Source organism: Chaetodon trifascialis, chromosome 6 (assembly GCF_039877785.1).
Source record: "Chaetodon trifascialis isolate fChaTrf1 chromosome 6, fChaTrf1.hap1, whole genome shotgun sequence".
Lineage (NCBI taxonomy): Eukaryota > Metazoa > Chordata > Actinopteri > Chaetodontiformes > Chaetodontidae > Chaetodon > Chaetodon trifascialis.
The window spans coordinates 22,373,824-22,444,997 of record NC_092061.1 but is presented as its reverse complement, the minus strand read 5'-3'; the positions used below and the strand labels follow the sequence as shown (position 1 = coordinate 22,444,997).

The 71,174-nt window shown below is 42.5% G+C and overlaps 3 protein-coding genes across 3 annotated transcripts; 2 read left to right on the top strand and 1 right to left on the bottom strand.

Moving 5' to 3' along the window:
• The first annotated feature begins 13,080 nt into the window (after positions 1-13,080).
• On the top strand, positions 13,081-30,058 carry sncaip (synuclein, alpha interacting protein). The gene is made up of 12 exons (XM_070964955.1): positions 13,081-13,263; positions 17,302-17,389; positions 17,834-17,906; positions 18,146-18,699; positions 19,356-19,524; positions 19,605-19,885; positions 20,054-20,233; positions 20,780-20,893; positions 21,333-21,458; positions 22,305-22,474; positions 22,882-22,971; positions 23,801-30,058. The coding sequence occupies exons 2-12, from the start codon at positions 17,333-17,335 to the stop codon at positions 24,801-24,803; spliced, it is 2,817 nt and encodes a 938-aa protein (XP_070821056.1). The 5' UTR covers positions 13,081-13,263; positions 17,302-17,332; the 3' UTR covers positions 24,804-30,058.
• Positions 30,059-39,456: 9,398 nt separating this feature from the next.
• On the bottom strand, positions 39,457-43,434 carry rnf214 (ring finger protein 214). The gene is made up of 6 exons (XM_070964718.1): positions 43,150-43,434; positions 41,844-42,067; positions 41,574-41,707; positions 41,221-41,449; positions 40,878-41,087; positions 39,457-40,450 (listed from the first exon to the last, which is right to left on the bottom strand). The coding sequence occupies exons 1-6, from the start codon at positions 43,259-43,261 to the stop codon at positions 39,614-39,616; spliced, it is 1,746 nt and encodes a 581-aa protein (XP_070820819.1). The 5' UTR covers positions 43,262-43,434; the 3' UTR covers positions 39,457-39,613.
• A 684-nt stretch (positions 43,435-44,118) lies between these two features.
• snx2 (sorting nexin 2) lies at positions 44,119-66,553 on the top strand. Its single transcript, XM_070964716.1, has 15 exons — positions 44,119-44,340; positions 51,055-51,154; positions 51,526-51,686; positions 52,056-52,122; positions 53,064-53,107; positions 53,841-53,982; positions 54,193-54,271; positions 55,475-55,550; positions 57,913-58,026; positions 58,442-58,535; positions 59,044-59,249; positions 59,905-60,048; positions 64,305-64,385; positions 64,468-64,539; positions 64,813-66,553. Exons 1-15 carry the CDS (start codon positions 44,242-44,244, stop codon positions 64,861-64,863), a joined length of 1,530 nt encoding a protein of 509 aa, XP_070820817.1. The 5' UTR covers positions 44,119-44,241; the 3' UTR covers positions 64,864-66,553.
• Positions 66,554-71,174: the final 4,621 nt, after the last annotated feature.

The window sequence follows — 71,174 nt, the reverse complement described above, 5'->3', positions numbered from 1 at the left end:
TATATGATGAGGGAAGATACAAATGCTTTGTGCCAGCATTGTTTAGAGACTCTACTGTTCAGCTTGTTGTAGGTAAGTTTGAATGTGGCGCTGAACCTGTCAGGTCTCAACACTTATTAGACTAAATGTAATTTCAAAAAACAAGTGAATGAATGAGTTTAGTAATGTTATGCTGCTGTTGGTCAGACAGGTTGGTTACCACTGTACTCTGATTTCTGTCACCTCTCATCTTCAGGTGCTGTGTCCTCACCTGTTGTCCAGATGTCAAAAAACAGCAGTGGAGTGTTAGAGTGTGAGTCTAAAGGCTGGTATCCAGAGCCTGAGGTGTTTTGGCTGGACGGTGAGGGACACCTCCTCTCTGCTGGACCTACAGAGACAGTCAGAGGTGCTGATGGCCTCTATACTGTCCACAGCACAGTGACTGTGGAGAAGAGACACGGCAACAAGTTCACCTGTCGAGTCCAACAGAAGGACATCAGCGAGACCAGAGAGACACACATTCTTGTTCCAGGTGAATTTCATTTACATGTTAATGATGTGATCATTGAGAAGACTGTACAGATTTTATATTAACAACATGTTGTTCTGTGATTCACCATTTCAGATCATTTCTTTCCGGTTCCAAGTACTTCTAGCACTCAGCGGGCTATTATTGGCTCAACCATTGGCTGTGCTGCTTTGGTGGCTATTCTTATAGTTATCTTTGTTGTGTGGAAACGGAGACAAAACAAATTCAGTAAGTCAGAAATTGGTTTAATTTCTTTCTAAATGTTGCAGCCTTGCATTTTTTTTAGCCTTTTGAAGTATAAGATTTGTTGAATTGCACTCTCAATCAATAAATTAGTCTGCAGTGTTGCTTCAGTTGATATTCTGTGTTACTTACAAGCTAATGGTTTCAGTTGTGTAATTAAAAAAAATCCATCTTGGAAATTTTAAGTATCTTCTGTTTCATGCCATTATCACTAAAACAGAAAATGTCTTCATAAACTTCAGCAGTTTCTCCTGCTTCTCTGTACACACAGAAAACAAGAGGAGGAGCCACGAGGATGGAAGTGAACAGAGCCAGGCAGACAAGATGATCACATCTAAGAGTGATAACACAAGACTCCACCATGAGATGGAAGAAGGAGGAGAAAGTGAACCACTTATGGCAGCAAGAGAAGAAGAGAGTGATGCAGACAACAGAGGAGAGCAGAAGATCAAATCTCAAAGTGAACATAAAGATCTCCAGCACCAAATGTTGGATGTGGTAAGAAGACAAGCAAATAACAGTTATGACAGAGGTGAAGAGGAGCAAACAGTGAAACCTGTAAAAGAAGATTCAGGACTTCCTGTGGTGCTGGATGCAGAGGAAAACAACCAGCAGCCACTAAATCTCCACAATGAGCAGGAGGAACAGAGAGAAGAAGAGACACAGCAAGATCCACAGAATGATGTGGACAAAATATTACAGAAGAAGAAGAGAGCAAAGGAAGAGAAGGAGCAGAGGCGAAAGAAGAAAAGAGGTTCTGGATTGACGAGACAGAAGAAGAAACAGGAGAATGAGACAGAAGCAATGCAACCAGAGACAGAGAGACAGAGGGTGGAGGACAAGAGGCCACTTCAAACAGAGATGCAGAAAAGTAAACAGAGCCAAGGAGACAAGGTGGAGGTCAAACCACAGACAGGAAATGGAGAAGGAGAAAGTGAACCACTTATGGCAGCAAGAGAAGAAGAGAGTGATGCAGACAATAGAGGAGAGCAGATGATCAAATCTCAAAGTGAACATAAAGATCTCCAGTTTGTGGCTGAAAGTGAAACCAACCAGGATCAGCTTATGACCAAAGCAGAGCAAACAAGGGACATGGACGACGCAGAAGGAGAAAGTTTACTAAAACCTATAATTAATGAAGAAGAACCTCAGATTCCAACAGAGAGAGAAACAAGTGGAAGACAAGTAAATAACAGTTGTGACAAAGGTGAAGAGGAGCAAACAATGAAACCTGTAAAAGAAGATTCAGGACTTCCTGTGGTGCTGGATGCAGAGGAAAACAACCAGCAGCCACTAAATCTCCACAATGAGCAGGAGGAACAGAGAGAAGAAGAGACACAGCAAGATCCAGAGAATGATGTGGACAAAATATTACAGAAGAAGAAGAGAGCAAAGGAAGAGAAGGAGCAGAGGCGAAAGAAGAAAAGAGGTTCTGCATTGACGAGACAGAAGAAGAAACAGGAGAATGAGACAGAAGCAATGCAACCAGAGACAGAGACACAGAGGGTGGAGGACAAGAGGCCACTTCAATCCGAGACGCAAAAGACAGAAGACAAAACAGAAGACAGCAGTGGGGCAGAGCGTGAGGGTAAAAAAGATGGAGAGAGAAATCAGAGTGACATGACGAGAAGGACAGAAAGGACAGCAGAGAACCAAAAGAGGCAAATTACTGAGCCAGAGGAAAAGAGGGATGAGAGGGAGAGAGAGAGTCCAGAAACAGCAGAAAGAAAAGACCAAGAGCTCCAGACAGAGAAACAAAAAGAAACAAACTCTCAGAGAAATCAGGACGAAGCCAAAGAGCAGCCTGAGCGATCCACCAAGCAGGTAACAGAGGAGTGTAAAGACAGGCAGGAAGAGGGGTTGGAGACTCACAGAGGAGCTCACGGTGATGAAGCTCAAGAGACGTCAGAGGAGACAGAAGAACAGGTTAGAGGAGGAGAAGGAGGACAACAGCAGGCACTGCAACATCTGGACGTAAAAGAAGAAACGAGAGAGCCAGAGGAACCCTTCAGGAGAGGAGCTGAGCGTCAGCAAGACCTGCAGGAGGAGTGCATGGAGGTTGACACAAGGCCTGACAGTTATGAAACTCAAAGACTTTTCAAGAAAGCAGGAACACGACGACATAAACCAAAGGCAAAGCCCCATGAGCGTCAGCAAAAGTCAGCCAGGAAGAAGAAGTATCAGGATGAAAACGAAGAGCTAGAAGAGATGATTAACAAAACACAGAGAGAAAAACAAAATGAGACTCACAGAGAGTCTGAAGAAGGAAGTGACATAGAACCAGAGGTAGTAGATGAAACTCAAGGACAGGACATGATCTCCCAGCTAGACCAACAGGAAGAGTCGATGGAGTTTTAGGAAACAACAGACATTCAGAGACTCAGAGAAAGAAGAGGAGGAATCCATTTCCAACCAGTGAATGACTGAACACTGTGCAGCTAATTTAGCTTCATTCATCAAGGTCGTGTGAGGCAAATATTCACATCAAATTTGTCATTTCAGCCATGTTGCTGTGTTTCCTCCAGTGCCCCCATCTTGGATGGATTGTCATGAAAATGGGTCCAGACATTTATGCTCCGATGAGGATGAATTATAATAACTTTGGTGATTCTCTGACTTTTTATGTAGCGCCATCATCAGGTCTAAAGTTTGATTTGTCTAATACTTTGGTTCATGACCAAATGTCTGTAAAACTAATGGCATTCACATCAGCCTCAGCTCTACTTTATGCTTTGTGCTAAAAAGGAAATGTTAGCATGTTAATACACTAATTGAAAGGGTAAACATTACACCTGCAATATATTAGCATCCTGTGAACATGTTAGCATGGTGATCTTAGCATTTACAACCAGTACAGCCTCACAGAGCTGCTAGCATGGCAGCAGACCCTCTTGTTTAATTTCGTGTACCAAAACTTAATAGTTATTTGGCTTGATTTAACATCAGCCCTTTTTGTATGAGCTCAGCCTTCAACATCTACAGCTACAGCGATAAAATGTAACATACACATTCATGCAGCAGTTATATTAATCCAAAACATCACAGAGAGCATTTTACTGCAGGCTGAGTACTTTAACTTTTGCTACTTTAAGTTTATTTATCTGGTAATACTTACATATTCTTACTTAAGTGAGGTTTCTAATGCAGGACCTGTACTTGTAGTGGAGTATTTTCAGTGTGGTATTTGGAGCCTTCTTTCAGTGAAGTAAACGATCTCAATGCTTCCTCCTCCTCTGTCTCTGTCTGTCTTCATATTGTCTCAGTTCTGTGGATGATGAATTTATGAGAAGTCCAACTCTGCCCTCTGCTGTAAATAAGCCAAACTATCAGCACCAATGCTTCATTTCCCATAGAAATTCAATCAATTTCTGAAAAGGAAAAGCTCACAGATGTGATGTTAAATCCATAAAAAATAAAAATAAATAAATAAATAAAATGCGCAAAACAGTCTGAACTTGGACTTTTTCTCTTGTTCAACACTAATGTTATCTCAACTTTTAATTCAAATACCAAAATACCTTAAACAATCTTAAAATAAAACAAGTAGCATCAGCACACTATGCAGCAGTCCGTCATTTACAGTAAACACCGTGACTTCTTTCACTGAACGCGCGTGAGGCCGCTCGAACGTGAACACACCTTTTCATCCAGGTGACCGGAAGGAGCCTTTCCCCCTTTTTGGACTTTGACAGAGTCGCTGAGATCGGAGACTTTGAGAAACAGACAACAGGTATGCAGATGTTTCAGTACATGCTGAGTATCGCGTGCTTGGACTGGATTTTATATCCTAAATAAAAGAGCATATTACTTTTATTTTAAGTCCATTTCTCTTAAAGGTAAACCGCGCTGTGGTCACCTGTGTGCGTCAGATGTTTGGGGAGACTCTCACAGCACGTTTTCTTTTCAAATTAAAGCATGTAGGAAAGGATTCAGAATCGTTTTTATTTCATGTAGGCCTAATGCTTTACATACTGTCAGCTTCACTGTGGATATACTCCATATTTATATTTCTGTCTTTGTTTCAAATGAAAGTGAAACTGTACTCAAGTAAAGTCAAAGTGTGCAGTGAAGGACACAGAGTGCACACTTTGTTATTAACATATATAACTCTATGAGTGTTATCAAATAAGGCTGAACAGTCTCTCAAATTCACGCTTGCATTCACAAACAAACTGTGATTACGGTTCAATTGATCAACGTGGATGAACATGAAATATAGCTTAATGACCAGCAGAGGGCGCTGTCTCACAGTGTAGATGTATATGAATAGAAATCTGAAGTTTGAAAAGTGACAACGCCTCTCCTCTTTAAACTGTTTGAGCATAAAGTCTAACCCTCATGAAGGATTCACAGAGCCTGCATTAGTCTGAGCTCATTGTATAAATCTGACCACTGTATGAGTTTAATTACAGAGCTGGAAGCTACAGCTGCCTGTCTGCTCCATGTTACACTCTGTCTGCACTGAGAGCAGCAGAAGTGCTGCTGCAATTAACTAATATCTAAATATAACTGCTTTGCACAGCTGCTGCACTGCTGTGTGCAATTTTCAGACACGTATCTCTTTGTTTTTGTCTTTCTTTCTTTCTCGTCCTGCAGTATTCTGTGATGTCCCTGAAGAGCATCCCAGAGTTGACTTGACTGACGATCAAGCAGAATCAACACCTCTCCTAAACAGGTCTATAACAGATGTCTTTGGGTTTTAGACTGTTGGTTGGATGAAAGAAGACATTCAAAAACACCACTTGGGGCTCTGGCAATTTTACTGTTGTATGACATTTGATGAAACAATTAATTGATTAATCAAGAGCATAATTAGCACTTTAGTACACAATGAAAATAACTGCTAATTGCAGCCCTACTTACTGTAAATGACTCATATTTCAGGTCAATTAGACACCGAGAGGTGGAACTCCCTGTCACAGTCCCAAGTCCTATCAAAGTGCAATAAGACAAATCTAATTGTACTTATTCATGATTTGGGAGGGAGGAGTAAGAAGCACAGTCAATACAAATCAGAGATTTAGAGCATAATGAAATAACTACATTCAACCACAGGCCTCAGACAGAAGTAATGATCATTTCCTGTAGCATATTTCTCAAACATGTCATCATACCAGAATCATGTTTATGAGCGATTCTCAGAGAAAACTGATGAATGCTGAATGAATGAATGAATGAATGAATGAATGAATAAATGAATGAATGAATGAATGAATGAAGCTGTTAGAGTAAAGTTTTTAGAGCTTTTAAAGAAGCTGTTAAAAAGAACCTTTGAGTGAAAGTCAATCAGTATTTCTCTGTATTATCGTCCTCTTGAACTTTTCATACTACTTACTGCTTTATTTCTATTTTCAGAGCTCCACGATGCTTCGTGCAAAGGACAGACAGTCCCTTATGTTTCAGTCTGGTGCCTTCACTTTCCTCGTCTTTCTCTCCCTGATACACTCATGTAGAGGTGAATTCCACACAGTACTAACAGTCACTGTATAAATGTACATTGGAGATACAGCATGTCCTACAAATGCAGCTGTATGGCTTTTATTAATGAGAGCATTCTGCCTTTACTGCAGAAATCATAAAATTATAATGTCTTTCTTTTCAGCTCAGTCTAAGGTGATTGGTCCGTCTCAGCCAATAGTGGCAATAATTGGACAGGACATCGTCTTGCCATGTTACCTGGAGCCTGCCATGAATGCTTTTGAGATGACTCTGGAGTGGGCCCGACCTGATCTGGACCCCAGATTTGTCCTTGTATGGCGAGACGGTGTGGAACTAGAGAGCAAAAAACATCCATCCTACAAGGGACGAGCGTCACTATTCACTGATGAACTGAAGCATGGAAACATTTCTCTGAAACTCTCCAAAGTGAAAATATATGATGAGGGAAGATACAAATGCTTTGTGCCAGCATTGTTTAGAGACTCTACTGTTCAGCTTGTTGTAGGTAAGTTTGAATGTGGCGCTGAACCTGTCAGGTCTCAACACTTATTAGACTAAATGTAATTTCAAAAAACAAGTGAATGAATGAGTTTAGTAATGTTATGCTGCTGTTGGTCAGACAGGTTGGTTACCACTGTACTCTGATTTCTGTCACCTCTCATCTTCAGGTGCTGTGTCCTCACCTGTTGTCCAGATGTCAAAAAACAGCAGTGGAGTGTTAGAGTGTGAGTCTAAAGGCTGGTATCCAGAGCCTGAGGTGTTTTGGCTGGACGGTGAGGGACACCTCCTCTCTGCTGGACCTACAGAGACAGTCAGAGGTGCTGATGGCCTCTATACTGTCCACAGCACAGTGACTGTGGAGAAGAGACACGGCAACAAGTTCACCTGTCGAGTCCAACAGAAGGACATCAGCAAGACCAGAGAGACACACATTCTTGTTCCAGGTGAATTTCATTTACATGTTAATGATGTGATCATTGAGAAGACTGTACAGATTTTATATTAACAACATGTTGTTCTGTGTTTCACCATTTCAGATCATTTCTTTCCGGTTCCAAGTACTTCCAGTTCTCCCAGTACTCCCAGTACTTCTAGCAGTCAGCAGGCTATTATTGGCTCAACCATTGGCTGTGCTGCTTTGGTGGCTATTCTTATAGTTATCTTTGTTGTGTGGAAACGGAGACAAAACAAATTCAGTAAGTCAGAAAGTGGATTATTTCTTTCTAAATGTTGCAGCCTCGTAGTTTTTAGTCTTTTGAATTCTAACATTCGTTGAATTGCATTCTCAATCAATAAATTAGTCAGCAGCATTGCTTTGGTTGATATTCTATATTACTTATTTTAAGTGTCTTCTGTTTCATGCCATTAAACATGATAAAACAGAAAATGTCTTCACAAACTTCACCAGTTTCTCCTGCTTCTCTGTACACATAGAAAACAAGAGGAGGAGCCACGAGGATGGAAGTGAACAGAGCCAGGCAGACAAGATGATCACATCTAAGAGTGATAACACAAGACTCCACCATGAGATGGAAGAAGGAGGAGAAAGTGAACCACTTATGGCAGCAAGAGAAGAAGAGAGTGATGCAGACAACAGAGGAGAGCAGAAGATCAAATCTCAAAGTGAACATAAAGATCTCCAGCACCAAATGTTGGATGTGGTAAGAAGACAAGCAAATAACAGTTATGACAGAGGTGAAGAGGAGCAAACAGTGAAACCTGTAAAAGAAGATTCAGGACTTCCTGTGGTGCTGGATGCAGAGGAAAACAACCAGCAGCCACTAAATCTCCACAATGAGCAGGAGGAACAGAGAGAAGAAGAGACACAGCAAGATCCACAGAATGATGTGGACAAAATATTACAGAAGAAGAAGAGAGCAAAGGAAGAGAAGGAGCAGAGGCGAAAGAAGAAAAGAGGTTCTGGATTGACGAGACAGAAGAAGAAACAGGAGAATGAGACAGAAGCAATGCAACCAGAGACAGAGAGACAGAGGGTGGAGGACAAGAGGCCACTTCAAACAGAGATGCAGAAAAGTAAACAGAGCCAAGGAGACAAGGTGGAGGTCAAACCACAGACAGGAAATGGAGAAGGAGAAAGTGAACCACTTATGGCAGCAAGAGAAGAAGAGAGTGATGCAGACAATAGAGGAGAGCAGAAGATCAAATCTCAAAGTGAACATAAAGATCTCCAGTTTGTGGCTGAAAGTGAAACCAACCAGGATCAGCTTATGACCAAAGCAGAGCAAACAAGGGACATGGACGACGCAGAAGGAGAAAGTTTACTAAAACCTATAATTAATGAAGAAGAACCTCAGATTCCAACAGAGAGAGAAACAAGTGGAAGACAAGTAAATAACAGTTGTGACAAAGATGAAGAGGAGCAAACAATGAAACCTGTAAAAGAAGATTCAGGACTTCCTGTGGTGCTGGATGCAGAGGAAAACAACCAGCAGCCACTAAATCTCCACAATGACCAGGAGGAACAGAGAGAAGAAGAGACACAGCAAGATCCACAGAATGATGTGGACAAAATATTACAGAAGAAGAAGAGAGCAAAGGAAGAGAAGGAGCAGAGGCGAAAGAAGAAAAGAGGTTCTGGATTGACGAGACAGAGGAAGAAACAGGAGAATGAGACAGAAGCAATGCAACCAGAGACAGAGACACAGAGGGTGGAGGACAAGAGGCCACTTCAATCAGAGACGCAAAAGACAGAAGACAAAACAGAAGACAGTAGTGGGGCAGAGCGTGAGGGTAAAAAAGATGGAGAGAGAAATCAGAGTGACATGACGAGAAGGACAGAAAGGACAGCAGAGAGCCAGGAGGAGCAGATTAATGAGACATTGAAGGAGGCAGCGGAAGAGAGGGTGGAGGACAAGCATCAGTCAGAGAAGCAAGAAAAAATACAGAGAGGAGACAGCAACCAACATCTTTCAGAAAAGGATAAGAAAGGAAAAGATGGGGAGGAAAAGCAGAGTGAGACGACTAGAAGGACAGAAAGGACAGCAGAGAGCCAAAAGACGCAAATTACTGAGCCAGAGGAAAAGAGGGATGAGAGGGAGAGAGAGAGTCCAGAAACAGCAGAAAGAAAAGACCAAGAGCTCCAGACAGAGAAACAAAAAGAAACAAACTCTCAGAGAAATCAGGACGAAGCCAAAGAGCAGCCTGAGCGATCCACCAAGCAGGTAACAGAGGAGTGTAAAGACAGGCAGGAAGAGGGGTTGGAGACTCACAGAGGAGCTCACGGTGATGAAGCTCAAGAGACGTCAGAGGAGACAGAAAAACAGGTCAGAGGAGGAGGAGGAGGACAACAGCAGGCAGTGAAACAACTGGATGTAAAAGAAGAAACGAGAGAGCAGCCAGAGGAACCCTTCAGGTTTAACACAGTGAGAGGAGCTGAGCGTCAGGGAGACCTGCAGGAGGAGACCATGCAGTTTGAAACAACACCTGACAGTAAAAATACTCAAAGACCTTTCAAGAAAGCAGGAACACGACGACAAAAACCAAAGGCAAAGCCTTATGAGCATCAGCAAAAGTCAGCCAGGAAGAAGAAGTATCAGGATGCAAAAGAAGAGCTGGAAGAGATGATTAACAAAACACAGAGAGAAAAACAAAATGAGAATCACAGAGAGTCTGAAGGAGAAAGTGACATGGTAGTAGATGAAACTCAAGGACAGGACATGATCTCCCAGCTAGACCAACAGGAAGAGTCGATGGAGCATTAGGAAACAACAGACATTCAGAGACTCAGAGAAGGAAGAGGAGGAATCCATTTCCAACCAGTGAATGACTGAACACTGTGCAGCTAATTTAGCTTCATTCATCAAGGTCGTGAGGCAAATATTCACGTCAAATTTGTCATTTCAACCATGTTGCTGTGTTTCCTCCAGTGCCCCCATCTTGGATGGATTGTCATGAAAATGGGTCCAGACATTTATGCTCCGATGAGGATGAATTATAATAACTTTGGTGATTCTCTGACTTTTTATGTAGCGCCATCATCAGGTCTAAAGTTTGATTTGTCCAATACTTTGGTTTATGACCAAATATCTGTAAAACTAATGGCATTCAGATCAGCCTCAGCTCTACTTTATGCTCTGGCCTAATAATCTTATGTAATAACATTGCACCTGCATTATATCAGCATCCTGTGAAGATGTTAACATGGTGATCTTAGCATTTACAACTAGTACAGCCTCACAGAGCTGCTAGCATGGCAGCAGACCCTCTTGTTTAATTCCATTTACTAAAACTCAATAATTATTTGGCTAGATTTATCATCAGGCCTGGTTCTATGAGCTTTTTTCTTTTGTCAGCCTTCATTATGTAACAAAATATAATTCATCCATCCAAAGCTTCCAAATTATCTGTTTCAAGAAGTGCAGAAAATATCTAAAATTTAAACCCTTTACATCATGCATTAGCTAATGTTAGCCAGAAGCAGATGTTACTGACTTGTGTTTCACATTAAACTACATTTATTGTGAATAATATGCAGGAAGGGGAGAAGTTTCAGAAATAGCTTTATGCCTGTTAGCTCCCACCAGCCATCAATGGAGTGATAAAGAAAGCTGTGTTTAATGTGCATTGGTAATGTTTGGATAATACCCAAGCCAGCTGATCAGATCAGTGCATCCCTAAACAACACAGACACATACTGATGTGATAGGTGTGCATTAAAAGACTGAGTGATACATAAATGTGTGACTTGTTGTGAAACCGTAAGTGCAGATTGTTGAAAATGGTTTTATGTTAATGTTTTTAGTGTTTGATATATTTTATACTGTGTGTGTGTGTGTGTGTGTGTGTGTGTGTGTGTGTGTGTGTGTGTGTGTGTGTGTGTGTGTGTGTGTGTGTGTGTTTTCATTTCACAAAATACTGATGAACAGATGACTGTTTCTCACCATCTAGCGATTATTTGTTTCATTTTATACAGGGACAACTAGACCAACACATGCCAAAGTGTTGGTTACCCGCTCGTCCACCATGTCAGTGTGTCACGTTTTGCCTCAAATAAATGGTTGTCAGTGAAAGAACTGGAAGGACTCGATGTATATCTGACCACCATAATATAATGTAGATTATAACAAACAAAGAATTTTATTAAATAAATGTCTTTACTAATTGGTGTACTTGATAGAGTATAATATTAATGTAATTATCACATACTGTATTGAATATTATATATGTAGCAGATTATGTGATCAGGATCGGATGTGAAGTTTCATCAGAAATTGGCCGTAAGTGCAGAAGATCATCTGTAAAATGACGTCAGTGATATCTACATAAAATAAGATGTTTTTTACTCATTAAAAGAAGACTGAATAGGATTTGTTAGTGTGTAAACACAACATTTAAAGCTGCCCCCTCCTGGTGCCGAACCATTTCTAAAAATAAAAACCAGCTTTAACTTTAAAAATAACAAGTACTAGTCCAGTTGTCCTGTCTTTAATAAGCTAATGAAAGCAGTGGTAGGATGCAAAATTTGCCACTAGATGGCCCTGTTGAGATCAGACTGAGCTGATGAGCTTCAAACCACACTGGACCAAAGCAGAGGTACAGAGGCTGTTATTATGGAAATACAGAGGACATTTATAGACTCCTCACTGGTACAACTTCTGTGTTTTTCTCCCTGACAGACTAAAAGTTATGTAACTGAATCCATGATGTCAGATATCTGATTTTAGAGGGTGAATCGAGCTCCCTGACATTGAATCCAATGTTTATATATTGATACAATCAGATAAATAACATGTATGCTGCATAGGCCTCACTATAATAAGGATAACAAGAACATCTTTCTTAAATAGAGTAGATTTGAAACCATATGCAGGGTGCGAGAAGCGATACTGCTGCTGCTACTACTACTACTACTACAACTACTACTACTACTACTACTACTACCAGTGCTGCCTCCACAACCCATTTTAATGTACTTATTGTTAATGGTGATAATGCTGAAAAGCAACTCTCTCTTTCATCCGGACTCAGGGTTCTCCAAAGTGGCCTACAAGGTATTTTAACAGCAAGTAAGCGTTATTTTAATGTATGAAAACATTTTAAGAAATAAAAACACAAATTGTATTTTACTGGTGGTTAATTCTAATTTCACTTTCCATCATTTTCATTGTCCTGGACAGATGTTAACACCCTAAACGATAGAATAGTAGTTCATAATAAAGACATGAATGATAATTAAACATTAAGTAAAATGTTATAATTCCATCCGTACATTTATTTCACAATACGTGCATGTTATGTTGTGATATAAATCGTCTGTCGACCAGAGGTTTTATTGTAGTTTTTATTCTAAGGATAACGGAGCGATCTAACGGCTCCACTTCCTCCGTCTGAGCGGCTGCCCTCTTCAAAGATCGTCTATGGAAGCGATGAATCAGGAGAGGGGAAAAAGGGGAATCTTTCAGGCTGAGAGACAGTGGGCGTGACACAGAAGCTGCAGCTTCACCTTCCATAGGGGCTCGAATATCTATTATTTTATATATACAAGCAACAAAAATGATTCACTTTGAAAAATAAGAGAGTCACATGGGAAACACTGAACATTATTTATCGTGCATTTCCAATTTTGGCAAGTAGTAATCCGTTGCAGATCTCATCCCATCAGGTTCAGCAGTCATCCATTACTGACTCTTGAATGTCCATAGCCTGTAAGGTCTTGTCCTCATAAAAATAGAACTACTCAGGTTGCAAAATATTTGTCACTAGTGACATCAACAACAATAAAATACATCTTACAACGTATAAAAAATGTAATGTAGTATTAAAAACACAATCATACACACACAAAGCTTATTGACACTAAAAGTGGAAAAAAAATGTAGTTCCTTACTTCATCCGAACGAATATGGTACTCTGAAATGTGTTCAGAGTGCGCCATCGTCTCATTTGCTCCTCTCTGTGCTGCCCATATGTCAAAGTCTTTGTGCTTTTCAAGACAGCGAGGCGACAGAAGGAAAAAAACAGCTGGATCCAAGGATCGTTCCAGCTAGCGGCGCAGCTAGCTGTATCCTCTCCTGAAGCCAGCCGTTTCTCCTCGGCTGCCTGACTTCGATAAGGTACTGTATCGCCAAACTGTCCTTTAATCAGAAGAAACAGCTCTTAATCCCGAGCCGGGCTTGTTTTTACCTGAGCTTTCTGTTTTGACCTAATTTTCCAACTGCCTGGCTAGTCAGTTAGCTTCCACATTAGCATCTGTGGATGCTGATTAGCGTGCTAGCTTACCGTTAGCTAATTAGCCTCCTGCTGCTTCACGAGCAGGTATCAGCGGATTGAATCAGCTGTCAGTCAGAAGGAGAGAACAAACCATCTGAACTCACTCCACATTCATTGTTTTATTTGGAAAATAGAAATTACGTAGCTGTATTAGCCTCTGTCAGTTTGTTTGCTACTAATTCTTATCTACTAACTAGTAGACTACCAAGTATTCTTTTTAATTACAGAAAAAATAAGGAAGAATCACATCCATGTTGGTCTCAGATCTTACTCTATTTTATTTTCATCAGCCTTTCAGTATTTTTCATCCAGTGCTTCCTCGGGTTTTAACGTTCCTATGACATTGTTGTAATTAGAAGAGAAATTATTAGTAGATATTGAGCAAAGTAACAGGCTGAGACACTGACTTAGACACTGAGCTGTAATACTCATGATTTAAATGCACTTTAAGTTAAAACTGATGAGCTGGGAGCTGCTGCCTTCATTAATGAAGCATCCTGAGTACTTTGAACTTAGACAGCGGAACTTGTCATTTTAAAGCTTTTGTTTGAATAGAAAGTAAGAGCTCTGTGATGTAGTGGAAATCAGTATCACAATCACAAGAAGAATTTTTTTCTTATCATGATTTGTGTCATGAGCCATCCGATGAGGTGGAAAATCATCAAACTGATTGTTTAGTTCAAACGTGCAAAATAAAACCATCAAGGCATAATTTTGTTAAACATGTTTTACTTTGAAATATTCAATTGGGCGGCACAAATTGGAAAATGATGAAACACAATAATCATAATCGCATAAAGTGTGAGTCTTAGATTGATGTCAGTCAGCTTTTAGGGATCCACTGATGCATCCAGCTGACAGTGAAATAAGTGAGGAAACCCACAGCTCCCTGTGGCCAACACTAATGAGATTTAAAGTGGCCGCCATCCAGTCTGCAGGTCTTAATGCATGTAATCAGGTTTCCATGAAATCTGAATTACAGCCTGTAACTGGCCGATGGTGAAAGCGACACTGTAGATGGCTGATGGTAGAGAAAGTTCAGAGTATGGCTTAAAGTAAATGTTTTCAAGTTCATTTCAAAGATGTTTTTTGTTTGTTTATTTTGTCTGATACCAGTACTCATCACTCTTTTTGCCGAGCCTGAGTCCAGCGGTTATTTTCTGTCTCTGTCTAAAAGCAGGGCTGTCTCGATACCTGACTTGTTTGCTTCACGTTTGGCGTCTTGGTTTATTTCTCTGACAGCGATGTCTGAAATACAGAGCCTTTAACTTTGAAGACTGTTTAAACTAAACATCAGAACGGATTTTGTTTTAAAATCGTCAAATCGAACCACATTTTCTGAACTGTCTCGTTGTATCTGTTTACACAGATCGCTTTGGTTTTAATTTCCAGGTTTTGAGATATTTGTCTTTGAAATTTCTGTCTTCCCCCACAGTGCAATGGCAGGAGATGGAAAGTTTGTGCTCATCACATCTTTGAAAAATTACAAACAAATCCAACAGCAGCATCTCTTTCCAGAAATGCCTCCTGTTGCTCTGGATGATCCACAGTCTTCACTGTTTTTCACTAAAAAAATACTTCCTACCTATGAAATGTTGTTAGCTAACAAGTTATTCAACAGTCCACCCTGTCAGCTGGGTTTAGAGTTCAGACAGAGCTCAAACCTGGCAACCCCACAATGAGTTCAGGACTTGTGCTGTGCACAGTCACTAAAACCCAGCTGTTGTAGGTCAACAAATAGCTCCAATGCCAACAGCTGCTAAAACCACAAAAAAATCCCTATTACGTTTCTGTTTGCACTGCTGATACAGCATGTGAGTTCAGTGGGATTTTTCTTTTTTGATGGGGCTCGACCTGCAGTTTCCCCTGACCTCTGAGGGACACGTGAAGAAACATAAATCCACTTTCACTGTGAAGAAATGTAATCGAATCTCTGTCAGATTCCTCCTGAAATCTCCCATCCTCATTTCTTGACTTTTCTCCAAAACAACATTTCATCCTTCTTGATTGTTTTCACGTCTCGCTGCCTGGAAGGATTTGGGCTCGTCAGCTGTTCACATAAACAGAGAAAGCAGACGTCCTCCTTCTTTCCCGATTCAGTCTTATTTTTGATGTCGGGTTTCGGGCCTTAACTGTTGTTATCAAGGATGTTAGGCTCGACTCTTTCTCAAAGCTGCAATCAGAGGTTTTATTTTGACCAGTTTAGTTCTGCGGTCGCTCCCACACAGTCTGAAAACAACTCGACTCTTACATGAAAGCTCGTCAGTTTGGTGCTTTCTGAACATCCCGTGACAGTGAATGGAAGTTTGTTTATTTCAAAACATAAAGAAAACCTCTGAGGATGTATTTAATATACAGGGAGTGGTGGAAAAAAAACAGAAACACCTGCAGTACCGCCTGAAAAACAACCATTAACACCTCTGACCAAAGCCAAGCCATTGTCGCAGAATGGCTGTTTTCTTTTTAGTTTGAACACAATGATCCTTGATTGATCGCTGTAGGAAAATTTTAATAACACAAATACACACATACAGTAACAATATACAAATGTTTATGGCAAGCATGAGAAGAAAGATGTTTTGCTTTTGAGTGTGAACGGGGTTGTGACAGATCTCAGTCCAGTTTGTTCCAGAGAGCAGGACCAAAGTAACTAAAAGCACCCTCAGCACATCTGGATCTTATTGTAGGTACGCTACCTGATGACGTGAGCGGTCTGACTGTAGGCCGCAGTGGTTGCAGTTAAAGCAGGTCCTTGTGATCCTCTTAGGGCTGCCACTAACAATGATTTTCATCATCTGTTTAATCAGGGGATTATTTTTCAGAAAATAGTGAAAACAATCCAGCACAGTTTCCCAGAACCCAACGTGACGTGCTCAAATGTCTTGTTTTGTCAGACCAATAGTCCAGAACCTGAAGATATTCAGTTTCTAATTATATCAGAGAAATGGGGGAGAAAAGCAGCAAATCCTCACGTTGGAGATGTTTGGCATTTTTTCTTGATTAAGCAACTGAAACAACTATGATTAACAAAATTGTTGCAGATTAAATTAAATCTGTTGATTAAACACTTAATGTTTAATAGTAAACTTCTACTGACTGATGAAGGATTATTGAGGCTGCTAACAATCATTGGCAGTTTAAAATTTAAAACATATTTATTCTTGAACACGAACACATGACATGAATAATTTGATTATTAAAGATTGCAAACAGAGGCTCGGTCGTCTCGGGTGTTTGCTTGGTGTTATTTGACTCATTTGTTTCAGCGTTCAGTCCGTCAGCATGCTCGGCTCTCGCTCTTGTGTTGGTTCAGCTTGCATGCTGCGTCTTTAAGTCTTTGTGCGTGCTGCGAGTCACACTGCTCTCTGATTAGTCCTGATTATCCTGCTGTTTGTTGCCTTTGATCACAACAGCTCAGGCAGTTTGTGCACTTGACAGTTTGGGCTTTAAACCATTTTAAACCTCAGTGTTACCGACTGAACAGAAACGGATTTGATTTTCCTCAAACGTTTCACACACAGCCTTTGTTAGCTGTTAGGAGTGAAAATCCTCCTTTTTAAATGGAAGACAGATTTGTTATTTCCACAGCTTCCTCTTTATTCACTGAGCAGCAGTTCATCACCTTAGTTAGAAGCAGAAAGAAAACACTTTCGCCAGGACTGTTCTCCGTTTCCGGCAGCTAGTTCCTGTGTTTTATTCCTGCTGATCATATCACTGCAGCAGAAGTGTTTTTCTTTATTGTATTTATGGTTATGATGCTGCTACATAGAAAAGGCAGTTGTGGTTTTAGTGATTCAATGGTTACCAAAGTATTCCACAGCTTTGGCTACACAATGTGCATAATAATGTTAATGTACAATGTGTGTGCTATCTGTTTGTAGCTGGTTGGAAGGCTGATGATGTGGTGTGAAGATGGAGGCTCCTGAATACCTGGACCTGGATGAGATTGACTTCTCCGATGATTCAGTGGTCAGTATGATAGAAACAAGCTAACGGCTGCTTACTGCTACACAACTGCTGAGTACAGCTGCCGAACTGGTAACAAAAGTCTGTATCTGCCCAAAGCTTCATCCCGTGGATCTGTGTGGGAGTATCCTTATCTCACAACCATCCAAGACAACCTAAACCTAAGCATTACATAGAGCAATTGGAGTAGTATGCGTCCATTCTAACCTTCATGAAGGATATACAGAGCCTGCATTAGTCTGAGCTCACTGTATAATCTGGCCACTGTGTGACTGTTTAATTACACAGCTGGAAGCTACAGCTGCCTAACTGCTCCATGTACTGAGAGTAGCAGAACTGCTGCTGCAATTAACAAATATCTAAATATAACTGCTTTGCACAGCTGCTGCACTGCTGTGTGCAATTTTCTGACACGTCTCTCACTTGTCTTTGTTTCTCGTCCTGCAGTATTCTGTGACGTCCCTGAAGAGCATCCCAGAGTTGTCCAGGAGGAGTGATGGCCAGGCTGAGGAGAGACCAGGTGACTGTGTGTTGTAGAAGTACAGCTTAGTGACAGTTTAAACTCTCTTCTTCACTTAAACTGTGCAGCAGAGTCGCCTCTACCAAGTGTACTGTTTGTGAAAGTGTCTGAAAAGTAATACCAGACCTCAACAATCCAGAATTTCATGTCCTGCTCTACTTTTTATACGTGTTCGCTTCAACAAGTTCTGTTCACCACATATCTCAACTGATCTCTCCTCATGTCTTCTCCTCCTGCAGCTCCAGCCATCAACTGGAGTCGTGGCGTTTCCTCACACAGCAGCGGGGGAATCAAACCCACGGGGCTCGCTGAGGTCCACAGTAAGTTCCGGCCGGTGAAGAGGGTCTCCCCTCTCAAGCACCAACCGGAGACCACCGACTCTGACTCTGATGGTAAAGTCCAGGTCCAGGGGCTGGGAGAGCCGGGGGAGGGCAGTAAGGATGACCCCAGCTCAGACAAACCCACGCAGGCCTCCACCTCCTCTGACGGGCAGGGAGGGAAGGCGAAGGACCTGGGCGGCAGTGTTGGTGTCGTTGGAGGGAACAACCCTCAGGCACTGTTTGGCGAGCTGGAGCACTACGATCTGGACATGGACGAAATCCTGGACGTGCCTTATATCAAGTCCAGTCAGCAGATGTCCACGCTGCCTCGCGTCCCCCATGACAAGCGCTCGGTGACGGGGAGCAACCTGGGCGGAGGCACGTTGGAGAGGAGTCGGGGAGGAGGCCTGAAGAGCTCCGCTTTACCTCACAATGAGCCTCTGAGCCTGGGCAGCAGCAGCTCACAGACTCCGGTACACACTGATCAAGTTAAAAAAAAAATTCTTTAGGTTATTTATTCATGAATCCATGTACAGTCCACAGAGCCCTCGAGGGAGACTTAGGATGAAATGATGTGGAAATCATTATATATGGATTGTTAGACTAAGCACACAGTTGAAACTGCAAAGCTTTATGTCTGCAAATTTGTCTGCAGCATATTGGAAAATATGGTTAAATATTTAATATGTTTATAAATTTTTGCAGTCGTTTGTTCCTTGTTCCTTTTCATTGTAAATCCTGCTCTTTAGGCTTTAGATTTTCCAGTTCCAGACATCTAGTATGGGTCCCCGTTTTGTTTATCTCGTGCTCACGCGCAATGACGCACATGCAGGCATGCTCACACAGGTGATGTGATACAGACCTACTAATGGTGTCACATTACAGCTATGCACCAGGAAAGGTGGGCAAGGTACTGCAGACTAGTAAGCACGGATGTAAACAGTGCGAGGAAATTCAGATGGCACCTTTAACATTTATCCACTAAACATGTTCCCAGTATTCCTTTGGGGCTTCTGTTTCAACACTGAATGTGTGAACGTGAGCTATATTAATGAAAAACTTCATCGAGTGGAACGCTGTCAGGTTGGTTAGAAAAGTCACCCTGTTGTAATTCATGTCTTTCCTGCAGTATTGTGTCCTTTCTCCGGTGAAGTGGTCAGATCTGAGGAAGTCCAAGTCCATGGATCCAGACCTCCACCACCTCCACCGCTCCCCAGCTGGAGGAGGCTACCAGTCAGAGCTGCTCTCCTCTGGACTCCTCAGCTGCTCCTCTTCCCTCTCTTCTTTCTCTGATGCAGGTACTCTCAGCTTTTCCTCATGTCTCTTTCACTCTTTCTTGAAGGATTGAAACACAGTCATAACATTGTGTGACTTCCAGACAAGCTGCTGTCTGCGCGGGTCTACCCAGACTCCCAGACCCAGAGGGCGGGCGTGGAGCCGGCAGGGGGCCCGGGGCTGATGTTCTCCCTGCCAGGCTGCAGCGTGAGCAGGCAGGACGCCTCCAAAGCCTGGCCTCCTGGACCAGGAGGAGGAGGTGGGGGCAGCAGTGTGCCGAGGGGTTTTGGAGGGGGTGGAGGAGCAGGAGGGGAGGTGGATGAGGAGACGAAGAAAAACCAGAACATCATCAACATCGTCAGAGAGGGGCAGATCTCTTTGCTGGTAAGTGGGAGACTCTCTGACCAGTGGAGGAGGAGGAGGTGGGCAATGTAACATTTGATAATCATAACTGATGTTTTATCAACCTATCCCTTCTCAACCTCTTCTTGCTCCTCCTTTTACTCCTTCTCCACCTCTTCTCTCCCTCCTCGGTGTCTCCTCCTCCTGCAGCCTCACCTGGCAGCAGATAACCTGGAGCTGATCAGAGACGAGGATGGTAACAACCTGCTGCACATCTCGGCCTCTCAGGGTCACGCTGACTGTCTGCAGCATCTCACCTCCCTGATGGGAGAGGACGGCCTCAACGAGCGGAACAACCAGCAGCTCACGCCTGCTGGTCTGGGAGTCAAGGTCAGTGTGCGTGTGTTTACTTTGAGATGTAGTGTTGGGCAGACATATTAACTGTTTACTTATTCCACAGCAGATATGAAATGCTATCCATTACAACAGCTCTGCCCTGAGTGGTGTAGTTGGTGAGAGAAAAGAGGACCATCTGTAAGCTAACAAGGACAAGCAGACATTTGATTGGCTGTTGGCAGCTGGTCAGTGAGGTCATAAATAATTAAGATTGGAGGTTTTTGATAAAATGATGTAAACTTTTACATCAGCTCCAGCCGCAGCAGGATGTTCAAAATGAGTTCCAGGAATGAAGCTGAGGAAAGTGACCAGTGTAAATACTCTGCAGCTCCTGTTTTGTCTGCCATGCAGTGGAAACCAGGCTCTTGATTGGCTGCCAGAAAGGAAGTGTGTTATCTAGAGACAAGCTGGGCATCTTAGTCCTGATTGGCTCTTATCAAGCCTCTTGTTTACTTACTCAGATTAATGGGGTAACGGATTTCAAACCACCTGGTCCTAACTGAAACATGTTTACTGTGTATGTGTGTGTGTTTGTTGCAGAATGGTCATCTGGAGTGTGTGAGGTGGATGGTGAGTGAGACAGAGGCCATCGCAGAGCTGAGCTGCACCAGAGAACATCCCAGTCTGATCCACTACGCTGCCCGCTATGGACAGGTAACATACGAGACACACACTGATTGAGTGAGAAGTTCAAACAGGTGTGTTGAGTCTGTAAACTACTCTGTGTATGTTGGCAGTTCCCCAATAAAGAGTGACAGGTAGCCACCACACAGCAGCTGTCTTCCATTATATTATGGAACAACACCCCCCCCCCACCCCCACCCATTTCTGTCTGTCTGGCAACAACTGGCAACAGTAGGCTGGCCATACCAACCACTACTGAACTGAACTAAAGGTGTGAAAGCACCCTGAGAAGTCTTAAAAAGCCACCAGACAGAGGATTAAAGCCTTTTAATATTAGTGATAACGAAGCACAACCTTTACACTGTGTTTACTTATTCCTGTCAGTTTATCAATTTAGCAGCAACTTAATTGTGTTTCAGGTCAAGGCAGGTTTACTTTACTTTTTACTGACTCCTGTCTGTCTCTGCAGGAGAAGGTCTTGTTGTGGTTGCTTCAGTTCATGCAAGAACAGGCGATCTCTCTGGACGAAGTCGACCAGAATGGAAACACCGCTGTCCACGTAGCAGCTCAGTACGGACACCTGACCTGTATACAGGTGTGTGCTAACAGCTGTTTTCTCTCAGCCAGCTGTGGTTGGTTTCATTAGGACTCTTCAGCACCCAGCACTTACTGATTACACCTTACATGTAGTTTTGCAGAGGAGCAGAGGCTGAAAATGAAACACATTGATTGATTTTGAGTAGCGAATGATTAAAAGTGTTCAAAAAAGTGAAGAACAAAAGTTGCTTTTAGAAATCTGTTCTCAGCTTCTAATGATTGATGTTTGCCTTCTATCACTTGACCTTCTATCACACATGGTGCAGAGGAAACGATGATTTAAAGCCTCCAATAATTTAACAATGTCAAAGTCAACATTAAATCCCAAATTTTAGTATTTTCCAGGCTAGTGCGATAACCCACACATCCTGTTTCAGTTGTTCTGCTCCAATTAATCATGATGAAACAACGATTTGTAATAAAATGTGTTTTACAGTCTGAAGCTTATTTTCCTACAGTGGAGGCTGAGTGTTTTTTTTTTTTCCTGGTGGCCCACCCTGCTGAAGGAGAGGCGGATGTTATCAGTCTTGTCTGCTTCCTGTTGGCTAGCCAGGCCGACAGTCAAAATACTGGTTCAGTTAAAGGCAGAATGAGGAGGGTTTTCCTAAAAAACATATGGACTCACACAAAATGAATCCCTGTCAGTCATCACTTCTGGCCCATTAGAGGGGTGTGACAGTGTCTGTATCTCTGCCTGCAGTTCCTTATTTTCTTCTCTTTTTTTTTTGCTATGTTCAAGATGTTTCTGGGTGTCAGCCTTTGGGCAGTGGGTGTGTAGCCCCCAGCCAATAAAGATTACGTAAAAAGGTAGTGAGCAGGTGCCAAACTCTGTGTCTGTTTCCAGACTCTGGTGGAGTATGGCTCTAATGTGACGGTCCAGAACCAGCAGGGGGAGCGGCCTTCCCAGAGTGCCGAGCGGCAGGGACACACCACCTGTGCTCGATACCTGGTCGTCGTGGAAACCTGCATGTCTTTGGCTTCACAGGTTGTTAAACTCACCAAACAGCTCAATGAGTAAGTTCCAGTGTTTTTACTTTAAATGGAAGCGTTGGATAGTTTTTTTTCCTGTAGTTTCTCAGTTTTCAATTCACACAGTTCCTAACAATTTATATACAATTTATAAAGAATAAATAGAAATTTAGCTACATGTCTGTCCTGCTGTCTTTGAATGGCCTCAGTATAAGTGAAGGAGAAGGTTTTCATACAGTGTGAAACAGGTGCTGGCCATGAAGTTTCCATACAAAGGCAAAGACAATTTCAAAATCAGCTGAACTGGTCGTAGTGCTGGCTTTTATAGCTGAGATCAAGCTCATCCAACAATCCAATGGCTACAGCCACATGCTGTTTACGCTGGACGTGACTCAGCTGCATACAGGCCGAGGTGTGTCAGTGTTAATCATGTCGTGTCATTTGTCATGCAGGCAGGCAGCAGAGAGGATGACTCTTCACAAACAGCTGCAGAGACTAATGGACCCCAACAAGGCAGAGGGCACACCGTCCAGATCACCAAGGTAACACACACATGCTGTATCCTGCAGGACCCTCGTTTTACACACTCAGTAACTCATTCTCCATGGCGGTATTTTACAGCCACAATTTTGGTTTCCATGAGTTTTGAGTTGTGTTATTTTATAATAACATGAATATTATATAGGTATTTTATTTCTGTACAACAATAAGTTTCTTCTCATCCATTGTGGCTACAAGACCACAGAATAAGAGAAGTTTATCACCTGACAAAGAGAAGTCAAGGTTTTAAGGCCAAGATGTACAGGTCATGGGAGAGTGACAGTGCCGGAAAACAGAGCAGTAGTGATCAGAGCATTTACAGCAGCTTACAGGAGGGCAGCACAAAAGAAAAGAGCAACACTCCACTCCAACCACCAGCTGTCAGGATTTTTGGAGCTTGAATCAGGTGGAAAACATGCAGGCCAAGAAGTACGGTGGGAATTCAGGTCAACTCTTCATCATTCATTACAATTATTGCAGTTTTTTTACTGTAGATAATGCTGTTTCAGAGCTGAAATGAGTTTACTTATATCACCAATGTAGTAGTGTTAGTAACAGGTGCAGCTGTAGGAAGAGTTGCAGTAGTTGCATAAAAAGCAGTAGTGGTAGCACCAGTAGTGGTTAAAGTAATTATGGCAGAAAAGCAAGTACTACCATATGTTATAGTAGTATTAGTATACAGTATTAGTCATAGACATAGCAGTAGTGAGGGCGTTGGTCTCAGTTGCAATAGCAGTAACAAGTTGTAGTAATGATTAAAGACACTGATAATATACACACTAAAAAATACAAAAGTAAATTCTAGTTTCTGTCTCCCTTTCTGGACTCCAGCTCCCATCAGCCCTCGGTGGAGGCGTGGCCAGAGATGATGTTGACAGCGGAGGGCACTCCGGGTGACGGTCAGTGGTTGGTTCGTCAGGGAGGGGTGGGTCCAGACTCTGTTCTGCGGCAGCTGCTGGGGAAGGACATGTCGGACACACTGTGTCACAGGGACAGGCTGCCTCCAGCAGGTAGCCTGAGCAGAGAGGGTCCCTGTGGCCCCGGGGCCCCAGGGGCCCGCAGAACAGGGTTGGTGGAGAGGAGAGAGCTCAAACTAGCGAGATTGAAGCAGATCATGCAGCGCTCTCTGAGTGAATCAGATTCAGATGGTTATCCACCAGAGGAAGGTAAAAATCAAGGAGCCTCTGCCTCAAACACGCTGCGACCTGATAGGCCGTCCCACCTGCCAATCGCAGAGGAGGAGCCAGTGTCAAACCACCTTAACCTGATGATGAGGAAGCATCTGCCATCCTCCTCTTCAACAGCTGAGAAGAAGCTGGCGTTTTCTCTCAGCGGGTCAAAGTCAGTGGACAGCATCGGTTATAATCCGTCCCCCACCTCCAGCGACCCTGAGGCCGCAGATGGTAAAACAGCAGACGCCTCCATTGAATCCCACGACACCGTTAACGGCCAGAAAGTTGCCACCAGCCCCAAGAGTGCCCTGAAGTCGCCTTCGTCTCGCAGGAAGACGTCCCAGAACCTCAAACTGAGGGTCACCTTTGACGAGCAGGTCCACAAGAGCTCCAGTCAGGAAGCAGAGCAGACCAAAGGGCATCACACGAAGGAGAGGACTCCAACAGGTAGCTCTGAAAGCAAGCGGCCGTTCGGAGCGTTCCGCTCCATCATGGAGACACTGAGCGGAAACACAAACCACAACAACAACAACAACAGTGGTGGTCAGTCAGGCTCGGCTGTTAAACTGTCCACCTGTCAGAACTCACCTGGCAGGAAGTCAGAGAGTAAAGGCAGCCCAGGAGGAGGAGCCAGGGGCAAGAGCAAAAGCAGCAATGTTTAACCAGCTAGTGCCTACTGAAGGACGGCGAGCACATAATGAACAGACCACAGACCACAGTGAACATGACAAATTTAGAGAGATTCCATTGACTGACACATTTTGTGTCAAAGATTGTGTCCCTTCGTCTCAGCCTGTCTCCAAACTGAACACACATACACATCATGTGACATCAGCAGAACTCTGAGCGAGGATTAACATCCAGAAATTCACTTAGAAATTACATTAAAAACACCTAAAATGTCAACAAATGTAGGCTAAAAACAGTCTTTAGGTGTATCCCACAGGTAAATCACTGGCCCAATCTCAGTGTCCCCTGTAGGGTTCCAGTCCTGCTTCTGCTTGATTCTGGTTCTTATCAGTTCCCAATATCAATTCCAGTATGTTAAAGAAAAAGGCTAAATATTTCTTACACTTAGTGTATTTTATCTGTTCGATCAATAACTCTTTCTTATTTTTGTGACTCATGCTTAAACTGAACAGAACAACTAAGTCCCCTTAACTTAAATAGATAAAGTAACTCTTATAAAACATCCATGGGCAAATTACACAGTATCAGCTGCCTTTGCAATAATAAAGGGTGAACGCATTTAGCAGAACTGAAATCCAATGTTTTTTATGGGTGTCTGATTCTTGGCATTTTTGATTCGGTGCTATTTTGGAACCAAATTTGATTTCCCTACTCTGCCTCTACGGCTTTAAGCCCTGGTGGGTCGTTCCCTCAGGCAGTGTCTGCAGAAATGCAGACTTAAGAAAGTGTGCATGAAGGCCTCCAATGTCTCTGGAGAGAGCCCTCGTGCACTTGACGGTTTGACAGTGGGACAGCTCTTTAGCCCTCGTGGACTTACCTGTAATGAGCCTCAAAGCCTGTGAATCAGTGTGTGGACATTGGGATTGGGCCACTGACTTAATGGCAGCATTATACTTCCTGTTTACATAACCCAAAGTATCATGGGAGCTGTAATGCCAAAATTCAGGACATATTCGTCTGAAAAACATAAAAATAAAACAACAATGAAACATCCCTGACATTATCCATATGTTTATGTTTTTGTCAGTCCATTGTTTGACTGAGCTGAGGCACACAATGTCCCAGTAATGTTTGTTCTATCCCTGGAACAGCATTCCTCTCCTCTGTTGTTCCTGTACACATATTTAGTGTGTTTCAAAATCCTGTGAGCATACAGCAAAAATGACAGTATTAAAGAATAATCATCAAATAATTGAAAGTCTTTTTCATAAATACTGTCCGACATCATATGTAGTATGATGAGTTCATGCTCGATGATGACATGAATAAATGGGTTCACTTGACCTGCAAATGCCTGTGATGCACCTGTAAATAAAGGGAGTGACAACCAACAAACCAAAACAGGGGTTTGAAAGGTTAACAAGTTAACAACAGCTAACAACAACTCAATTAGATGTTTGATTTAAGGTATAGTCATATTGACATCCGTTGTTTGTTCATTTGGTCCAAACCACAGTGGTGGAAAAGCCCACTTGGCTTAATTTCTGTGTTTGCTTTGGATGCAGTGTCATCAGCTGATCACAAGTGGACCAGGTCCTGTAAACACACAGTTTATTGGATTGGATTGGTAAGAGTCGACATGTGTCCTCTGTCACCCATAACCCCTAGTTCACATTACCCTGACATCAGTTATCCAGTGAGTGGTTTCATTTCAGTGATAACCAGCAGTATTTTATCACACTTCTCTTAATTATACTGACGTTTTTATACTTGCGAATATGAAGTTTCTCATGTTCTTTGCCTCAAATGTTTGACTTTTGATGGTTTTTATACAGTAAAGGACTGGAAGACAGGTTCTGTTACTGTCTGTTAAAATGTATTTGATGCCATCATTCAGAGACGGGAACCCCTACCTGTGTGTAATGAACCTGAAGCAGTTGTTTTTACAGACACACTGAAGGACGTTTGTGTTGTAATTGGCATCTTGCAGAGACCTCGCATCTCCATAGTACAACTTCTCATGTATTTTTAGTGCTGTCACATTTAGTTTGACTTTGCATCAGACTACAGAACCTTCCCAGAGTTCACTGGCCTGCTAAAACAAACCAAAACAACGAGTGTCAAGACCGAATCTTTGAAAATGGAGATTAAAGTTTTCTGTTTCTCTGCCACTCTGTTACTGTACTCTGAACTCCACTAAAGATGATTATTGGTATTTATGTTTATGCACACAATTATATGATTTGAAATTTGAAAACTGTGGTTATAATCATGCACTTGGTTAACGTGCACCAGCACAACAGTTTTAAAACCACTGTATATATATATAGTAGTATTTAATTTGTTTTCATCATATTCCACACATTTGTTTGTTTGTTTGTTTGTTTTTTTCATTTCCATGGTTATTATCTATGCAGTATTTTTTGGCATGAAGTAGAGTTTAGTTGAGTGATATGTTTGAGACGGGGAGGTTTAAGGATGCACCTTCTACAGCGGCTGACAAACAGTCCAATCATATGAACTTTAAGAGAAGGAGAGATTTTACACAGCTTTCAGGAGATGGTGAACGTTGGCAAACTGTCTCAAAGCTTGAACCTAGAAGACTGAGGCTGTTATCTGATGCTCTGATCCAATGTTTATTTCAGTGTGGTAATATATGGCAGTCAGAATTGGTGTATCCAATGAAATGCAGCAAAAACAACAAACAAAAACAAGGTTTTTATGGCCGTATGACGGTTCTCAGCTCTTTTCTGGACCTTCAATGGTGAATACAGACTTTAAAGCCTCACTAGCAGCCCCTAGTGGCTGCAGTGCTCATTACACCTCCAAGTGTACCAGAGTCAGACAGAACAAACATGTTAGAATGAAGTGTTTGTTTGTTTGTTTGTTTGTTTGTTTGTTTGTTTGTTTGTTTGTTTGTTTGTTTGTTTGTTTTACAGTATTGGGAATAAAACTGTAATGTTCATTGTCTTTCATATTGTGTTTCAGGTCTGTGATCAGTTCTTACCTCTGGTCATGTTTAACCTAGCTTAGCCTCGCCGCTAATGAAGCGAAACTCCTTTTGCTTGCCATTTCAGTTGTATTGTGTCAGCAATGTGAAAACACTCCTAACAGAAACACAGATTACAGCCTCGGCTCTCTGCTTTGTAGCTTTGGGAGAAACTGGATCACATCTGTTGTGTTTTGGATGCATGTTTACGCTCATACAAATACTGTGTTTGGGTCTGATGCAGCAGATCTTTTTCTGATGCAGACTGCTCACTGTAGGACATCCGTTGAGTTTTTCTGTCACGTTTCTGTATGTTTTTATATCTGTGGTTTGGATCAGTGAGATTCTGCTGTGCAGTTCACTCGTCTGGTTTACAAAGACCTTTGTTGTTGTTGCCATTTTTAGGTTTACACTCTCTTTGGCTGTTGTGGTTCTTGAGTCTGCAGGTGATGATGATGGATGTTTTTGGGGCAGTACAGACTGGATCCAGGATCTGTGCATCCTCCTGCTGATTCTGACTTGTCAAAGGAATAGTCTATCGTTCTAATGTTTTTGGCGTCCAGTACAGATTTGATGCACACACTGATGTTGGTGATGAGGTCTGGCTCACAAGCGGTGTTCCAGTTCATCCCAAAGGTGTTGGATAGGGTTGAACTCATAGCTTTGTGTAGACCAGCTGAGCTTGTTCTGATATTATTGGAGTCATTCGTTATTGTTGTGGCTTCAGAAGTCTTGACTCAGATTGGGCTGTGAGAAATAAAACAGTTGATAAAACTTTCAGAAAAGACCATTAAGGTCTTCCCAGCCCTCTCTCTGTTTTCTATTCTCCTGGCTTTTCAGTCAAAGTAGAATTGCCTTTTTCTTTTTTGTCAGCATCCTTGGAGACATGACTGTCTTGATCCCATAAAACTGTATTGGAATTGCCAATGTACACAACCAGTTCTATGTTTACACTGAGTGTGAGCAGCTGTGTTGTAACTGATCAATCCACTGAGTGTGATCATAGGAGGTGCATGTGTAAAAGGACAGAAAGTAGTTTACTGATATGTCCACATTCTTTTGGCCGTATAGTGAAGCTGAACTGGATGCACAGAGACGAAACTGATATCTGTCCTCTTTCCTCAGAGTAGGTTTAATCCAAGCAAGTGTTCCCAAAATGTCGAACTGTTCCTTTTAACTACACAAACTTTTGAGCTGAGTGGAAAGAAAAGGTGGTTGTGGTTGTTTTGTCTTCCATCTTTACTTCATACCCAGCTTATGTAAGAGATTGGTACCAACTGGCTCCAACCCAACTTCCAGTGATTTCAGTGGAGTCTCTGCCGTTTGGGTTGGAGCCAGTTGGCCTTGACCAAATCTGGAAAATGTGTAGTTATTTCACTCTGTAGGAGCAGCAAACAAGTAAACAAAGGCCACATTTAGCCTTAGCCCAGCCTGAGCTAGAACGTTTGGTAACACTTCATTTTATAGAACTGTAATCTTTCTCTTAATTTTCCTTCCTTGGACGTTTCCCAGAAATAACCATGTCATTTGTTGCTAATTATAGAGGAAATACAGACTATGCTCAGTCATAAGTTCTCAGTTAATTGCTGGTGTAACCCGACTTTAATCAGTGCATGGCAGGTCAGCTGAACAAACAACAATGTCAAACTTGTCATCATGCAGGCAAATAATTGAACGTATTTAAAGAATACATTTTTCAATAATTAATTGATATGAATAAATATTTAATTGGTTTTAAATGGAGCTTTTCCTCTGGAAACCAACACAACTAGATAACAGGATAACAGAACGCTCTATATTTTCCTTAGAAATAATGAGTTGATTAGTTCTTTTCAAGAGACACCGTTAAGAGGGAACTACAGACTTGTAAAATGAAGTTACCAAAAGTTTTTAGGAGGTTACCAAGAAGGTTTCCAGTCTCTATTGCCTCAAAATATTGCTGGCTGCCAAAACAATCAGTGTTGTGTGTGTGGGTTTGCTTTTGAAATGCAGTTTATTTTATTTGGAGTGTCTTCATCGTAGCTCCTCCCTCAGGACGAGGGGAAGGAGCTCGGCGTCGTTAGTGTTTGACCTGTTTGTTGTCTTTTTAATGAACTCTTCAGATGGACAGTGTTGCTGCATCAACTGCGATGTTTACTCTCAATGCAAAAAAAGATGAAGATGCAATATCAGTGAATGTTGGAGATGTCTGATCAGATTTTTTTTTTTACTAACCAGCGTGTACAGAGACAGATGGCGGCTCTACTGTCCTTCTGTTATTGAAGCTGTTGTGAAGACAAACTGAAATAAAATGTTTCCTTGAGCAAATAAATGTTACTGTTTTTTTTTTTTAACAGAAGATGTTGATGTTCAGATTAATCAGGGTCAGTCTGTTGATGGGTCAAACTTTTTTTATTTGTTGTCTGCTAAATAATCATCACATCATGATTGTTTCTATAGCTTTTGAATTCTTTCAGTCAGCTTTTAACTGAAGAGTAACTTGCTGTGTATTACATCTGAGCTGACAGTCCGAGTGCTTTCAGTTAATGGAGAGGTGAGCTGCTAAAGCTAAATGCCAGTTTTCACTTTGCTCATAAAAAACATGATTGGAAATTCTGAAAATTCAGAAAAAAGAACTCAAAGTATTGCAAAACGTTTTTAGGCTTCACTGAGGTGGAAGAGTTAGGTCGAAGCAAAATGTGAGTGCCAAGCGCAACAGAAACAGACCCCTGGCATACATTAAGCATGTGATTTAAGTATCCACTGAAGAGACGAAAACATCGAAGCTGTAGCTGGGATTCCATCCAAATGTGTCACAGATTTTAACCAAATTTTGAGAAAAGAAAATGTGAACGAATGCTTGTTTCCATTGATTATCAGGAGTAAGTTCATTGAGATAAGCAGTAGGTGCTGCCACTTCTTTAGTCTAGCAACATTGCAGAAGAAGAAGGTGCAATAACGTGTGCAGCTGCACATTTCTTTGCTGATTTTCTGAAAATTTGAGCCACGTTTGGATGGAAACCTGGCTATGGACCCTAAAGATTCAGTAACCTAGACTCAGTTCATCTTGAGGATGAAAATGAAAGGACGAAACCTTTACTAGCTGACTTGCAAACTGACGGAAGTGATATCAGTGTCGCAATTAAATCCTAAGCTAGAATTGAACAATCAACCAAAAAATCACGAGACACTTGAGTGATTACAAAGCTCAAAGCCAACTTCTGCAAACTTCATTCTCTCCCAGTAATGACTGGAGCTGGCTTTACTTTCACTGAGACCTCCTCAAACACTGTCAGAGGCCCTCTGCAGGTCCCTGGACCCCACTTTTGACCACCGCCGACTAAGATGGATGCTGTGTGTGAATTGTGCTCTCTGTTAATTTAATGGACAATACATAACAGAGCGTATATTTATTTCTGCGCGCCTCAGCGGCATCAAAAACGGTCACTTAACGGGACAGGATTTATGGTGTTTGGGTAGCAAATTGGCCTTTGATGGTTCCCACGCAGGATCGGCTGCTTCCCCACGGAGCCTAATGGGGTTTGCTCTAATAGCGTCCCTCAATCATGGCCGCGAGTATGAAACATGAGCTCGCCGGCTCACAATTAGCAAAACAACACAAAGAGACACAGGGACGTGAAATGTGAGGAACGCAGGATTTATCAGGATTTTCCAAAGGCTCTTCGCCAGTTCATGTAACAAAAAACAACAGCTATTTGTTTTCTTTTTTTCCCACCCTCTCTCTTCCTCTTTCCTCCTCTTCTTTCAGGGGAGTGGGGGGTGAAGTTAAACTGATAAATTAGACCTCATTTATTGGACAACAGTTTGAGTCGATACCCAGGGGCCTCTGCTCTGCAGCGTGGATGAGGCTCCAGAGCCGCTAATTGGTTCGCTCTGTGTGGATGGAGGGGCTGTTTGGCGTTGGGGGGGTTTAAGGGGGCTGGCGAGAAGGGCGGGGCAGATGGGACGAGCGGTGCGTTTGGTCGGCGCTGCTGCTCACACACACACAGAAACGGTTGTCTCGCGGCGGACGTCCGCGGCACACGCCATGAAAACCGACGAGACAAGCGCTTGATTTGACAGCCGGGGCGGAGGGGTGGAGGGAGGGGGGGTGGAGGAGTCATGTATAGATTTTTGTGTCTGTTGTTTTGGCTTATTTGTGTGCTTCTTTTACTCAGTCAATCAAATTTAATTGACACCGCTGGGCTGGGGCCGGGGGCCCCGCGGCATGCTGGGATGACAGGCCTTTAATGCCAAAGAGAGGAGAGGAGGTTCTTCTGCCTGTGAAGGATGTGAGGGAGGGTGAGGAGGTGAGGGGGGGAGGAGGGGGCCGAGGGTGACAATTCCTCCACCCGTCAACAGCATTAATTGATGTAACAACAGCGATGATGGATACTAATAAATACAACCTTTAAAGAAAAAAAGTAATTAGATGGCGTCCTGCTCAAACCGCCGCCGCTGATCCTAGACTGGCTGATAAACACCATTCGTCTTCTACGGAGGCCTTCAGACGGACATGAGGCGCCATTGACATGCAGATCAAACTCAACATTTGCATTTTGGCCGCAACAAGAAGACAACAGTACACTCACGTCCTGAGAAACAAGTCTTTCAGTTTGTTTTCCCACAAAGAGCCAAACTCGCCCTTCGATGTTCATCATGTCCCAAAACTACAAATGCCCGATCTCCTTTGCACCCTTCATGCATCAGCTGTCTCCTTTCGTCCAAAGATGGGAACCTGTTGCCAACACACAGCGTCCACCTGACTGGCCTTTCATACACGGGGTGCAAACGGGTTAGAAGTAAAAGAGGTGAGAACTTTGTGAGGACAGAGATAACCGGGTTCAACTAAGATCTGTGATCAGCTGAAGTCATTTAACTGTGAGTGTGAACAGAGCATTCCCCTTCATCTGTTAGCAGAAATGAAACATGATAATCACAGTTCATTTGTGTATAATCACCTGAGAATAGAAATTGTTGAGTTTTCCTTCGCTTACAATCTACAGAGGGAACAGGCCCTCTTAAACCGAGTCTGCCATGTCTCTACAGCAGACAATACAAACAGCGCCTTTCGTGTTTTTTGTGAGTTTTGTGGAGATGGTGACAGGAACGGTATTCAGTTGGTTGAAATCTGCAACCTCACTGCTTGATGCCACTAAACCCTCCAAACCTCGATGATTCCTGATGATTACAACTTTTTTGCATTTTTGCACCATTGTCCATCATGTCTTGAGTATATCCATTTTATGCTACTTTACTTATATTCTGCTACACTGTTGTACTTTTTGCTTCACTGCATTTATCTGACATCACTTTGCAGATTCAGATTATTAATATATATATAGAAACATGTATTATGGAGTATAATTATACATTAAGTTACTCAGCAGTGCACACAGTTAGCATTATCTCCACCTTTACCAGCTGCAACATCAGTGATACACATTAATTCATAACTAATTGTAATATTTTTGTACTTCAAGTATGTTTTGATGCTAATACTTTGTACATTTACTTCAGTTTTGGGTATTGGTAGTTAGTACACTAATAAAAAATCTGGGTTCTTCTTTCTCACAAACTGCTCATGTTTCTTGACCCATCCAACGTCTTTTAATCACGTCTCCATGTGCCCAGATCTCAGATGTTAAGTTGGTGACTGATATTATTGTGGGGAGAAATACAGTGACATGGTTGGGTCGTGAGGATCTGTCTTTACGAAAGCTGGTTGATGGCATTTTTGATCATCAAACATTCAACAGTTGAATATCTAGACCCAAAAAAACCCCAACATTTTTTCTGTTTGTGAGCTGATTGTAGCATTAACTGTTTTTTTTCTGCCAAAAGAACAGATATGACTGATACAAGCAAACATTTAACAACATCAGAAAACACGAATGACTGGTGCTTGTGTATTAAAAGGCCTGGTTTGAGTCTTTGTTCGTGTTTTGATCACAGGCTGCGTCTCTAAGGCTGTGACGTCATTCATTTTTGTAGTCTAGTGCCTTTTATTGTGTGTCTGTGTTTTCTGTTGATCTACAAATATCATTTAAATTAATACCTGTGAGAAGAAAGTGACTGCGTAATCATTTATCACATTAACAGGTTTTATTTTATGTTTCATCCAGTTTTAATGTGACAGTTCAGCCTGTTAGTGAAGTTCAGTGTTTATTTTATGAACACAGTATTAATAATCAGGCAGTGATATTGGCAGGTGAACACATAACACCAATACTCAGAGTCATAAGAGGACTCAGAGCTGAATGCTACCATCTGTTGTAGTTAGAATACTGACACTTAAAACTGATGAAGCTATGGGACTCAAAGGAAGAAAAAAGTGTTCAATTTTTTCCTTGCAGAGCTTTCCGATCAGTGCTTCATCCTCTGCAGGGTGTATTTGTACGGTGTACATTTGTACCATTCTTTATTGTATCCGCCAGCAGTTTCCAAGGCACATCTATAAGAACCACAACCATTTTGACCAAAAAAAAAAAAAAGAAAACATAACTTTGACATTAAAAAACACTGGTTTTAAGTTAAAGACTAAATGTGTTTAATGTCGACTGAGAATTAAAATCAAACATTAAAATAAGTAAAGATGAAAACATTCAGGCAGTCTCTCTGTTTTAACCTTACAACTTCTTTTTTTATGTGCTGAATGTACATTTTATTTTCACAAATGTGTTTTTCTGTCTCTGTGTATTAGTCAGCTGCTAATACACACAAGGCGGCAAATTAAAACCAATAGTGAAATCAAATCAAATGGAGAGCTCACAGGTAAGAAGAGCTGGACCAGGACAAACCAGGTAAAACCAGTCTCTGTGATATGAGATAAAAGAAATCAAGAGACATTTTAAGTTAAATCCAGTTTTAAAGGATCAAATAACTTGATAAAAAAATATGTTTTCAAGAAGTTTTAATAGACGTGTTCATTATTATGAGATGAGTTTTGGTCAAATGTGTCCTGATGTAAAGTGAGTCAATAAACTGAGATGTTTGTGGTTTGTCCCCCTGCTGCTCTGTAGTTCCCCTACAGGGTCAGCGGGGGGCAGCATTGCAATTTTTAAGCTGCTGCTGCAGAAACAAACGCCCCTCCAGCAGCGGCAGCAGCAGCACTTCTGCTCTTTAGCAACCGTTTGGCATTTAGCTCCTCTGTCACGCAGTCGATTTTGTTGATTCTGAGCATGAAAACAGCAGCGGTACCTTGTTAAAGTGTTTGTTTGGCCTTCAGACTGTTTGTCCCCCGAGGACAAACACACTGAGAGCACATATCATGAATAACCTGCAGTAAACTGGTGTCTTATTTTAATTCGCCTCTGTAATTGACAGTGGGCTCAGTTTCCTTCTGAGCGCAGAAACAGTGTGTGACCCCGGAGACGAGGCCGGGCGTTGATGATGTTCTGTAAAATGTCAGAAAGACACAAGTGTTAAACTCAAAGAGATGATTGATTTTTTGCCTTTAATTTCTTAAAAGTTGTTGTTTGTGTGGAGGCAGGAGGTTTTCATCAGAGACGGTCTTTAATAAACTGCTGCTTGTCTCTCCTCACACGGGCGGCAGAGAACATCTCGGTTACATTTCTGTGCAAACTGAGTGAACTGAGACACCGACACAGTTTGAGTCTGTCAGTCACAGACTTTGAGTATTTCTTTTTTCTGAGGACAGAATTTAAAATGTCACAGCGACATCGACAAACACACAATAAGCATCAGATACTACTACAACCTTTCAAAGTGTCTGTGCGCTGCCCATCCACCCTCGCATGGTGGATTTAATGAGTTTGACCAGTTTCAAGATAAAATCTGACTTATGAAGAATAATGTACTCAATTTTCGAGATGAGTGTGGGATGCACGAGCTGCTGTCATATAAACACAATGAGGTGTAGGTATGGTGTTTTTTCTGAAAGCTCATCTTCATGTAGTTAAATAATCAGTTACTTTGTACTTTTTTTTTTATTATCCTGTTGCTTAAAGTTAAATGAGCAAGTCTAAATTTACTTTTAATTATAGACTGAAAGAAAACTGTAAGAAATCAGCTTGGAATAAAATGTAAAGTTTGATTTTTCAGCTCTGCCCCTGCTGGGGTCAGTAGACCTTTAGGGCCTGAAACTGGTTTGTAAACATCACAAAAACTGTTTTTTCTGAGGGTCCTGATACCAAAACCTGATGTTTATTGTTGCTCTTATGTCACAAAATTGCCAGAAAAATCTTATCATGTCATTGATAACAAGAATTTAATTAAAAACAAAACATTATTCTCTTTAAATTTTTTTTTAAATCAACTTGTTTTAAATAGAAATCAGCTTCAGGGATTTGAAAGATTTCCTGGAAATAAGAAGCAAGAAAAACAGGTTCGCTGAAAAACAAACAAGAAAAACAGAACTTGATCAATAAAACATTTTTATTGGAAATTGGTTAAATTATTGTTAGTGACAAACTTTTTTATTTTTGTACTTGTTTTCACTCAATTACAGAAAAAAAAATACTTTTTTTTTTTAATTCATGTTTTTGCAGTGAAAATCACCACCCGCTGGTTTCTAACAGCATGTTGAGAGTTTTACGGAGGACTCCTCCTTGAAGTAGACACTATGTATCACACTCATAAAAGTTCTGGGGCCGTGAGGATTTTGTCTGTCAGTTCTTGTTTTGTGCGAGGACGACAGCAGAGACTCAAACCTCTGATCGCTCATTCTCACTCAGTCTCTTCCTCCGCCTCCTCAATGAAATAATAGTCAAATAAAACTCTCTCATTTTGCTGAGGGGTCCCTTGGGAGACTCTTAGGGGCCCCTGAGGGTCCCCAGACCCCACTTTGGGAGCGGTCGGTGGGGCCCGTGTTTACAGGCTGCGGTAATGGTGCTTGTTTGTCCAGCGGTCTGTAAATCACACCAACATTAGAGCTGTCACAGGATCCACTGGAGACACAGCAGACCATCACTAATACCCTGAACCCTGGAGAGGCTCCACGCCGGATCTATAACACCAGCAAAAAAGAAAAAGAAAAAAAAGAAATAAAGAAATAAATGAAACAGCACAGTGAGCCTGCAGAGGAGATAAAAGTAGTTTTAAACCAATACAGACCATCTTTAACAGGAACCTCTGGAGGTACAACTGCAAACTTCAGCTACACATCAGACCACAAGGAGTCAATCAGTCAGAGTTGGGGTAAGAGGTAGTTTGCATGTTCACAGTAGCAAGGTGCTTCCTGTTTGACTGTAACACCCATGTTTGTTTGAACCATTCTGCACCGCAAAGGGATAGTTCAACATTTTGTGTCTTAAAAGCTCTTGTCTGTGTGGCGGTTTTCAGCAGAGACGTCTTTAAGGCACAGCTGCTCACAGATGTCTCAGTAACAGCAGACACACGGGAACTGTCAGATATGATTTGAACATTTTTAAAGTGTCTGTAGCCTACTGGAAGGTTTCACTTTAAAACAGAACCCTGCCAACGCCTCTAAAGCCGTGGTCACACCAGACTGTGGCTCAGCAAAGGTGGATCTGGAAGGCTGATTAGGACACACAGGGACTACTCACAGCACCAGCTGGTGAACTGTCAAGCCCAGCCTGGTAGTCCTTCCTTGATGTAGTCAAAAATAATGTGAGAGTGGTTTTTAAACTCATTCTTAATAGTTTTTTTGTCATCAAAAGGAAGAAAGCTGCAGTGCCTGTGTTACCCTGTAGGGAACCAAACAAAGCCTGCATGTTCTGGGCAGACAGAGTGTTGTTAGCGGCACTGAAGAGTAAGAACCGCACCAGAATATAAACAGAACAAAGAGACATTTGAAGGTACGTTTACATGCTGTTTAAAGTGCTGCAGCTAATTAGCTATCCAGCCTGCAGGCTGACATTAGCAGTGCACATTTCCACACTGTTTGTCTGGTGGCTTAGCCTGTTAAACAAGCTTAAGTTCCAACAGGCTAAGGTGCAGGAGGAGATGTGTGTTCGTGTTTGGAAGTGAGCTGACGAGGCTTCAGCAGGACAGCTGATCTGGACTGTTGTTCAGGCTGCCGTCATCATGGTGTTCATAGTGTGACTGCCACTATGAACGCTGGTGTTACTCATTAGGCAAGATCTGATCTAGATCTCTCTTTTGGTTTCTAATTTTTGTGTTTTACAGACGTAAGTATGTTGTAGCAGACAAAAAAAAATGCAATTTAATATCAGTAGTACTTGTGAATAATATTAATGTGATCAGTGGGTTCACTCATGTAAACTGATTTTGCCGCAAAATGTTGGTGTTTCAAAAAGTTGGTGTGACTGGGCCTTAAAGCCCCAATCTGTTATTTTTCATTTGTAATGTGAACACATAAAACAAAAAAGACGTCTGAATCAGCTTTAGAGGTTCTGTAATATGTATTTATGAACTTTGCATAGAACCAGGCCGTTGTACTGCCACTCTTTATGCTAAGCTAGGTTAGCCATGTCCCGATTCCAGCTGTGTGCCAGAAGAACTAATACAACTTATTCGCTGTCCTTCCAAACACAACATGATCAATCTCATGTATTTGGACACCAAGAAATTCATATTGAATAGAGGGTCTGTCAGTAGAAACGGATCTATTTAATCATTTCTGCTTCATGATGGTTTCAGATGATCGGACTTCAATGCAGCTAAATATCTAAATTAACTCCTGGACACTGAATTGATGCCTTGATGCCAGTGTTTGGTCATTCTGAGACCTGATTGAATACAAGGTTACACGTTTACTTTAATTCATCATTGGAAGCTTTATCCAACAAATGGGCTTCACTTTGAAAGAAAACCCCCGTCCCTCTCGGCTGAATCCTCCTGCAGACCCTCATGGTCTGATACAACAGCCTCTCCACCCTCAGCAGCATTTTGTCTTTATTTTCTGCAGCGTGCTTCATTCATTACAGCAGCTTTGCTGGGAGACGAGCGTCTTTTATTGGCACTGCTGCCTGTAAAATCGGTCAGAGCTGGTCGAGAGACTAACCTTTAAACTGGGGGGGGGGGGGTTGTTAGAGGAAAGATGGACGTTCAGACAGTAAACAGGAAGCAGCCCACAAACACGCACGCTGTCATTACTTCACACACAAACAGGCTACACACAGAACTGCAGATAGACACGTTTTCAGCACTCTGCACTGTGTGTGTTATGATACTTATTGGGAAGCGACAGCTCCTTTAACCTCACCCATCGACCGCCCAGCACTCCCATTAAGGCAGACTGGGATGTCCACAGGGAGAAACAATGTGAGAGTGTGAGTGCGCGTGTGTTTGTCTTGGAGGGGGATCTTTAAAAGGCAATAGGTTGTTTCTTGGAGTGTTTATGGGCTGATCTCTCCGTCTGAATGTTTGTGACTTCAGTGTGTGTGTGTGTTTATAGCAAAGTATAGTTTACTTCAAATGCAGAGGGCAGCCCGGGACGTCTAACTCATCAAAAGAGAAAACCAGCTCTGTATTTCAGACAGTGTTCTATTTAAGATATGCCTTTATATGTAACTTTTGTTTTTTTTATATGTATCATCTGATCATATTTTAGTAAGAAAACCTGTTTCCTGATGTTTAGTGTTAATACAATCTCAAATCCTCACATTTACACAGTAAAATAACAGTTCAACATTTTAAAGAAATATGCTTATTTCCTTTCTTTCCAACAGTGAAATGAGAAGATCAGTCTCTGTATGAAGTGCAGACCTGGAGTCAGGATGTGGTTAGCACAGCTTAGCATAAAGAGTGGAAGCAGAGAAGCAGTTGTGTTTAACTGTTCTCTTCTTTAATGACCTTTATTGTAGGTTGTATTTATATATAAAAAAAACAAACACACGTAAACAGAGACATCGAGTGTTGAACATGTCATTTTTGAGTGGCAGTGATTAGAGTCAGAACGGCTGAACATACACCACGTGGTTTTCTCCGTCACTTCCCCGAGCAGAAGGGACAGGTGTTGTTCTTGCTGAACTGCAGCCACATTCTGATGCAGTCTTTGTGGATGGTGTGGGAGCAGCTCAGCGGGTGGCGGCTCTCTGGATCCACGTGGTTCTGGCACATCAGGCAGAGTTTACGGGCGCCGACGGCCTGACTTCCACCTGCCGCTGCTCTCTGTGGGGGAGGTGTCGGCCTCTGGATGGGGCCAGGGGCCATGGGCCGGCTGATGGGCCCTGGGGCCATCTTCTCGCTCTGCGCCAGCTTGAGGCCAACCTGCTCGATGACCTCCTCCATGGACATGCCAGCCAACGTACCACGGGAGCTCTTCACCTGCTGGAGCAGCGACGTGAGCTGAGCCTTGTTGCATTGTGGGAACCGAGCTCCGAGCTTCTCCAGGACCTTGTCTAGTTTGCCAGCAGAGGCGGAAGTGGATGTGGAAGTGGAAGCGGAAGCAGTGGCAGCAGCAGGGGGAGGTGAGGGAGAAACCACAGGGTGGACAGGCTGAATGGGAGGGGACGGGGAGAGACTAAGAGGGGGAGTCACCCGCATTGGAACTCTGATGTGGGGCTGGAGCTGAGGCTGAGGAGGGTGAGGAGGCTGTGACTGATGAGGAGGTGGATGCTGTGGTGGGAAGGAGGCTTGGAAATGGTGCTGGGGTGGTGGGTGGTGGTAGCGGTGGCGGTACTGAGGATGGTGAGGGGGCTGGTACTGTTGATGGTAGAAGTGTGGGTGCCTCTGGGGAGGGAGGGGTCGGCTCGCTGGGTTTGGAGGGGGCATGAACTGAGGGCGGACCAATGACTGCATCACCTGATTGAATCTCAGGTCAGCCTGTGGGAGAAAAGAGGAGCCGTTAAAGATAACCAGCACACACTTGGTGCTACTTTGGGCTCTGGGATATCATGATGAGACATTTTTCAGTATTATCTCAAATTTTGAGGACAAAACAATAAAAATAATTCATAGCTGCAGCCTTAAATATTATCTTGGCATACAGATATGTATTGAGATATAGTTTTTTTTTCTGTGAAAATAATTTAAGAAACTTTATGAAAACGAGATAGGGATGTCTGTTTTGGGTTAGTCTAGCGAATTAAATACCTGAAAAATCAATGTATTGCATCACACAGATGCAAAAATCCAGTAAATTGAGTATTACCATCAAACAGTCACGCTAACTGATCTGCAACATCGTCCACCATTGTCTAATATACTCTTTTAGTTCTTTGTAGTTGACCTTGGTGTTGGGGGGTCTTACCATGGGGACCTGAGGCAGAGACGGCACGTTGATCCTGAGGACCGATCCTAACTCTCGACCCTGCTGGAGTTGCAGCAGAACCTCCTGGAAACGGCTCTGGAGCTCAGCCTGGTTCCTCCGAACCTGAACCTCCTTCTTCTCCCACTTCTGCCTCTCATGAGGGTACTGCTGCGGAAACTCCACCCTGAGAGCGTTCAGGTACTGCCCCACCTGGGACAGGTAACCACAAAATCAACATCAGAGCAGCTGCAGGGCTTCTACATCTTTCATCTCACATGATTTTGAATTCTTTTGGCATATTTGCAGTCACTGAATATCGGATAACAATCATAAGGTTCTGTACCTCTCTCAGCCAGGCCTCGATGCGCGCCATGGCAACGTCTCTCTGCTTTTCCACAGCTGCGATCTCATCCTGTAAGGCCAGCAGCTCGGCCTCCTGCGCCTCCTTCCTCACCTGCTCCATCTCCTGCCTCAGTTCGTCCAGCTCCTCCTGCCACCTCCGCTGCTCCTCGCTCTGCTCCTCCGTGAGAGCCGTTAGCTTCCTCTCACTCTCCTCCAGCTCCTTGGACAGCCTGAAGGGAGGAGGAAAGTCACACATGAACAGGCCTCTGACCTTTAGAATGATACCGTTCCAATCATTTACCACTTCGCCTCGTCTTTTCGATCGTTTATTTCCACTGTGTTCTTGGTTGTTACCTGTTCCTCTCCTCCTCTGCTCTGTTCTTTTCTAAGGTCATTTCCTGATTCTTGGCTAAGAAATTCTTCCTGGTGGCCTTGGAGTTGTTCAGCTGCAGTTTAACTCGCAGAGACTCCAGTTTGTCCAGAAGAGCCTGAAAACACAGTCACAGGCTGATGGTAGAGTACACCTACGTCATAGTGCCCTGATTTGAACCACAGTGCCACATGTCGTCAAAAAACTCCAAAGAGTACTTTAACAGTGTGTGCGCGCGTGTGTGTCAGTCTCACCTGGTGCTGGCGGGTGGTCTCCTCCTTCTTCTTCTGCAGTTGTTGTTTGTCTTTCTCGTGTGCCACCTCCTCCTCGTCCTGCTTCCTCATCAGACTGTCATACTGCGCCATCAGGCTGGAGCTGTACTCAAACATGGCCTCCACCTGATGCTCCCAGCCCGGCTCTGTGTTGACGGCCAACTCTTGTGTCGTGCTGTCTGTCTGCACAGCCTTCTGCTGCAGTTCTAGGGAAGGAATCAGGGAAGGGATAAGACCAGGACACAAGAGGGAATAACCAGTGACTAAAGAAGAAAACATTTCAATGATTTCAACACTCTGACTGGATTCTTCACCATAGGAATGACCACTGAGGCTCATTGAAGGGGTCAGTGAGATCACTGTATTACTGCCTGATTTGTCACATATTTTCTCCTAAAAAGCAATTTTTAAGCCTCTCAAGGCTGGCAGGGTGAGACTTTTTTTCTAATTTCTCATGCCCTCAAACTGATTCTCATCTCTTTGAGTCAGCTGATGATCAGCCTTATAAAATCAGCTGTTGTTTGTTGTTGTTTTAACTCCTAACGCTTGGGTGGGATAATGCCACTTCATGCAAATTTTATGCTGGCTTGAACGGTGAGTTTTGGGATATATTTTCCACATTTTTATTACATGTCTTATGTATTTTTTACGTATAATGTATTTAGCATGACCAATTTGTTGACAAGCAAACATATCATGGACATATCATATTCTATTATTATTATTAGATGATGATGATGATAATAATAATAATTATTATAATGAATTAAAACATAAGATAATTTTGTATTACTATCTACACTATTGGCTAGCATGTACTAAATTTCCATCAGAAACGTACAATGACATATATAGTAGCATAAATATAAATACTCAAAGTATCTATAAATGTAACTTTAGTACAGCTGCTAACTGTTACATTTCACCACTGTTATAATAAAGGCACTATCATATCTGTATTATATACATTACATACAACAATCATTAGAACATCACTGGTGACTATCAGTATCTTGCCTAACCCTAACCCGACAGCGTTCGGATGAATGAACTGAATGAATGAACTGACTTCCTGTTTCATTTCGGGGGATCTGAAAGATATCTGATCAAACTAACTTCTTGGGCGAGCTCGTGTCTCTGCTGTTTACCTCTAATAACAAACCAATGGTTCAAATGATCTTATTAAAAGTTACAGATCGAGTAGTATACACAAGTGACACACGTGGAATGTTTCCGGTTGTTCCTGCCTGTATAAATCCGCTGTTGTCAAACACTGACATGATCTTACCTTCCACTGCCATGTTTGCTAACGCTACCTCCAGGCTCTGCTCATGCGTTAGATGCTGGACTTCATGCTCTTCCTCTGAGGCCATGCTAGTGGTTTCCCCGCCAGCGTCCATGCTAAAAGTTAAATCCTGCTGGGTTAGCTTCACACAGCGCGTAACTCTCTCCGGACAAAAACTGTTATTTTCAATAAAAATGTATTGTTATATTAGCTGTTGTTAAACTCGAGTTTACAGTTTCCGCTCGTGACTTGGTAACTACACGGAAGTGATCGTGCGTCGCTGAAAATGATCCGGCTGAAACGGCACAAAGATCGTCTATAGACACTTTTTTTTAAATCAAAAACTTTATTGATAGAAATATTCACTTACAAGTAAAACCCCAAAAATATCAGCAAAATGTATTCATAGTGTCAAAAGAGTACAATATGTCCTCTAAAATGTATTAGAGATTGAATAATTATTATGCCACTGATATTTAGAGTTGCACTATTTTACATAATTTAAGAAAAGTTCTGAATTTGGGAATACTGTTTCCTGTTCCTGATTCATGGTTTTGATATTTCCCAAACGGACAAAGTCACACAGTCAGCAATTGTTCTGTAACGAAACAGTATTTAGAAAATAAATGAACAGAGCAGCATGTTTCTTGGGGCTTTTATGCTTTAAATAATGTCAACAAGACTGCTTCAAAGCCCACTGCACATTGCCATAGCACATTTAACATTTATAGATTTTGCTGTCACTCAGCTGGCTCACACAGTATTATATTTGATTTTACATTTTATTTTAGATTCTGTTCTATTTCTATAATTTAGCTTCTGCGCTGCTTTATGTCATAGAATCTTATTCGATGTTTAGAATCGCGGTACCACGAAACAGCGGCAGAGTGAGACCTCTTCTTTTTTCTCCCTCCTTTCTGGCTCCCATCAGGAGTCCAGTAAGTCACATGACAGAGCTGGGAATACCTCCTGACTCCCCGCTCCTCCGCTCCTCCCCTCACTCTGTCAGTCGACTGTTTTCTCTGTCCGTCGGTGTGTGTGTCTGTTAGCTAGCTGTTAGCTATCATCGCCATCAACCGCAGGAACGACGTGAACATGGCGGACACAGCCAGGGACCCTCCACTGCAGCACACTGACTTCCAGGAGCTGGAAGACGGGGAGGACCTGTTCCCAGAGCCGGCCGCCACACAGGAGGTGAGTAAGAGGAGGAGGTGATGAAGGGAGGCCGAGGGGAGCTGTGGCAGGCAGGGCGTGATGCTTCCAGCTGACAACAGATGAAAACTTAGAGCAGGGGGAGCAGGCAGGGAGGAGACCTTTAAAACGGTAAAATTTTGAATGAGGTTTGGTGTGTGGAAGCCTTTTATTCATCCCTGCTCTGTCATCATTCAGCAGAACAGCTGCTGAAGCGTTTACATTTGTCAATGTAACAACACTAACGGTGGCCTTCAAAGCGACACTTACAGGAGCCGAGGAGGGTCATATTTGCGCAGAGAAAGACGCAGAGAAGGTGTGATTGCGTGCCGTCAGGTGACAGTCACACAGGTGTGGGTGATGCATTCATGGCAGATTGGAAAAACGGAAATCAAAAAGTGCTGTACAGCACAGTAAAGATTCTTGTTTGTTGTGTTATGCTTTTGTATATGTGAAGTAATTCAGTAGAGTGGTTGACGTTTTGAAGTTAATTGCTCTTAGCAATATAGTTTCTGTGTTTCTAAGTAAGTAAGCAATGAATCCAGCAGGTAGTTTTGTCCTGTGTGTTTCCACACAGTGTTAGGAAGTTGCAAATAAAAATACTCAAAACAACAAAATATGGCCAGATATCAAGGGCAGATTTCAGCTAAATGCAAGCAGTTACTAATGCAACAAAATAACAAACTACATGGAGTTGAATCACCTGTCTTTTTTACACAGTCTGAATCCAACTGAACCCTACAGGTGACACAGAATTAGATTTTGTTGCAGGGTTGTTGCTCTAGATTTGATTTAGATTGTGCTGGCACTCATAATATTGTTTCCATGTGATGTCTGTACGGTATGAGGCCTTGGCTGTGGAGAGAACTGGGTCCACTCAATTGTCCGTGTGCTAAAAATGCCTTTGTTTTTCGAGTTTTGTTCCGATTTTAACATCCAGGACAGCAGCAGATAGATGGGTGTTTTACATTGTGGACAGACAACTTCGGGAACACGTTTCAGCTTTTCAGAGACAATGATGAAACATTTTATGACCAGTTAGAAGGACCAGTGTGCAGGATTTAGTAGCATCTAGGGGTGAGGTTGTAGATTGCAACCAACTGTATAACCCTCACCTCACCCTTCCCTTCCTAAGCGCCAGTGTTCGGTTTGTCCCTGCTGGGCTACTATAGAACAATGGCCAACTCCGTGGAAGCGGACCCACGCCATCTGTAGATATAAAGAGCTCATTCTAAGGTAACGAAAGATGTCACATACAGCCGCCCAACAAGTTTGTCACTTCCCTCCCAAAGAAAAAATATCCATCTGATTGTTCCTCAAATGACTGATCAGCATTTTCTCACCTGCTGCCCAGTTCAAAGGAAGCGAACAGTGGCTGTTTAAAGGAGGTGGGACATGAACCAGGACTTCCTGTGTCAAAGTCACAGCAGGCTTGTACATCTCTGTTGCTGCTCTAGCTGCTACCAAGTGCAGGCAGCTAGCCATGAAGTTAATGGCACTACTTTAACTTTTTCTTCTCCTCAGTGCTATCTAATATGTCATGCAGTGCTGCCAATGAGCTCCATTAGGTGTAGCTATTAGATTAGAGTTTTGGTAGCTTTGCAAATGGAGGCACACAGAGTGTTTTTGCTTTAATTTGCAGCTGTGTTTCTGCATTGGATCAGTTTAACACTGAGAAGCTGCACTGAGGGCTGCACGGTGGCGCAGCAGGTAGTGCGCGTGCCTCATAGGTTCGACTCCCGGGTTGGGCCTTTCTGTGTGAAGTTTGCGTGTTCTTCCCGTGCATGCGTGGGTTCTCTCCGGGTACTCCGGCTTCCTCCCACAGACCAAAAACATGCTCATTAGGTTGATTGGTGACTCTAAATTGCCCCTAGGTGTGAGTGTGTGTGTGAATGGTTGTGTGTATGTGCCCTGCGATCAGCTGGCGACCGGTCCAGGGTGTACCCCGCCTCTTGCCCGTTGACAGCCCAGATAGGCTCCGGCCCCCCCGCGACCCCGAAAGGGATAAGTGGCATAGAAAATGGATGGATGGAAGCTGCACTAACAGGTAGCACTGTTCCACATTTTTGTGTAAAAAATCGTTGGGGTTACAGAAAAGTTTCCCTTAATGAGCATCACATATGGTTTTAGATGGTGTAATATGTTGTTTATAGATGCATCACATCTACATATTTTACTGCAGTCATGTTGACTTGTCGCCCATGCTAGCCTATGTTAGCTAACCAGGCTTGTAGGACTTTTGTGGGACCGCAGGATCGCTGCATCTGCATTGAATGTCGCCTCAGCTGAGGTTTACTCGTTTATTTCTTTCACCAACTTACTTTTGTCTGTCCCCGTTAGAGTAACCCTCTGAAAACGTTAGTTTTTTTATGTCAGCTCACCAAGTTACAAGAGGATATAAACTATAAGATAGAGACATGAGCGGTAATGTGTGTTTCCACTGACAGTCACATAGATGGAGGAGCAAACGATCGTAATGAGCAGTAAAATCCTGTCTCGTAGGGTTATAAACCTGTGTTTTACCTCAGTCTTTAAACTCATGGATCAGTCACTCACACTGGACTTTCATTGTCTCATCGGTACATATAGCAGCATGCCCCCATCAAAGCAGCTGCTGATGTGTTTTAATGCAGTTCAATCTCCTGCTGAAGTGCCTCTGAAAAGGGTTTTTTCCTCTTCTTCCTTTTTTTGATTTGGGTGAACTGAGCGTTTAAGATTGAAGCAGACAGACAGACCGCGGGAGGAGTGAGACCTCTGTCTGTGAAAATATCTCGGATGATGAGTTAAAAAAAACAGTTTCTTATTTGAAAAGTTTTTGAAAGTGTGTTGTAACTTCAGCTCAGAAACAAACTTGCACACACACACACACACACACACACACACACACACACACACACACACATACACACACACACGCACAGACGCCTATTTTTCTCATTTTGTCACATCAGCACTTTGGATTTCATTCCTGGTGATGATTGTCTTCCTTTGAGTGTCACAACAGCTCTCGTCAATGACCTGTGTGTGTGTGTGTGTGTGTGTGTGTGTGTGTGTGTGTGTGTGTGTGGTGTGTGTGTGTGGTGTGTGTGTGTGCGCGCGCGTGTCAGTCATCCACTTCCGCTGTGAGCAGCAGAATGAGTCCGGGTGTGTTTTCATGGCCGACACGTTGCTTCACCAGGACCAATAAACAGATGAAGGATGTTAAACACTTTAAGGTGGACTGGGGTTAAGTGGAGTGTAGCTAAGTGTTAACCTCTGACTCCTTCTCTTTCCTCCTTTAGTGTCTCAGTTTGCAGAAAGTGAAGCAGATTCTCTCTCCTGCCACTCTGTGATATCAATATACACTCAGTTGCCAGTTTATTAGGTACACCTGGCTGAAAAGAGTGCAGTATAATGCAAAGTCCTCCCTTCATTCAGTTTTTGTTGAAGCTGTTTCAGTGAGGTGTTGATTCAACTGTATGATACTGACACGTTTGCAGTATTTAGTTGACCATTACTGACCTAAATTAGGATTTGAACCAAGGACTTTGGGGTTATGTGATAATAAGACACCAGACTGATTACAGTTGCACCTGTGTGTGTGTGTGTGTGTGTGTGTGTGTGTGTGTGTGTGTGTGTTAATTTCATGTCAGTGTCGTTCAGCTCTGACATGAATTTCCTCTGTAGTGTCCTCATGTTCCCTTTTCACACAGCTATTTCCTGGATATTTTGGGCCATGCAAGCAGCTCCAGGGACAGCAGTGCCTGCCTGCCTGCCTGCCTGCCTGCCTGCCTGTCTGCCTGTCTGTCTGTCTGTCTGTCTGTCTGTCTGTCTGACTTTTCATCTAGCGCCATCTTCATCTCAAAATTTCAACCTGTCCAACACTTTGCGAAGCTAACAACATTCCCATCAGCCTCAGCTCTTCTTTGTGTTTCTGACTTTTGTTTCTGTTGTTCTATTTTCTAATTTGTTTGTCATAATTCATTGGTTAGATGTCACTGGTTGCCATAGCTACTCCCAGTTTGACTGTATGTGGCCAGTAATTCATCATGCTCCTCATTTCATATTCAAAAGTATCAACATGTCCTAAATGCAGGGATTAGAGGTGTGATTTGTTCAGCTGGTTTATTTATTCACTCTTTAATGAAGAGTTGGAGGTTCAAACATTGTTGAATGGAAGCACAGCTGACCTGGCGTGTGTGTGCGTGTGCACAGTGCTTCCTCTGACCTCTCCGTGTGTTTGCTGAGTAAGGAGGGAGGAAGCTCCTTGTTATCATCACTCATTTCCTCTTCTCTCCCTCCACACTCTCCCTGCCATCCTCTCCTCTTTCTATCCGCTCAGCTAAAATCTCCACATCACTCTCTTCCTCTTCGCTTCCTCTGCGCCAGCTGTGAGCCGGCTTGGGAATTTGCTTTTGAAGTCGTAGGTGAAGGTTGCTGAAACTGACCGGAGAAGCTTCCACCTGCTTTGTATGTTTTAGCTCATGTAGCTGCCACCAGAACTGACTGTTTTTTATCTCTGGAAATTCAATAATTGTGTACATTATTCCTTAAATTTTACAAAAATGTGTCACCATTTTTCTGCAGGTTGAACCTGCAAGAACACACTCATCTTACCTTCATTCTGAACTGTATTATGAGGTCAAGATATTGTGTTGACAACATTCTTCAGGCTGTAAATTTGCAAAGGAAAAGATGTCAAATCTCCAAATATGAGCCTGATGTTTTCTCACAATAACACTAAAATACATCATGCAGTAATTAAGACATGACAAGAAGATTATTGAAGAACTCAAGTGTTTTTCTTTCCTCCAGTATCCTAATTCACATTTCCAGGAGTCCACACATTTTCAGTGCATAAAATTCAGACGCATCTGATGTAACAAGTTTCAGTCATTTCCTTCAGTGAATCAACACCAATATTTACCGTTAATTCAAGAATCAGTCCTTTGAGCTTGTCACTCCTAACATATGTCCATAAAAGCTCTCCACCCCATTAAGGAGTAGGTGTGTGTGTGCATGCAAGCTCATGCGTGTGTGTGTGTGTGTGTTATATAAAGTTGCGAAACACGCTGCGCATGTGATCCAGTAACTGTCAACTGCGACATGCAGATGAAAAAGGAATTTCTTGAGTTGACTTATGAAGGCTGGTTCCTCTCCTCTCGCTGTGTTTGGAGGTTTAAGGCCTTGCTGAGGGGCAGCTCAGCAGAAGTCATTGCAGGAGACTGAAGATAAAGACATGGCTCTCGACATGTCTGGTGTCTCTGCGTTTGCAAACGTAGAGGCGATGTGTGGAAATCTGGCCAGTCGTTTTGCACAGACAGACCTTCTGTTGGCTGACAGTCAGTGTCCATACCTGTGAGGGCAAAGTGCAGCAGGTGGCACCTGAATAAACCCACACACTCTCTGTGATCGTGGTTGTTGCTCTCAGTTTGCTGCCGTAACCCTATTTTTTCATTATTATATATTTTTTGCTGCTAATACAGTATAACAGAAGCTCCCTCAGATATGAGTAATGTAGTATTAGTCACCCATTACTGATCTGAAGTTTGAGTCTGTTTCCCTGGAAGGAGCCGTGACTGCTGCTGTGAGGGCTGCACGCTAAGGGTTAGCGATACGACCTACAACTTATATTACGCTATTCTTTCTGTTTCTTACAATGATGGTGTTATATCACAGGATTACAAAAATAAAAGGGATACGCAACTCAAAACATTTTGAAGTGAATCCTGCTATTGGCCCTCAAAGCAGTCTGATAAAAATGATATGTTATGAACTATTAGCCTAAGAGTTCTTTGTTATGGGGACATCTCCATCAGGTTAATCATCACATGATGGGAATAGATGAAGACTTTTGTGTTCTTGCAGCAGAGAAACAACAGAGAAACTGGTGTGCATTGCTCTGAATGTCACCCTCCACATCTTTGTGTTACTGGACTCACAGTTACTGTGTGGAAAAGAGGAGTGACTGGATGTAACTCCAGTTCTATGAGTACATGCATTGTCCTAGTCACATCGCAGGATGTGTCAGCTCAAGTAAGGCAAATTAACTCAAACATGTCATGCTGCAACTTGCTTGCTGCTTGATACAAAAGGAAAACTTGTTCTCATTTTCTGTAACTAACAAGTTACGGAGCTAACAAGTTTCTTGCTGGTGAGTGACATTCAGGCTCTCCTTGCACAGTGAACCACCTATCACAGTCGTTTTTGATCAGTTTATCGAACAACCGAGGCAGCTCCCGCTAGTCGTCGAGCACGACCTGAAAATGAGCGAGGAACAGGAAGAAAACTCAGAAAAGGAAGATTTGGTTACAGAAGCTGGCCATTTCCTCACTGGCAGGCAGGAAGTTCTGTGGTTCAGCAGAAGGATGACACAAGCTGCTGGAATCTTCGTCTTTTCTTCTTCTTCTTCTGTGGAATATGTTGACTCTGCAAAGATACTGTACAGATGCTCTGCCTCCACTTTTCCTGCTGTGCTGTGGTAAAGGGGTGAAAGTTGAGAGACTTTGCTGTGACTGTGAAATAATGCAGTTCAGTCACTGTGAACCACAAGCTTACATGACAATGTGCATGTTCAGCTACCGATGAATATTTCATTCTGTAATTGAATGTACTGTAATACTTATATTTGATTGGATCTAATTGTGTGTGTGTGTGTGTGTGTGTGTGTGTGTGTGTGTGTGTGTGTGTGTGTGTGTGTGTGTGTGTGTGTGTGTGTGTGTGTGTGTGTGTGTGCAGTCAGAACCAGCCAGTCTACCTGCTGAAGATATCAGCACCAACTCAAATGGACCCAAACAGGATTCACTTTTTGACGACGATCCAGAGGACCTGTTCGCAGGTACAAAGACACACACACACGTACGCACACACACACGCAGACACATGGTCTGGGTGAACACTCAGTAGTGATTGGCTGCAGGGTGTCCATTAATTCCTGATAATGTACGCTGACTAAGTTGTTCCAGTGTTCAAGTGTCTATTCAACACTCTACATTAATGTGCAGGCTACATGGAATCTGCCTGTAAAATTAGTAACTATAGCAACAGAGACACAGCAACCAAGTAACAAACACATAACCAAGCACTGAAGTGCAACGAGTGATTTCAACATTTAGTCACCACTGGGAGAGTTAGATCTTCTTTACAGCTCGTACTCATCGCTGAGCCTCATCACTCTCTTGCTGTCTCTTTCTGCTCGTCCCGTCTCAGAGGCCACAGAGGAGGTCTCGTTGGACAGTCCAGAGAGAGAAGTTCTGCTCTCTGACGGCCCGTCACCCGCCATCACCCCCATCACCCCTCCAACCTCCGTCATCACCCCCCGCATTGGCCTCACCCACGACGACATGTTCACACACTCCTCCTTTGATGAGGTGACTGCGCTCACACACTCGAGCTCCCTTTCAGGTTTCCACTGAACACTTTTCATGAATTGTAAATCAAAGTTCACGCAGATTTGGGGACATTTCTGCTGGAAAGCAGAATTATGACCTTATTTATTTATTGTAATTGCTAAAATATTATCCCACTATTGTGCTGCTTTTACTGAGCTGTCAAGCACTACCCAGTTTGTACATTTTTTTACCTTGTCAGTCATTTTAGATCTTGCTTATTCTGTTGCGTGTGATGGTTGGTGTCCTCTGCTCTCTGCTCGGTTCTCTTCACATGCGAACAGTTTCTTGTTCCTGTCTCTTGTTTTGTCATGAAAAACGCTCAGAAAGCAACTCCTTTTATTTCTATAGATTGAAGAGGAGGAAGGTGGTGATTCATTCGACATGCACATATCAGTGTCTGACCCTGAGAAAGTCGGTGAGTACACACTGATTTCACAGCCCCGTGGTCCTGGAATATCCTGGATTGTCCTGGAGCGATGCGAGGTGTATTTCAGAGAAGGGAAGATCAGAGAAATCTCACTGTTATTACTCAAGTTATTCATTTTTACAGCGGGAGAAAAGTGTTTTACTTTCTTGAATTTGATGATTTGTTTCTACAGACTAGCACTACATTTCCCATCAGCCCCTTCTCTTCTTCGCCTTTCTCTCCCCTCCCTGAAGATAATAGACACGTTGGAGCTTTTCTCTGTCAGAGCTGATGTAAGCAGAAACTGTGAAAGTAAAATGCAGAGCAGGCAGTGACAGAGGCCAACGGTCCGCTCAGTCATCCTGTTAGTCATCACACTTTATTATTGTACTAATGGATTATTGATGGAACACTGAAGCCCTGTGACTGCCCCCTGCAGGCTCCCATGTGTCATTACAGGCCACAGTTTAAAGTGTGCGACTGAACAAACAATTAATGATTTAGTGGCTTAGAGCTAAAAATGTGGAGTCTGTCCTGAGAGTTATGAAGCAGTAAGCAGTAGTGTGTGGTGACCGTACAGGATGTTCGTTTTGTACTCCAACTGTTAATCACTCAACTGACCTGACAGTCCCTTTTTGTAAATATGAACTGAAAGAGACAGTAAATGAAACTGTTGAAACACTCAGCGATTTGCAAGAAAAGACATTTAACCAGTTTAACCAGTTTGATGTCTGAGCTGAGCGTGCTCCTGTTTCACTCACCAGGTCCTCTATGTGTCTGTTTAGATTATTAATGCTACGTGAGAATGTTTGGATGTGTGTATTTTACTGCTTAGTGTCACTACTGTAGGTCAGTACTGATCAGATAATGTGTATGTGTGTGTGTATGTGTATGTGTATGTGTATGTGTATGTGTATGTGTATGTGTGTGTGTATGTGTGTGTGTTCCAGGTGATGGAATGAATGCGTACATGGCCTACAAAGTGACAACCAAGGTGAGATTTATATCAAACTGTGTATTTCCATGCGTCTCATACAGTGTTGTTATAGCATTATATTCATCACGTCTGTCAAGCTCAAACAACATAAATGAAACTTGTACCATGACAGTCATTAGTCAAAAATTTGTTGGTGTGACAAAAAACAAAGCAGCACATTAGACATTATTACACACATACACACACACACACACACACACACACACACCTTGGCTATTAAAGAACACTTCTTCATTCTCAGCTCTTCACTGTCAGACTCATCTGGCCTTGCGAGACCCAGCTTTACGTAGGCTCAGCTGTGCTCTTAGTTGAATACTCACTGTTAGCACAGCTAATTAGCATCCAGCTGCCTTTACAGTGAGACGTCTTAATAAGCTCCCTTATGGTTTTTAAATTCTCATCAGCACAATCCTTGTGCTCTGTTTGTGCATTAAGCTGTTTTTGTGTGTCTTGTCATTTGTGCAAATTAACTAAACAGCTCTTTACTTTGTTTTCTGCTACTTTCTACTTGTCAGAAGGGAACATACATATATAATAGAGGTTCTCGAGCAGTAATGTGAACATTCAGACCTTGTTCGTCTTGTAATGAACAAAATCTTCCTCTACTGTTTGACATTTGAGACTCCATGACTTCAGTTTTATTTACTCTTTCTCTCTCTTTCTCTTTCTCTCTCTCTCTCTCTCTCTCTCTCTCTCTCTCTCTCTCTCTCTCTCTCTCTCTTTAATCCAGACCTCCATGTCTCTGTTTAAGACTAACGAGTTTTCAGTAAAAAGGCGTTTCAGTGACTTTCTGGGTCTGCACAGTAAACTGGCCTCTAAGTACCTGCACATAGGCTACATCGTCCCCCCAGCACCCGAGAAAAGCATTGTGGGTAAGTAAAGTCATTGCCACACTCTTCCCCAACTGTACTCACATCCTAACTACACTACTAAAGGAGAAGATGTCTCATAGAGTAAGTACAGTCTGTAGGCTGTCAGTGATGACCGATCGTACCTGTGCATGTGTGTTGTGTTAATTGGTTGTGACTGTCCTCGTCCCGGTTGTTAATCAGCTGTATTAATGAGCACCTCCTTGTCTGCAGGCATGACCAAGGTGAAGGTGGGGAAGGAGGATCAGTCGTCCAATGAGTTTGTGGAGAAGAGGAGGTCGGCACTGGAGAGGTATGAGAAGAAACTGAGAAACACAGAAAAACACAGCTGCAGTTTATCTCTGCTGCTCAGTCTGGAGGATTTACAGAGCCACACTGTGATTCTCCATGTTTTAGGCTGGAAGATGGTCAGCACAAGCTTAACATGTGCAACATTTCTATATGAACAAATCACCAGTTATTGGATTGATCAGCTTCCTCTCAGGCAGGCATTGGTTCCAGATCATTTCTGTGTAGAACTGTTAAGTGTACACAAATATACTAACTAATTTAAACACGGATGGTGTCAGTATTCTACAGCCATTACACTGTGCAATCAACATTTCCTCATAATGATACTGTACATTAAACCTCTGTGTGTGTGTGTGTGTGTGTGTGTGCGTGCGTGCGTGCGTGCGTGCGTGTGTGTGTCTGCTGCGTGCAGTCGTGGTAAAGAGCAACTTGGTCAGAGCTTTACAGGCCTAAAGGTTAAACCACAAATATTAGATACATCATTATCACACATGTGTGTGTGTGTGTGTGTGTGTGTGTGTGTGTGTGTGTGTGTGTGTGTGTGTGTGTGTGTGTGTGTGTGTGTGTGTGTGTGTGTGTGTGTGTGTGTGTGTGTGTGTTGAATACTGAGGAGGTGGGGGAGAGGTGGGCGGGGCTGACATTCTGCTGCCCTTTACTGATGGTGTTTGATTGACAGGAAGGTCAGTCACTGACAGCTGATGGAGCTCGGAGCTGCAGAACTCCATGCTGATGGACGCACACACACACACACACACACACTAAAATTTTTTATTTTTATTTTTTCACTTAAATTTTTCATTAATGTTTTTTGGTAATAATGACTCAGTTACAGCACAGTTTATAGATATTTTCATTATTCACATATTTGATTAAAAAATCATAACTTTAAATTCCTGAAAGATCAACTCTATTTTTTATGTTTGTGGTTGGAGGAGGGCTTGAGGATTGCTGCAACCTTTTACAGTGTTTTCAGACTGCACTGTGGGTTAGAGACTACGGCAGGTTTCTTTAATTAGAGCTGAGTACCTCGAAATGTTGAGCTAGGTTCTATTTTTGACACCAACCAATGATGTCGAAAAAGAACAAGAACAACAACCCAACAAGGAGAATAATGAGTCCCTGGATTAGAAACTGGTCATCATAATAAATGAAGTTCTGCCCAAAGCAAAAGCATCTTTTGTTGATTAATTCTGCTCTGTTTCAGGTATCTGATGAGAACAGTGAAGCATCCCATCCTGCTGAAGGATCCTGACGTCCTGCAGTTTCTGGAGAGCTCGGAGGTAAAAAAAAATTACACGCTTTACCAGAAGAACGCGAACATGTGTTTAACACATGAGCATCAGCAAATCTGTACAAGCAGGACACGACAAACCTCCACAGTCCTGTGACCATCAGACGGTCAGACTGTCTGTGCTTCCGTGTTTCCCCTCAGAAGTGATTCTGTTTCAGCAGCACTTCTTACAGCCTGCTGCCTGTTTAATGTCACCGGCAAACTTTAAAGGTCCAGTCAGCCTTTAAAAGTGGACTACAGTCTGCAACTTCGTCTTCATCAGTGCTTCACTGCAGAAAATCAACAAAACCCACAAGCTGCAGTTTGGCTCCGTCAGACCACGTGTCTGCTTTTGTCTCAAGTGCTGCTCCATCTCTGCAGTTTAATCTTCACCTGGACGGCAGAACACTGCGTCAGAGCTGAAAAGGCGGGCCAGCACATTTGGTAACTCCACACTAGATCTTTTAAGGAAGAAAAGCACTGCTGGACTGACCTGTGCAGATGCTGTAATGGACACATTGACACTGGTGGAAAGGTCATGGGGTCACCAATGTCCATCCTCTTTACATCCACTTTAATGTCCTGGTAATCTGACCAGTAGTGTTGAGATCTCTGGACCAAAGGATTGGACGCTTAGACAGTCTGATCAACTAACTGATAGAACGTCTCAGCTCCTGCCTCAAATGGGGCAAAAACAAATAACCGACCCCCAAAAGAGACAAAAAACTCTGCCTGAGTTTTCTGATCTCCTCACTTCTTTTTCTCAGCAAGCAGCAAAACATCCCGACAAGGTCAAAGCGACGAGTCTGCGCCTGCTCGCCGAGCCTCTAAAAACTGCCTCAGGGTTTAAGGGCCTGTGGTGTTTCCTGTTTCCTCATTTTATTGTCCACTCCAACTAAATCCTCTGTAACATTTCATCTTGTTGGTTCATACTGTCTAACTCCCCCCCCGCCTCTGCCTCCGCCTCCCCCTCGTCCTCATCTCCCTTCTCTGCAAACCTCCTAACTGTTGGTGGTATTGTGTTGGGAGAGCCGGCGGTTGTTGGGTCCAGAATAAATGGCCTCATGTCACCGATTTAACAGATGAATCACTCGGACGCTTGACCGAGCGTGTCGGTCCGTCCGGTCCGCTTAATGAAACACAACCAGAGGAGGTGGGAGCAGGAGGGAGGGATGGACCGGGCTGCAATTGAAAGCTATTTTTACCCCCCGCCCCACACATTTACATTTGTCCCCCCCCGTCAGCGAGGGCCCCGGGGACCGAGCTGTCCCCTGGCTGCTGCCGCTCCTGTTAAATGAGATTGGAGGGTGGGGAATGCTGGGTAAATGTGCTCCAGCATCAGAGGAAAACCCTGTATGTCCGGGAAAAAAGTAAAGTTTTCCAAAATGAAGAAAAATGAGCCTATTTTCAGACGGACGTCCAGGCGTTTGCAGAGTGACGCGATGGGTTCTGAGTCGGTTTTTGCGCCTGTTAAAGTTGCTCGACACAAAAAGTGGCTGCATTGAATCTGATTGGAGCTAAAACGTGGGAGACATTACAATCAGAGCGGAGGAGGGAAAAGACCACAGCTGTGATGGAGTTAGAAAGATGGTGCAGAACAGAGAAAGAAACAGGAGAAACTGAACAAAACAGTCAGCAAAGAAAGTGAAAATCAAGGGAAGATGAATCATGAAGGTGAAGGAAGGACAAAGGCAAAAGTCATTCAAGAAAGAGGACAAGAGTGAAGATTTGAAATGAGCTAAACAGAGAGCAAGACCTGTGGAAACTGAGGGATGAAAAGAGCCAGAGAAAGTAAAAGAACTAGAGAGATGACACAATTGGAGGGAATACTATAAAGCCTCAAATCTAAGCCCAGGTGGAATTACCTGTACTGTAAAGGCTCACATGGTGAATTCAATATGAAGGACATTTCCACAGATTTGCTGTTCTTCAGTCAGTGTACGTCAGTGCAGCTCAGCTCTTCCTGCACATGTCTCAATGAAAGGCCTTCAAGCCCCTTTAAGACTTAATGTGAAACATCAGTGCAGGAAGTGTTTAGTTTTATCGATGTTAAGCTAAAAAAAAACAGCCAAATCAAAGCGACTGGAAATAATTAGTGTTAAACAGAGAACGTGTTCCAGCTGAGTGATGAGGATGACGACTGTGGTTGTGCAGATGGAGGTAGTTCTGTGGAAACAGACATTAGACTGAATTTATCAAGACAAGGAAGTTTGCATCAACAGCAAATGAAAACAGGGAGCTTTCTTAGATGTCATTAAATACACTTTAAAAAGGGAAAGTGAGCTACGAATCAAAGCCTGCCTGTTCCCCGGCTGAAGTGCTCATCCTGCTTGTTTTTTGTCGTCGTTGTTGTTGTTGTTGTTGTTGTCCAGTTGCCGCGGGCGGTCAGCACTCAAGCTCTGAGCAGCGCTGGACTTCTCCGAATGGTCAACAAGGCTGCAGACGCCGTCAACAAGATGACCATCAAGATGAACGAGTCAGACGCTGTGAGTGAAGGAGGGAGGAGAAGAGGATGGCAGGTTGAAGGGAATGAGAGAAGGATGTAGAGAAGAGGGGAAGGGAGGAAGAAATGAAATATGAACTAAGCAAGCAGGGATGTGGAGGAAGGGAGAACGAAGGATGAAATAAAGAGTCGGGCAAGGAAGAAAGGGGAAGAAAGGATGAAAAGAAAGGAAGGGAAACATGTAAATGAGGAACTCGAGAGGAAGAAAGAGAGGACAAAAATAAGGCAGTATCAAGGAAGGAAGGAAGGTTTGAAGACTGAACTCCTGATAACCTGTGTGTGTGTGTGTGTGTGTGTGTGTGTGTGTGTGTGTGTGTGTGTGTGTGTGTGTGTGTGTGTGTGTGTGTGTGTGTGTGTGTGTGTGTGTGTGTGTTTGTTTGCTTGCTTGTGTGTGTCAGTGGTTTGAGGAGAAGCAGCAGCATTTTGAGAATCTGGATGTTCAGCTGAGGAAACTTCATGCCAGTGTGGAGTCTTTGGTCTGTCACAGGAAAGGTAACGATGCCCTGTGTGTGTGTGTGTGTGTGTGTGTGTGTGTGTGTGTGTGTGTGTGTGTGTGTGTGTGTGTGTGTGTGTGTGTGTGTGTGTGTGTGTGTGTGTGTGTGTGTGTGTGTGTGTGTGTGTGTGTGTGGGCACGCACATGCATGCGTGTGTGTAATTTCCAGATCTTGATCTTTGAAGATCTTCTAGTCACTCCCAGTGACCACGTTCAGTCGTTAGTATAGTCTTCTGTTATCAGAACTTCCTGTTCTTGTTTGTTTGGTTCATTTATTTCCCTCATTGCTTATCAGAGACCGATAAGTGACGTCCAGTCATTTTAGTCTGCGCTTCAACCCAAAAAAGAAGAAGAAAACGTTTAATTTTATTTGTTTGTTTTTTGAGGGCAGAGCAAAAACTTCATTGCAACAGCTATTTGTATTAATTAGATCTTTGGGAGACGTCAAAAAGCAGATATTTGGGACATTATCTGGCATGTACTGAATCTCTCTGGTCTCCTCTGCAGAGCTGTCGGTTAACACAGCACAGTTTGCCAAGTCGGCGGCCATGCTGGGTAACAGCGAGGACCACACGGCTCTGTCCCGAGCTCTGTCCCAGCTGGCCGAGGTGGAGGAGAAGATCGACCAGCTGCACCAGGACCAGGCCAACGCAGACTTCTACCTCTTCTCCGAGTTACTGGGCGACTACGTCCGACTCATCACTGCAGTCAAGGTACGAGCACGTCTGCAGGTAGAATCAGCTTCACTGCACTGAGAGGAACACAAACCCCACAACACAGGAAGTGTGTGTAACCTCTGACCTGTGAGAGCCTCAATCCCTCTGTAGACCAAACCGGGTTTTATTTAGGACAGTGAAGCTAAAACCAGGAATAAAGATAACTGTGTCCTGCTGGACATGAAACACCTGCGTCCAGGTAGAAAGAGAGACAGGATGTGAAAGAGGAGAGGAGAAAGAACCAGAGTAGAGTAGAATAAAGTTGTGGTGGGTTGTGTATTTGATTGACAGCTGTGTGTTATGACCGCAGCTATTGAACCTTATTTGATGGAGGCAGACAATGACTGCCTACTTGTGGCTGATTTAATGTCCTTCTCCATCTCGTAGTGTCAAATAAACGAAAGTAAATAAATGTTTTCAGTATTTCCAGTATTCCCCCTACTCAGCATCCTTTTTTTAAAAAAACTTACCATTTGAAAAAAAGCACTGTTACAGGATGCAGTTCATAATAAGAGATGTCATGAACATATTTGGGGACATTTCAGCAGATAAGATGTTGTCAAAAGCTATAAATGATCTCCATGATGAATAAATAATGTGTCTAATGTAACTGGGACATTCGGTGTGTATTAAACTGCGTGTGTGTTTGCAGGGTGTGTTCGACCACCGTATGAAGACGTGGCAGAAATGGCAGGACAGTCAGATGCTCCTGCAGAAGAAACGAGAAGCTGAAGCCAAACTGCAGTTCACCAACAAACCAGACAAACTGCAACAGGCCAAGGACGAGATCAAAGAGGTGAGACAGACAGACGGAGGGCGAGAAAGATGGACGGATGTAAACAGTCATCGAAGCAGTTCAGGCTTTTTTTCTATCAGCAGTAATGCAGATTTTAATCCCACGTTCAACACTGTAGATGAAAAGCCAAAAACAGCCAATGAATGCTGTCGACTAACAATGATGACAGTAACCTTTATTAGTTTATTTAACAGCAAATATTCAAATAATGATTATGCATCTTAAACGTTGTCTACTTCGAGTGCATTCATCGACACTGGCCTCTTAAGACAACGTGATGTAGCAGGCGCTCACTTATGATTGGCTTCATCACACCTGCAGTCATGATGGTATTGTTTTTGTCCTTGGACTTCTTCATCTTTTTGCTTTTCATTTTCCCATTTCAAAATAATTAGTACAGCTGATAATTATGTACCATATTATTATGAGTGTGGTAATAATCTATGTTTCTACACTTAATAGTTGAAATCCTAGTTGCTCCCAGGAATCACTCTCCCCTCTCTGAGGCTGTAGGTGTGTCCAGTCAGCTAAAACAAGCGCACCTCCGCAGCTCAGTCATGTGAAAACTTTTTTTTTTTTTGTATAGAAATCTTGTTTTCGTTCAGTCTGCAGGCTTCACATGAACTCAGTACGACAAACAAGAGCAGGAGAGAGTAGAAAAGTACTTTATTAGAGCGTCTGTTGAAGCTGTCACCACACAAATTCATCCTCTCTGTCAGGATACAAAGCGTGCGCACACACACACACACACATGCACACAGAGTTGGCATGGTCGGGGGTCTGGTATTAGAGCAGAGGAGCTGTCAGATGTGGGGTGTTGGGAGGAAGACGGGGGAGTTTTGGGGGAGGCTGTCAGAAGCTGCAGACGAGGACAGATCGCAGTAGAGTTACAACCAACATTTATTTGGAGCCGACATGAGTTTTGCCGCCTGTCAGGAGTCGGGTTTTGGTTCACGCCTTGACAACAGCCAACAGAAAACACACAGCGGCTTTTTCTGAAGACAAAAAAAGAGAAAAGAGTTTTACTTCACACTGCTGCTGCTGCTGGAAACCTGCTGAACAGCTGCTGCAGACAACACATTAAGGCCAGAGATAGGACCTATTCACAAAGTAAATGCATTTATAGCCAATGATGTGAAGAGAGAGTGATTCTTAAAAGGCCTGAGGAAATATTTTGCAGGACAGACTGGCAGCAGAGGGAGTGAAATCTGTGAACACGCTCCTGTGAAAGCAGCAGAAACTCTTCAGGCTTCTTTTCTGCTGGCAGTGCCACGTAGTTCCCTTTTTCTCCTGACAAACATATCTGTTGTCCTCCTTACAACAGCAACGAAATGGAAAAGTTAGGGGGAGCATTTGAGTCTAGGTCCACCCTAAGATGACCTCCACTGAGGCCAATAGTCCTCTCTTCTATCATATGCAAATCTGCAAGCACAACCACTATACATGTATATATATATTTCCAAAGTGATTAGAATTTCATATTTAGATGTAAGAGTATACTTAGCACGTGCATGTGTCAGCTCCCCCAGAGGATGCTGGTACCAAAGTTTATTGGCTTCCGCTTTGCACCAAGTTTCATGAAAATCCTGCTGACAGACAAACAAACAAACCAAGAAACGAACAATGAAACCAGAAAGGTAACCTCCTTAGTAGAGGTAAAAAAAAACAAAAAACAACACAGTTAAAATACAAAAATGGTTTTCTTTCACATTCGTGTTTAAAGGTCATTATTGCTAAACTGCCTACACTAAAACAGTTCCCTTCTTCTTCGTCAGCCACCATGAGCTGATCAGAGCTACCGTCGGGTTCCTCCGCTGAGTCTCAGCTGCTTTAATGCACATCGAATACCTTCTTATGCTGCCTGAACAAGAGCTCCTGCTCTGCTGCACTGATACGTTGATCCAATCTCCACACAGACAAAATGCAAATATACACAAACAAACTTTAAATAGAAATAATCAGAGACCAGTGAAAACAAATGCAACTGCGGTTCATCTTTTCCAGTCACATCCTCACAGATATGAAGCATCTTATCACCTTTATTTAAAAAGTTTCTCTGCTCAGATGAAATTAGAGCTAAAACAGCAACAATGACGTGGACACTGAGTTGTTTTGAAAAGATCCTCTTATACATTTAGTCTTGTACTGAAACTGTTATTTTGAATGCAGGTCTTTTACTTGTAGCACAGCATAGTACACAGAGGTGTGTTTAGTGTCTGTCAGATTATTACACCACACTGCCCCCTGTGGGCACCAAACAGAAACAACAGCTGGTGTTTGAAACACTGCTGCTGTGAATCTGCTGCTGTCTGTACGCTGTTCTGTTTAATTCTTAAATCACAAATACACATTTTTTATTTTGTGGATCAAATGTAGCAATTTAAAGGTACATATAATGTGTTTGTTTAAAGGAGGTTACCCGTATTATTTAGACTTCGGGGGTTTAAATTCAACAATTTGAAGATCAGGAAAATTTAAGAAATGCTTGAATAAACAGAACAATTTAATAATTAGCAGAATCTGAGGAAACAGCTTTTACATTGTCTGTTAGAAATGCCCTAAAATTCACAGCTGTTGTTCTGATGTTCACGGTTGATGCTTTAAGACGATATTGTTGATGTCAGTGTGATTAGGTCAGAAGCTCACGGTACAACTAAAGAAAAGGACACACAGCTGACATTAGAAATACAGTGTTCTGCTTTCCACACATCAGAGCTCCTTACACAGGTGAAATAATTAGTGTGAGAACTGAAAACACAAGACACAGCGGGTTGGTCGAGCTTTCGGGGTGTCGCTGTGTGTGTTTTTGAATCAGAACAGAGCTGGGATAGTACAATAATACAAAACTGCAAAACATCTGACCAAATATTCACTTTCAACGTTTAGTCTGTGTCAGATTTAAAAAATTCTCTTTCCACACACGACTCAGTTTTTGGTCTCTGCTTGTGGCTTTACAAGTGAAAACCGTGCACACGTCATCCAGGTAGAGGCTCCGGTCTGAGGGCAGCTCGTTTCCTCACAGTGCTCTAGTGTTTCCTTTTGGTTTGAGGTTTTGTTTGCTCATGTCTCTGGATCTTCCTCTATGATTTTGGAAGCTCTGAACATTTTTTCCTGCCTCTTAAATTTTGTTGCGTTTTCCCTGCCATGCCTTCCTGCAACCAGGAGATTGAGGAGGTAGGACTGCCCCGTCTGTCTGTCTGTCTGTCTGTCTGTCTGTCTGTCTGTCTGTCTGTCTGTCTGCAGCTCTGTGTCCACCTGCCTGACTGCCTGCTTCACACCTTTTATTTGCCTCATTGTACCATTTGGTTCTCATATTTATCATCGTTTAGTTGAATTTTATCATCATACCGTTCATTTTTTGTTTGTTTGTCCTGCTATTAAACAGTCGCTGTCCCATGAAGTTGTTTGTCAGAGTAGGTGAGATTTCCTCAAATTTGCCTTTTGGAATAACGTTCTGTTATGAGCATCAGGATTGAAAATGTTCATTCTGGGTCCAAATTCTAATTGAAAGTTAAAGTCAAATAACAGATAAACCCTTTCATGTGACAGCTTAGATCATCTAGTTACAGTTTTTTTTTTTCCTTTTTCCATGAAAACTCCATATAACTCGCAGATTAATGAAGATAAATCAATTCCGTCATTATTTCAGCCTTTCAAAGACTCAGGTGGTTGTTGACTTAGTTCAGTAAATATCAATAACTTCAATTAATAAACGTCATCAAAACTGCAGGTATCAACACTGTACAGTTAGTTCACTACACGGATGGAAATACAGTTATTACTTGTTTGGTTTCAAGTCAGTGCTGGTTGGACTTGCCAGAATAAAAGCACATTATCTCAATCCAATCAGTCAGATCTTATAAAGTTGCCGCAGGAAACCTTTATTGGTGACAAAATGAGTTGTGTGCTTTCTCTTTTTAAAAGATGATCACCAAACTAACATGTGAAGGAGAAAATGTGTAGAATAATATAATGTGTAGAGGACGGTCTGTGTGTGTGTCCATGTTGCTGCAGTTTGGGTAAACTGACAAAAGTCCAATATCTGTAACAATCTGATGGATCACAGATTTATAGCTATAGACAGTCGAGATTTACTCATCAGATTATCCAAATGGACCAACACGTCTCCTCAACAGACACGAGGATGCAAAATGCCAATTTAAACATAATTCATAAATGTTGTCTTCCTCTTTGTGTGTGTGTGTGTGTGTGTGTGTGTGTGTGTGTGTGTGTGTGTGTGTGTGTGTGTGTTTCAGCTGGAGGGGAAGGTCCAACAGGGAGAGAGAGACTTTGAACAAATCTCCAAAACCATACGCAAAGAAGTCAGCAGGTTTGAGGTGAGGAGGCATGATGGATGAGAGAATGAAAAGATGATTCTCTGCGTGTTTAAGTCCTTCATCTTTTGTTTGTTTTCAACAGAAAGAGAGAGTGAAGGACTTTAAAACCATCATTATCAAATATCTGGAGTCACTGGTTCAGACACAACAGCAGGTAAAGACAAAGATAATGTTAATGTTATTGTTTTTAGATTGATGTTAGAATCAAAATAAGTCCATTTTGGAGTACATTGAAATTATTTGTCAATCAAATTTTAATTTTGGAAGTAATTCTGTGTCTTAAATGTTGTTTTGGCAAAAACAACATTTAAGATTTTCTGTATATGACAATTTAAAGCATACAAATTTCCATGCAAGTAGAACCAGAAAAAAAAAATTGGGAAAATAATGAAAAGTGAATAATTTCCTTTTTCTTTTTCTCCTACAGCTGATAAAATACTGGGAGGCCTTCTTACCCGAGGCCAAGGCCATCTCATAGAGTCCACACATACACAACAGACAGTCCTGACTGGCTCCGGTCAAACTATCGTACCCATAATGCACCTGTCCTCCCGGGTCACTCTCATCCTCTTGTTTATGCCCAAAGTGAAGAAGAGAAGTGAGGCAGCGAATCAGCTCGGAGCGACTTTTCTGCTGTTAAAAAAATCAACAACCAAACTGTCTCGAATTCACAGTTCACCATCTTTTAGTCGTCTTTCTTCTGTCTGCTCTTCTTTCGCGACCGAACGTGCTGCGTTGACGTCCTGTGAGAGTCATTGTCGTTCTCATCATCAGTGCTTTCATAAATATAACAACAGTTTTGCACTTTTCTTCTTACGGTTATCAGGTTTCAAGAAGTCGAAGCAAAAAGTGAAAATCAACAAAGTCTGAGTTCCCGTGCCTGATTTTTTTTCTAATATGAAACCTGCAGTGAGTGTTAGTTTCAAACCTCATAATCCCATAGAACATGAACGCAGCACGTGTTCTGAGCCTTGTGATGGCTTTCCTCACCACATAAACAGATTCTAATATGTGTCAGTTTTCACAGCTGGAGCACTTGTTCACACGTGGTGAATGGGTGAGTGGAGGAGCGGGTGGAGGAATTGCACTCAATAAACTGCTACTGTATATTTTTTTTTTTTTTCTATTCGGTCTTTGGATGTATGGAAGCACATCGCCACTATAAAAATGAAAAAGAAAAAGATGAAAAGTTAGGAATGTTAAAAATATTTATTGTCAGAATTATCGTACGATTTGACTGAGTTATTGGAGAGATTTAAAACTGAAGTCAAAGTTATGACACTAAATGCCTTCATCAGAAAAAATACATGGCTGTGTATTCAATGCCTCACACCACTTCAGTCTTTTTTCTGCTGTTGCCTGTTTGCTTTTACTGGAATGTTTCTTTCTGTCTGCTGCTACGTGGTTTGTTATACTTTATTTCATACATCACTACAAAAAACAATGTTTTTAGGCTAAATGCATGACTGAGAGAGCAAGAACTCGTTAAAAATATTGCGATTTAGACAAAACTCTTGCAACAAAAGCTGAATTTTTTAGTACAGATATACACAATATTACTTTAAGTCCTCCTGTTTAGCATTTTTAAACAGTATATAAAAAAACAACAACAAAGAAATGGTTAGTAACGCGCTGCAACGTAGTTGTAAACAGATATAATTGTTGACTATTTATGTTGTGTTCCCAGGGTCAAAAATGATCGGCCACGCTCAGTGTCATCATGACAGTTTGGACTTGCCATCAAAATACTTATGTTAAACATTCCTGACTCATCCTTTTTTTTTTCTTGGCAAGAAAGGGCTTCCATACATTGACCCTAAATTCTACAGTACCCATGAGCCTCTGCGGCAGTGGCTCTGGAAAAGGTTGGAGTCAAAGCTTTAAAGTTGAAGTTGCAGCATATTGAAAAAAATCTAATCTTGAACTTTACCCTACTATTTCCTGCCCAGCAACAGAATCTCGGTTCTCTAACTGGATGTGTTTTGTTGTTGCATTGTTCTTTGGGAATTGTAGTCAACATCGCTCGTAATGTTAGCTGAACACCATTGACTTTTTTTTCGATGAGACAAAAATGTTTTTTAGTCTCTTTGAAAGCGAGCTGTTGAATTTGATCTTTTATGCAGCACTGTCCGCTGTCATGCTTGCAGTGTTAATGGGGTGTTTTTTTTTTTTTAAACAACAGCAGTTAAGCATGGGAACTTTTCTCTACTAAAATCCTCCAAACGCATCTTTAATTCAGAATATCTGTGGTTTTATTTTGGAGTTTGGAACATGAGCTGTGAAACTGATCCGGAGTCAGTGATAAAGGACGACTGACTGCATCCTTTGCTATATTGTGTATTGTACTTTCTGTCACCTGTTCAATCCCCTCACTTTCCATCATGCCTTTCAAAACAAGCGCCCTTATTTCCGTTGCTGTATGATCGTGAGTGAAGGCAACGTTTTCTGTTTCTTCCCTCTTTTTGCTGGTGGGAGCGGAGTAGGAAGAATTTCACTGTTTGGTTCAGTTCACTGCTCCTGTCGGACGAAAATTTCCAAACCTAGAAAAGCTTCTCTTTTTTTTTTCTCTCTCTCTTCTGTGTGACAAGGTCTGATTAGTATCCATAGTTAATAAGATTAAACTCTGTTTTTAATGTATTCTATGATGATGAATTTCCCTCGACACACTGACTCCATTTTTTAGTTTTTTAGACACTGCCAGTACATACAACTGTTGTTAAAACATCATGTAGACAGGATGTACTTCAAACTGAAATATAGTCATTAAATGGACTTCACCAGAGGCAGGTCTGATAGTAAAATGAATTTTGGTGGATGGGGAACCAGCAAGACATTTTGACATCAAAATTTTGAATCCTAGAAGTTATAACATTTTACTACTAAATTCTGTAATACAGTGTGTTCATGCGCGTTCACATAGAGATGCATTACTCTATAGAATCACTTTTGACCTCAGTTCATATCCAATGGAGCTTTTACCCTTAACATCATTGTAGTTTTTCCTTCTTAAGTGCAAAAGGGGGAAGAAGTTTGTCCCCTGCATTGCTCCTGTTACCATCAGTTGCGTTTGTCTGTCTGAACGAGGCATTAAGTGGCCAAAAACAGTGTTGCTGTGGTTCCTGCCCTTTTCCCTGCTGATGACTCTGTGCCTCAGTTCAAACATGAAGAATCAGACCAAAACTAGAGGGTTAAAAAGTAAAGTAATCTCTGTTAAATAATGTGTCATGTCTAAAATAAGAACTGAGTAACAGTTCAGAACTGAGTGTGAAAACTTGCTTTGTGAACAGAACCGTGGTGTTTTTCTTCCTCCTGTCTGTTTTCCTCAAAGGGGAGACGTTGATGTCTTGGATTTTGGTTTATTGAATTTAAGATGAAGGATTTCCTGTTGAAGGAGACTGAACTGAAGCCAATATTCAGAGTCTCAGAGCAGTTTCAGGTGTGGAGGAAGTGAGTGACTGTCAGGTGACAGTGTGTGTCCGTCCAGGGAGCAGCCTCAGACTGTGAGGATCATTTTTACTGGCTGTTTCTTTTTGTATTGATCAGTGTGAGGGCTGTAGTTAGAAATATTCAACTGCAAATTTTACAGAATCTGTTCTTGATTTCATTTTATTTTTTTTAATTAAAGCACACTTCATTATGAGAATAGAATCCAATGCGTTTGTCAGAGAAGCTACAAATCTGACACTTGTCATCTCTTATTAGATTAAAGTTCAAATTAAAACTGGAAATATTTCAAGTTTTTTTTTCAGCCCTCATCCCGTCTCGTCCGTCTTAAATCATATTACACTGTGTTGATTGCAACCTTTTGTATCTTATTCCATGTTTTATTCCACATTTTTTGCCGCCTAATGATGTGCAATGGTTGAGAATTTTCAGTTGATTTTTTTTTTTTGTTTTCACAGATGATGAAATGCTTTATCTGAGCAGATTTTTTAAATCTCTTTTGGCATTCCTGCAGCGTGGCAGAGCAGGTGTTTGAAAACTTTAATTACAATAAAGGAATGTATCTCATCCTTGGCTGCACTGGGTTTGAATTATTCAGGAGTTACAGATAGCTTGAACTCATGGACATCTCAAGGTAGTGGATAACTGAAGGTTTTTAACCTTTCAAATGATTATTCTACTATCCATCTATCCATCCATCCATTATCCTGTTTATCCAGGTCTAGTCGTGGTGGCAGCAGGCTAAGCAGTAGTAGTTCAGATATCCCTCTCCCCAGCATTGGTTTCCAGCTCCTCATGGGGGATCCTACAGCATTCCCAGGCCAGATGAAATGTGTAATCCCTCCAGAGAGATCTTGGTCTACCTTGAGCTCTACACCCTGTTGGACATGCCCAGAAAATGTCCAAAGGAAGGCGCCCAGGATGCATCTTAATCAGATGTCTGAACCACCTACTACCGGTCTACTCCGAGCTCCCTCTGGATGTCCAAGTGCCTCACCCTGTCTTTAAGGCCAAGCTTGTGGGAGCAATCCACTGTTTTCCAACAGAGAACCGCAGCCTCAGACTTGGAGGTGCTGACTTTCATCCTGGCCACTTCACACTTGGCTGCAAACCGCCCCAGTGTGTGTTGAAGGTCATGGTCAATGAAGCCAACAAAACTCCATCATCTGCAACAATCATCTGCAATTCTAAGGTTCCCAAACTGTACACTCACCGCACCCTGGCTCCACATTCAGATCTTGTCCATGATTACCACAGACAGGATCGAAGTCAAGGGTCGAGCTTGGTGGAGTCAACCACCCACAATAAAATGTGCTTGACTTTGTGCTAAGAATATAGACACAGCTCTCACTTTAGGTCATACAAGGGCTGGAAGGCTCATAGAAACAGTCATGGTGCCCCATACTCCCATTGTAACTCCCACAGGGGATATGGTAAGCCTTCATCATGACCCTGAACATTGCCCCCCCCCCCCCAACAATTCCACAAGGGTAAAGAGCTGGTCCATTGTTCCTCGACCAGGACAAAATCCGCATTACTCTTCCTGAATCTGCAATTCAAAATTCACCCTGGAATAAACTTCCCCCAGAGAGCCTAAGCACTGTAATACCCTGACAATTGAAATACAACCTCCAGTTCCCCTTTTTGAGAACAGGAACCACTACCTTCGTCTGCGACTCCATAGGTACTGTCCTCGACCTCCACCACCAAAGAATCGTGTCAGCCAAGACCGCCCAACAATGTTCAGAGCCTTCAGCATCTCAGGGCAAATCTCATCCACACCCAGTGTCTTGCTCACCTAGGAGGTTCTTCACCACCTCAGCAAATCTTGACGAAGTGTTAGCCAGGTTCAGGTGTTCCTCAAAGTTCTCTTTCCCTCACTCAACAATATCTCCAGTCTGGATCAACAGTTCTCATCCTTGGTTGAGCACAGCCTGAGCCAAACAATGCTGTCCCCTCCTGAGTCATTAAGTTATTTGCCAGAACTTTCTTTGGGGCAACAGAAAGTCTTTCTCCATAGCCTCCCCAAACTCCTCCCACACCCAGGTTTTTGCTTCTGCACTGCTGAAGATGGAGCCCTCCTGGCCTCTTGGTACCTGGACCCGGGGCCAGCCAAGCCTGAAAGGTCTCCTTCTTCAGCTTGACAGCTTCCTTCATTGCTGGTGTCTACCAGCAGCGTCTTATGTTGCCAACACGACAGGCACAGATGAACTTCTGACCACAGCTCCTACCAGCCATCTCTACCGTGGAGGCTTTGGATTCCATGTCCCCAACATCCTCCAGGATACATGAGAAATTCTTCTGGAGGTTGGAGTTGAAGACTACATGGACCGGGGCCTCCACAAGATGTTCCCAGCTCACCCTCACTGCATTGATTTATCAGGTCTGTCTGGCAGCCTTCCCCGCCATATCATCAAATGCAATATTACTACCTCACTAATGTTTTGTTGATGTACTCTTGTGCTCAATTTTGATTATTAATAATATTATTGTCATTTTCCTCTTTGTCTCCATAGATGTATTTTAAAATTGCAGATGTTGTTTCAATTGCATATAAAGATGAATTTCTGTCATGAGATGCTATATAAAAAAATACAGAATTTTATTATCATCATACAAATATCTGCTTTCAGTGGGATAGTCATTTAAGCAACCAACAGAAAAGAATTGAGTTGAATTTTATTTTACATTTACAATTATCAATGTAAGTTTTCTGTGGACAGCAACTTTGACATTTTCCTCTGCTTGTAATTAAAACTCACAACACCAGATATTTTTCAAGTACTTCATGTACTGTATAGATTGAATACAAAACAAGACAACAAAAACAAACAAAAACTCATGATTACTACCTAATGCTCAGTGCAAATTAAATATCGAAAAAGATGCTAAAAGATTATTTGTGCACCTAAGATAAAAACTTTTTTTTTTTTTTTTTTTTTTCAGTACACTGGGGCCTCAATAAGATACTAATTTTTATTGGTATTTTTAGAAGATAAAGAACTGTCATTCCTCCTTAGATACAAGGTAAGTCGCAGATTCATTACAGGCAGCCAATCCTTTGCTAGGTACCTGTCCTGTCCTGTCACCTGTCCCTTGTCCCTGTAATAGCCTGTGTTGTGTGAGAAGTGTGGCTCCTATCCTGCTCTATTAATTTGTCCAAATAGTCAGTCTGTCAGAACCTCAAAGTGATACTCAGAGTGTTGAGACTGGAAAAGATTCACACAGACTGTCAGGAGGCTTCACATCAGCACCCACCCACCCACCCACTCTCACACACACTGAGCATATAGGCAGAGTGCTGTCAGAAAATGGGCTCTGCCTTACTTTGCATTGTGGCTGTCA

Coding starts and splice junctions, on each gene's coding strand:
- sncaip (XM_070964955.1), top strand. CDS start 17,333: ATGGAGGCTCCTGAATACCTGGACCTGGATGAGATTGACTTCTCCGAT. Junction 17,390..17,833: donor ACTTCTCCGATGATTCAGTG/GTCAGTATGATA, acceptor CTCGTCCTGCAG/TATTCTGTGACGTCCCTGAA. Junction 22,475..22,881: donor CTCACCAAACAGCTCAATGA/GTAAGTTCCAGT, acceptor TTTGTCATGCAG/GCAGGCAGCAGAGAGGATGA.
- snx2 (XM_070964716.1), top strand. CDS start 44,242: ATGGCGGACACAGCCAGGGACCCTCCACTGCAGCACACTGACTTCCAG. Junction 53,983..54,192: donor ACCCGAGAAAAGCATTGTGG/GTAAGTAAAGTC, acceptor CCTTGTCTGCAG/GCATGACCAAGGTGAAGGTG. Junction 64,386..64,467: donor AAGAAGTCAGCAGGTTTGAG/GTGAGGAGGCAT, acceptor TGTTTTCAACAG/AAAGAGAGAGTGAAGGACTT.
- rnf214 (XM_070964718.1), bottom strand. CDS start 43,261: ATGGACGCTGGCGGGGAAACCACTAGCATGGCCTCAGAGGAAGAGCAT. Junction 42,068..43,149: donor AGCAAACATGGCAGTGGAAG/GTAAGATCATGT, acceptor TTCCTTCCCTAG/AACTGCAGCAGAAGGCTGTG. Junction 41,708..41,843: donor AGACCACCCGCCAGCACCAG/GTGAGACTGACA, acceptor CTGTGTTTTCAG/GCTCTTCTGGACAAACTGGA.